Genomic DNA, 72089 nt, shown 5'->3' with positions numbered 1-72089 from the left:
CTCACAGGAACTCACACGATTCATTGTGATAGCAATCAAAACATCGGGGGAGACCGACTATCCACACTCAGTTTACCCCCCCCCCACTGACAAACGGCTCATACTGTCGGATTGTGTACTTGTAAAACACACCGCAGCGATTCAATGAATCACACGAAGTACACAACATTTTACGCCTACCACTGTTTGTTGTGGTACTTTAATATATTTGTTTGAACCTGTCATACAGCACCCTTCAGTTTTGTTAGACACATCATGTTCAAAATATAAAATACCATCAGCTGAAAGTTTTCTTTTGATATAAATACTCTCAGTGTTTTAAACGATGTCACATGAAGAGGACGACACAAATAGCTCGGAGTCGCTTTTCCAAAGAAAAAAAGAAATGGGACAAGAACCAGGCTTTTGCCAGTTTTCTTATTGTCCTCGCAGGGCAGCAGCCTCGTTGTGAAGCAAGTAACACAGGGAGGAATAAAAAGACTTGAAACAGGCTAAATGTTAATTATAGTCTGGGTCACTAGTTCTGAGCATGGAGGTCCCATGATAAATGTCCAGGGTTTTGAGAAATTTAACTAAATGGGAAAGAAGAAATAAAAGAACACTCACTACTTAATTATTACATCTCTCCAATCATTACTTTACTAATTTCCTTTGAGATTCTTAGTTTCAAATCTTCAGCAAGAAGAAAAATATATATTCATGGACTATTTCCACCATTAGAAAGGGAAAATCCATCTATAACTGCAGGTCACATGTGGTCACTGGGTAATTTAGAGGGTATAATGATATTCAATACCCAGCTTAAATACACAGCTCTGCAGTGGGGAAACAAAGGAAGCAGGAAGAGCTTAACTCTGTTTCTGTTTTGTGTATTTGTGCTCAGAACAGGGGCGAAGGGTGGGGGGGCAGTGGGAGAGCGTGGCTCAAATGCCCTAATTGCTGGAAATCCGTGGCTCCAGTTCACCTGTATTCTGGATGTATTATCTGGAAAGAGTAAAAGAAAAACCTCTGACTACAACCTGTACTCTACATTCACACATTGTTCGAGCAGTTACCTTCGTCTTTCTCACTCTTTTGTCTTTAATATGTTCTACAGACTCATTTTCTACAGACCATTGTTGCTCTAGAACGACCTTGGAGGACGACAGGTTGTGTGAGATCGGCAAAAGAAAAAAAACTGTGTGGCAAAGCTTGCTGCATTTGCATTGAGAGTGAAAACATTATCGATTAATTTCACATTTTCCACTCAAATAAAAATGCATCCATTCGTACATAATGTCCTGCGCTGTTCATATCTAATGAACAGTTTTGGGGTTGAGGTGATCGAGCTATGAGCCAGCGTCACATGACTCACATTGATCACTTCAGGGTCGAATGCACAAGCCCGTATCTGATTTACCGCTTGAGAACTCCAGCCTAAAGTTATGCTGAAGCAGAGACTCTTCAGTGAGGATGATCTCCAGTTCCAATAAGACTGCGGGGCCTCGTAGAAATCCATACGTGATACGCATCTTCACAGCCAGTCAGTCAGGTTTGCTCAGAGAGTGCTGGGGCTTCAAGGTCAATCGTTCGTCCCACACAGAGGACACTTTTAAATAAATAAAGTCAACAATAACCCAAAGACAGATGTTCCCACTCAACAACAATAAATTCTAATGGGATACTCGATTTAAGAAAGTCGGTATATGAAATGATCGAGCTGCTGTTGCTCAGCACTTACTTCACGGTGTCAACAATCTCCGAGGTGAATTCGACAGCTGGCGGCTTTGATCCATGTGCTTTGATGGAGTGAGACTTTGGGCGAGACTCAAATTAGCACCACAAACTATTCGCCCTCCAGTTCTCCTGCACATAATAAACAATGGAACGAAGTACCCGCCTCATAGTGTACTGACGTACAGTACCTGCATTAAAGGGAATATAGTTGTAGTTTTCATTTAAGATTGAGCACCTTATTAATTGATTTAAGAATAAACAAAGGCAAGGGTTATGGCATTTAAAAAGTAAAATATATAACAGTCATTCATCTTTATATTCAGCCTATGATTTTGAAGTTAGGGTGATGGGGGAGTCATGTGGGTGCAGCATCCGAGATGGCCGCGTGTTAGGGTGGCTCTTGTCCTGCACATGCTATTTTTTTAGTTATTAATGTAAAACGCATATATTTAAGTAATCTAACGCTCACCCTGAGAACTTTAATTGCTCAGACAGAATACTCTCGGTCAGGGAAGGATAAGAAGACATGGCGACATCGAAATATTTCAGAAACCCTCCGCGCTCGTCTACCCGGAAAAGCCCGGCGCATGAAGTCGACCTCGAGGACGCTGACGCTCCCCTTACAACCATGAACACATCAGATAAGTTGGAAACGCTAATTGCAGAAATTTCGAAGATGAACGACACACTGCAAAACGTTGCAACCGACGTTTCCGCTATTAAACAAACAACGGCGGAGCTGAATAACACGGTGACGGCCATGCAGGAGAGGCTGGGCGAGGCCGAGGTGCGTATCGCACACCTGGAGGAGACGTCGGAGCAGCTGTTGAAGGACAAGGGGAGCAAGGATAAACAGACGGAACAACTATGGAACCAAGTACAAGCCCTTGAAAACCACAGCAGACGAAATAATGTGAGGTTGGTGGGACTAAAGGAGACCCTCGGTACTAATGGGATGCTGCTTGATTGTGTTCGAAAGATTCTGACGGAGGGACTCGGTGTTGAAACTGACGGGGAGATGGAGATAGAGAGGGTGCACAGGCAACTGGCACCAATGCCGAGTGCAGATCAGCCTCCAAGGCCGGTGCTGATCCGCTTCTTGAGGCAATCCGCGAGGGATGCCGTGATCAACGCAGCCAAGGTAAAGCGAGGATTCGTCTGGGAAAAATGTCGCCTATCTATGTTCCCGGACATGTCTAGAGAGCTGGCGCAGAAGAGGAGAGCGTTCACACCGGTGAAGCGCAAATTACACGAGCTCGACATTAGATACACACTGGCTTTCCCCGCAACGTTGCACTTTAAATGGAGAGGAAAAAACGTGAGCTGCAACAATGTCGAAGCCGCGGAGAAAGTCATTAATGAGCGAGGACCGGGAGGAGCTATGGACTGAGATGAATGGAGAGGGGTGAGTTGCTGTTTGTAGCCGATGTGAGATTATGCGTTTTGTACTGAACTGAATCGACCCCTGTGTGGGCCAACGAGAGGTTTTTCCTGACACGGACCGGTCTGCATGGGAGCGGCGTTAATCCCACGGACCTTATGCGTGTTATCCTTTTCTTTTTCCTTTTCTTTTCTTTGTTCCTTTTTCAGCAGCGAGGAGCGTTCAGCACTCGGACTCCGGCTGAGTTGTAGCAGCCGGACGCCTTTTGTTTCAACTTTTTGTACAAGCCCAGTTTGTATTTTTATACTGTGGCTTTGTTATATGTGTTCAAAAACAGGCAGGTACAGGTTAATGAGTGGTTATTATAAGGAGCCAAAAATGGTTACATTTTCTATTACGAATGGTTGCAGACATACATTTAAAGCACAGAGTACTTATCTCATCTTCCTCCTTTCTCTTTTTGTTTCCTATTGATTTTATTATTATATTATTATTTTATTTTATTTTAGAATAGAAAAAACATGACTAGTAGACCAGTTAAGTTTATTTCTTGGAATATAAATGGATGTAGCAGCCCTATTAAAAGGAGGAAGATATTATCATTTTTGAAAAATAATCAGGCAGACATTGTGCTGATACAGGAGACCCACATGCAGGGTCTGGAGGCGGAGAAATTTAAAGTGGGATGGGTAGGACATATATTCCATAGCTCATTTTCGAGTAAACGTAATGGTGTTTTGATTTTGGTTCACAAGAATGTAAGTTTCATTTTGTTAAAACAAACTAAAGATGCAGAGGGAAGGATTATCTGTGTGGAAGCAGTGGTGGAGGGGGTGCCTCTTGTACTATGCAACATATATGCACCTAACAGGGGAGATCCTAACTTTTTCCACGAGGTAAATAAAATACTGGGAGATACTGAGGGTGAAATTGTCCTAGCTGGGGATTTCAACGAAGTTATGGATCCAGTACTGGATAAGAGCTCATTCAGACCTCCTCTCATGACCAAGGAGAGAGAAGCCTTACACATGTTGAGTAGAGATGTTGGACTAATGGATATATGGAGGCTGATAAACCCAAATGTGAAGGATTTTACTTTCATCTCCCACTGCCACAAAACTTATTCTAGAATTGATTTTTTTCTGATAAGTACTTCCCTGGCAGATAACGTGGCTAACTGTGACATAAAAGCAATCTCCCTTACAGATCATGCACCGGTCGAATTGTTTATTAAGGCCAATCTAAAAACTGAAAGGAGAGGTAGATGGAGACTAAACATTGGCTTAATGTTGGACTCAACTTTTAAAAGGACAATAGGAGAAGATTTGAAAAGCTTTTTTGAAATCAATATTGGTAGCACTGAAGATATAACTACTGTGTGGGAAGCCTCAAAGGCATATATGAGAGGAAAATTTATAGCACAAGCCGCTAAAAAGAAAAGAGAGAATGTTACTAGGATTAAAGATTTGGAGAAGGAGATAAAAGAGAAGGAATCAGACCTGTCGAAACACTTTTCTAATGGGAAATTTCAAGAACTTTGTAAGCTTAAATACTCTCTACATGATATTTATAATAAAAAAGCAGAATATGCTCTTTATAGACTGAAAACAAACTTTTATGAAGGAGGGGAAAAAATGGGGAAATTATTAGCCAGACAGTTGAAGGAAAAAATCTTTGCTAATACCATACCAGTTATAAAACAGGGGGGTGCACAATTTTTTGATGCTAAAGATATAAATAAAATATTTCAACAATATTATGAGAAGTTGTATACATCCTCCATGTCTCCTAGTGCCCCACAGGAAGATATGGAACAGTTTCTCCTTAATATAGACGTACCCAAGCTCCAACCTCAGGAGGCAGATGGTTTGGAAACACCTATAACCGAGGATGAAATAAGGAAGGCAATTTTTTCAATGAAAAATGGGAAGTCACCGGGTTATGACGGGCTCCCAGTAGAATATTATAAAACATTTGCAGATAATGTTATACCGGTTTTAAAGAGGGTGTATCAAGAGATATTTGATAAGGGTCGTGTAGCTCCAACTTTTAATGAAGCGGTAATCTCACTAATTCCCAAAACAGGTAAAGATGCAGCAGATCCCTCCAATTTCAGACCTATCAGTCTGCTCAATCTTGATTGTAAGATTCTCACAAAAATCTTAGCGACACGTTTACAATTGGTTTTACCGAGCATCATTCATTCCAGTCAGGTTGGTTTTATGAAAAATAGAACTTCAACTGATAATGTTAGACTCTTGCTACACCTAATGTGGCTGAGTAAATCCCAAAATACTCCTATAGCTGCTATCTCCCTAGACGCAGAAAAGGCCTTTGATAGGGTGGAGTGGCAATTTCTGTTCTCCACCCTATCTCATTTTGGTTTCAACCCCAGCTTCATTAAATGGATAAAAATGCTGTATAAAGAACCCAAGGCGGCAGTGATGACAAATGGAATAATCTCTCCCTTCTTTAATCTGACCCGGGGAACTAGACAGGGATGTTCATTGAGCCCATTACTGTTTATCATCTTTTTAGAGATTTTAGCAGTGTCTGTTAGAGCACACCCTGGAATAAGAGGTGTAAGGGGAGGAGACAATGAACATAAATTATTAGTATATGCTGATGACATTTTAGCAGTAGTATCCGAACCTCTGACTTCGCTGCCTCATCTGATGGACACCATCCAATCTTTTTCAAAATTTTCAGGCTACTCCATCAACTGGAGCAAATCCGAGGCAATGCCTCTCTCCAAGTCATGTATCTCATCTATGGTGGAGAAGTTTAATTTTAGATGGGTACGACAGGGAATGAAGTATCTTGGCATCAAACTTCATGAGAATATAGACGAAATAGTGGCACTTAACTTTAACCCTTTACTTCAAAAGATGAAAACAAACCTTGATAAGTGGGGAAAACTAAAACTGACATTGTGGGAAAAATTAATGTTATAAAAATGATAATTGCCCCGCAATTCAGTTATGTGGCAATGATGCTACCGATCAATATACCATCCACCATCTTTAGACAATTGGATGATATAATAAAACATTTTTTATGGGTTGGAAAAAGACCACGAATTAAATTGAGAAAGTTGTGTGCACATAGAGAGAAGGGAGGGCTTGGCCTGCCAGATCTTAGATTGTATTATTTAGCTTTTGAGATGGCTAAAATAGCAAGGTACTGGCAGGCTGCAGAGGGTGAGACAGCTTGGATGAAGGTAGAAAAGGAGATATGCTCGCCTTTCCAACCTATAGAAGCATTGTCACAAAGAAGGTCTAACATTACAAATCCAATACTTTTACATTCAAGGGAGGTTTGGGGTAAAGTACATAAAATGTTTAAACTTACACATACTTTACAAAGATATTCATCATTGTGGGATAATCCCGATGTCTGCATTGGGAAGAAACCCGTGTATTGGAAACAGTGGCACGCTAGAGGCTTAAACACCATTAATGATCTATTTGAAGATGGAGTGTTTTTGTCATATGATAAGCTGTTGCAGAAATTTGATTTGGTGGGAAAGGATCATTTTTGGAAATTTTTGCAAATGAGGAGTTGCATTACCTCAAAGCCATACAATATTACCGATAATATGATGAGCGATTATATGAAACTTCCATTCAGAAAACGAAAAGCCTCACAATTTTATAAAATTGCTAATTCTTCCCTCGGCAATGACTCTAACCAGTTAAAGATGATTTGGCAGAGGGACCTTGGTGGAGAGATTAATAGTGATAGATGGGCAGTAATTGTGGCTGATTGTGGTAAATATGTGAGAGAGGCAAGGGGAAAACTTACACAATATAAAGTATTACATAAATTCTATTTCACACCATCCAGACTGTATAGGATGAAACTATTGGGTGATGATCTGTGCTGGAAATGCAAGGAGGAAGCTGGTACTTTCCTTCACTGTATGTGGGAATGCGTCTTGATTCGACCTTTCTGGACTCAGATTCTAAATATTTTAAGTAACTGGCTTGGAACAGAAATTCCCCTAAGTCCAGAGCTCTGTTTACTGGGGGACAAGTCTCAATTACCCAACATAACCAAATGTAATTTTTCTGTAATTTCGGTGGGTACAACAACAGCCTGCCGAGTTATCTTAAGACATTGGAAGGCGCCAGAAATTCCACATGTGAAAGAATGGGTATGTGCAATGACTGAAACTGCATCCTATGAATGTATGCTTAGTAGATTGAGTGATGACAGGGAGGAGGGGGTGACTCCTTGGGACAGGTTTTGGAATTACATAAAGGTAAATAATGATCCCCACTAGGACCCTGGTTTTATTGTTTCATTGTTTTGTTTTTTTGCTGTGTTTTTCCTGTATAAAGAATGATGTTTAATTTGATAAGATGTTTAATTTGTCATGTACCATGCCTGAAAAAAGTTCAATAAAAACTTAAGTTCAAAAAAAGAAGTTAGGGTGATGACCTTCCATTGTGTGTGTGTGTAACTGACTGTTGTTTTCCCTCACACTCTTTTCCATTTTGCAATATGCTGTATCCAAACATGAAAACATATGAATATTTAATGATGTAATCTTCACAACAATATTTTAAAATAAATTTGAAGAGCCTTCTCACCTTTTGAGCTATGATGTGTAATGGCAACTTAATCCTCCAGCAGTGGGACCAGTTGGACAGAGGTGAGGGAACAACATCTAAGAGCTCCCCCCCCCCATCATGTTACTTGATCAAAAACACAAGGTCCACAAAGTGATCCATCACATTCCTATCACACTCCCTTTTCAAATTCCTCGGATGCAGAGACACTGACCTCAGGACATTTCAAACTTCAGTACCTTAACCCGGTCATAAAAACCCGGACTGTACATTTTAAGTACAATTTGATTTAAGCTAGTTTAAGCTGGGGAAACATGTGTAAATCATGCTTGTGAGCACAGACCTGATTCTGTAAATAATAAAATAGAGTAATGTGACCTTTTTTAAAAAATTTTTTTTACCCTGTATCAATTCAAACCATCAAAAACCATGTCAAAACAACAGCAGCCACTTTGGGAGTGTGCTCTTGCTGTAATTAAAAATATGTGAGATTGTCGTGCACCTAATGAATACAAACCACCATCAGTATGGAAATCGGTATGAACACAATTCATACTTAAACATGAGCAGAGAAGCTTCTCGCTGTCAAATATACATATAATTGCAACCCTCAGCCCTATGAATTTGATGAGAACAAATTGAGCATGCTTATATAATGAGTGGCATGTATAACGCCAGGCATTAGCATTCACAAATCTACCATCTCGTACGGTGTCTTGTATTTAAAGTAAAAGAAAGGCAGCACTGAGTGACACTGAGGTAATGAACCCAATTTAAATTATCGTACAACTTTTCAATTTCCCATTAGTTTTCAGAAAGACAGATCCATATAAATGTTGTTGGATGTATAAAAATGTGAAATGTGAGCTACAAATCAATTCATGCAGATTATAGTTAGGATGGTCGTTTGTTGTTTGCACAGAGCTCTAATATGAATAATTGTTCTCTGTGCCAGAGTTTGAACAATTTGAAAACTAACCAAACCGTTATTAAAATGTTTTTTATAATTAGAAAGAGAAATATTATCTCACCGGCAGCTGGCTGAACCTTCGGCTGCCATAGGAACAGAAAGATGAGAAGCAACAGAAACTTCTGAAGTTTCTGTTGAGTTCTGCTTCGAGTCTGTTCATTGCAAACTAGCAAATAAATGTGGCACATAAAGACAACAGTCCAGCAGTTTGCTTGACTTGAACAACGTACAAATTTCTGAAGCGTGTTTAGCTTTGCTTCAAAGCCAGTTAGCATTACCAATGTTTACTAGCGTGGAAACATTGTGAGTTTAGTTTTATTCCTTATATTTCACTTCTGGTCTGCTGCCGAAGTTAGCAGGCTAACCAGCTAACCCAGCCCAACCCATGACTTTCTGATAGTGAGTCACTATAGTGTCCAGTCTGTCCAGACGTTGAAAAACGAAAATGGCTAAAAGTTATTTGCAAGCGACCTTCACCACCGCTCCCTCCCACTTAGAACCGATGTTCAGCAGCAGAGGAAACCTCGAACCCCTGACTGAGATAATCTTTAGACTGAGATCTTGAGCTTTTGGGAAACAGAGACCACGTCGTTATCTCCTCTTCCACCAGCTTATACTACAAATGTCACACTTTCATTGATTTGTAATACACACACTCAAACAGGAGTGTAACTGAGGTGAGCTGACATTCACCGAGTTTCTTTGTGAGCCAAGTGGAGGAGATGAGCTCATGACATTTTCCGATGCGAGGTCTGATCCAGGTTATTAAGAGGGGAATAGAGTGACCCTCAAAATAAACTGTCTGCTCATCTCTCCGTCTCATCAGCTGTGAGGCAGCTCACACAGGGATGTTGTGTTGTGTGTTGTGTGTTGCAGGGGTATGTTCCACGGCTGATAAGATTTTGTTTTATAGTTCTGTGGAACTGGCAGCACACACGATGGATGAGCGAGGGGAGTGCACTTTTGATTTGATATTCTCTTTATCATTGTTTCTGTGAGCAAATAAAACACTTCAATAAGAAAAATAACCGAATAAAATACTCTCATTTTAACCCACAACAAAAGATAAACCATTATCTGTGTGAATGCAGTTTGGATTCAATAAAACTACCTGAAATTGCAGTTTTAACACATGCGCTTTATTGCACTGAAGCTGATTCACTTACACCGAGGTCAAAATGTCACATGCTTCTATACAGCCTCCATTTAACAACTGGAGATATGATGATGAACCAGCCACCAAAAGCACTTAATAACCGTGATATTGCTTCAGACCAGCCGACCATTATCTGATGATTGTCTCTGAGTCTGATGGATGGAACACTTTTATAACATATTTTAAACACGTTCCATTAATTTCATTCTCAAGAGCGATAGATGAAAGTGAATTGAAATAAAAATACAAGTTTTGAAAGCAATGATTGTTTTAGTTATTTTTAAAGCTTTTACAATTTAATAATAACATATTTTCACATAGTTTAAAAATATTTTAGCTTCATATACTCAAGTTTATATATAGAAATTAACTTTACCATTTAACGATTCAGAATATATATTATTTTACATATTACATGATCATCGATGGATTTATTTTAGTATTACATTTAAATACAATAAAAGATTATGAAAGATTATTATTATAAGTTTGTGAAAGATCCTAAATACTGACTGATTTTTCATTCTGATGTTATTCGCTGGACATGAACCAAAAGGTTTTCAATCCCCCTTCTCAACATTTGAGCTCGTAGATTATGTTTTTATCCTCTCAGCTTTCCGCACGCATGAATGGCATAAAATAAGAATTTACTGAAACACATTTTTATTGACATAATGGTTCAAATTCTCATGATAAAAGGAGTTATTATGTTTTTCCTGCTTACAGCCGTTCTTTTTGTGGATCTCGCTGTGAATCCCTGCAAAGATCTGTTAAACCCCAGGAAACCATAGCCGCCTGTGCTCGCTGCTGCAGACGGGTTCACGGGGACTCGAGGAGACAAGAAAGTTTAACTCAGCATACCTCCAGCTTTTTTTCTCTGCTTCGTTATTACAGAAAACACTAAAAATACCCACAACGTGTTTTGAAAAAGACATGAAAGGAACACCTCCCCCTCACTTTCTTATTTCGGTACATGTGCAGCCTTATGCTGTGTTATGTTTTATTCAACCCTCCCATTTAACGCTTGTTTCACAATCTCTTTTTCTCTGTTATTCAAATTTCTTGTAATGTGTTAGTCAATAATTAACACGTTGCAGTCACAGTCAGTCAACCCCCGACTGGCTACCGCAGTAATTGCAAGTAATAGCTGTTGTCGCGTTTTCCCCGGGGACTTGCTTGTCTGCCATCGGTAAATCCACTATCTCTCTGCTCCTGCTGTCCGCTCGCTCGCTCTGCCTAAACTGGTTCCTCTAAGCTGCACCGTGGGATGCGCCGCGAGGCCCGATCAATAGGTCACACTTGAGAGAGGCTCCCACCCCCCCACCCCGTTTCTCTGCTGTCTTCTTGATACTGCCAGTTTGGAAATATTTCCCTTTAGTGGCATATCTGTCTTGATCTGAACCCTCTCGTGTCCCTGTGCCACTTTCTCCTTCCTCCTTACCTTTCCTCTGCTCGGCACGTTTCTGAGAGGCGAGCGGAGGATTGCACAGAGCTTACGAGCGTTATCTTGAAAGTGTTCTTTGTAAAAGGGGGCTTTCTATTTTTTCTTTGTGGAAATGACTTTTCAGAGGTAAACAAAAGCCGGTGTGGGTAATTGAGGTGCAAAACAATTATTAATAAATCAATGTCAAAGCCAAAGAAAAGGAGGAACAGAGAATTGCTGGTGCTACAGTACCAGACTTTTTAAGGTTTGTCAATATACCTTCAATGGAGGCATAGGTTGTTGTGTTATATAACCAGTTTTTCTTCTGTAAATCTCTGCCAGTGTTTGTACCTCTTCTTCTCTCACATTCAACATAACCTTGTCCTGACCTCCCACTTGTTCACACAGCGCCGGTCTGCACCACGAAAAAAACAATTGTTCCATTATTTGGAGAAGGTTCTGATTTATAAATGTATTATTGATCTTTGCACTACTGCATGTTTTTTTCAAGCAGGGGATGAAAACCTGTATTTGCACTTATAATCCGAGTTCCCAGCACATGGTGTATATCGAACTCTGTGGGGTATCCTGTGTAAAATGTGTGGGAGTGTCCATAACCTTTAATATACACAAACACCTATGTTACCTGAGCATCATGTGTCTCCTTTAAAAAGTACAACTTGAGAACTTGAGGTGAAATTCATCTGTAAAGTTTCATTCTACTCTGATCAAGACTTTATTGTAATTAGCAGTAGAATCAATTCCTGATTCTTCTAATTTATGGCAAATGATCATAACCGGGGGGGAAATTGGCACACAGTATTTCATTTAGTTGTTTTTTTTAAAACTTTGGCTTGTGAGTGACACGTTGAGTGAGAGTCTGCCGGGTTAAAGGAGGAGATTGAGTGCAGTTATAGCAGAGACGATCGCCTTGAATAGCTTCTTCTCAAAGTAGGTCACAAAATCCTCAGGAGGAAGGGAGAGAACGGGGAAGCAGGTGGAGCGAGCTGAAGGAATATAAACACAGAATGTTGTCTTGTGTTTCAAAGCAGAAGATTGGATTTAGAAAAAGGCTTGTTGGTTTAGCAGCTTGATGGATAAGAAGATGACGGAGACCAGAGGGGTCATGGGGAAGATTCGATTGTGACTGTTCCCCTCAATTACCTAGAACTCTGTGCTGGTAGATTGCAAAGCATCTAGTTAAAGGGAAAGTCAGGCAGTTTAATAAGATATACAGTTTCTCCCTCAGTCATGCACTTCATTTGAAGAGATGACCATAAATCTCGATTCTGTAAACCCAGTAGATACAGAGATAGGTCCGGGACATGACAAGCCGGGTCAGCTGTTATTTAAGATAAACCAAATACAATTTACAATCCAAACACTATGTAGTTTATCCAGTTTTTACTTGATTTGATGGATGGCTTTCATTATCAGCACCTCATTTACCCCCATTTTCAATAAAATATATATATATATAGCACACACGAAGTACACAGGCTTGACCAATCGGACGTTGGTCTCTGCAAACCATCATGACTTCTCAACCTGGATTAATAGCATCAAATAATGAATGAAACCAAGTGTAATGGAAAAATCTGCACTTGAACAAACATCTTTGTGATAAGAACGCCCTATAATGAATTAAAAATAAAAATGATAATTCAACTTTGGTCCATGTCCCATTCGCTATGGATGTTGTATGGTTCATGAACTATACTGCAGCCACCAACCAGGGGGCGATCAAGATCCGTTGACTTAGATTTTTGGGAGCTCTCAAGTTGTCTATCTTAATATGCAGTGAATAGTTTGAGCCATGTCCCATCAACTAACATGGAGCAGGCGGACTTTATGACCTGTACCGCAGCTAGCCACCAGGTGTGGAGCCACAATGTCAACCATAGACATAGAGCCCCCCCCCCACCACAACCCCCTCCAGACTCTATTTAGTTTGACTCATTAATAAGTAACCTCCAATGGCCTCAAGTGCCCACACAAAATTAATGCAACTTTTGTCATTGATCAGTGTTAGTACAACTCCACACATGAGCATTTGAAACTCTTTGAAACTCATCAGTGATGTGACCTGTTCACCTCACACCCGCAGAAGTTTAGGGGAACGACCGGCTGCAAATCCCCGAGCTGGGCATCTTTTGTTAGAAAAACCCGATCATTCTTTGAACCGAGCTGATGTCATTTTGCATCGAGAGACATGATTTTGATGTGAAAAAAACTAAGAGAGGCAGTGGTTCCCACGCCCCCAGCCTTTTAATCGCTAATCCTCGCCAGCACTGGACAGCGGGAGTGTGTGTGGGCTATCGTGTGGAAAGTGTATATATGTACATGTGTGTGTGTCTGTAGGAGGAGGATGGTCCAGAGAAATCTAACATAGATTATGTTTCCTCAATCAAGTGATGAGGGGGCTTAACCACTGATGGCTCTTCATCTAATTTAGGTTTGCTTAATTTCAGGCCTCCACTGAACCGCTAAGTATATAAATAAATCAATGGAAATGAGCTCTGTCTGTAATAATCTCTTGGAGATGCAAATGCCATGTGGCTCTAAGTAGACGATTTCAAATAGTTCAATTGAATATTACTGAAATGTTCGAAAAGTTAATTATCCAGCAGATTAAAATAGAGACGAGTCAACAGAGAGAAACCATAGATGGTTTATAGAGATGGACGACATGACGGCTCCCAGAAGTGAAGTCGCAGCGTCTCAATCAACCCCCCCGGTGCCTGGATATACAGCAGTGTAGGTCATAAACCCTGCCTCCTCCATGTTAGTGGACGGGAGATGTGGCAGATCTAAAATGTCAAAATGTACCTGGAATAATTTGTGTTATTTCTGTCGTTAAGTAATTCTTAGGGCGATTTCTATGATAAAATGGGGCGAAATATCATAAGCTGCTTTCTGATCCACAGCTCCATCCTCAAAGTGCTAACACATAAACTCTGGGTCCAGATGATGTCCCCGGCATTAGATGGCAGTTTTCATATCTGTGGATATTTGTGGGTAGTGGGAGGAAGCTGGGAGGTGTCATCCATCTATATACACAGTGTTATGAGGCGAAATTAACTGGCTAGCTATTACTGATTGCTAGTCCAAGTCCTCGACGTTAGTGTCTTCTTAAATTTAATTCAGTCCCTGCCGTATTGGCAGGTTATCTGACTTTTTCAGCCAAACTTGCGACATCGTCCACCAGCGTTTCTATTTAACTGCACACACACATTTAAAGCAGACAAAAAAAGAGATATCTTTATTATTATAACAATATTTATCTTTTCATGATTTGTCTGTTGTGATCCAGATGTGCCCTGTGGCATTTTTTAAAAGCCACAAGGATGATATGGAGTTCAGCCCTTACACCTCTGCTCTTTTTATGCTTTTTATTATATCTGGTGGATTAGAGGCACTGAGGCCAGGACAGTGAGTGTATATTTATAATTATGTAAAAAAACATCCTTGTGTATCCTTCCAGGCGAATTACTTTTTTCAGCAAATATATATACCAGGTAAAAGACACAGATCAATTTACATAAGTTAAGCACACGCTGCTCAATGTAGTTTTCACAGTTAACCTCCTGCTGTGATGAGCATGGCTTGGAAAGTTCTACCGAAATTAAATCAAAAGGGAAAAGAGACAAATAAAGATAAATGGAAGTGAGTTGCTGATTATGCCTCAAAGTAAATGAAGTGTTGAAGCCACAAATGGAACTTTGCAGAGATGGTGTTCAGATGGATTTACTCCCACTTTAGGTCGCATTGAAATAAACAGATTCTTACACAGTGAGTTTAATAATGCATGTGCAGGGTTTCTGTTCTTGTACAAGTCTTTCAAGTGCGATGCTCCACATTAACATTTTATACTGTTGCTGTGAGAGCTACCTGATCTAATGGGGAGAGAGTGGTGATGGATCTCTACTGGGTCAAGGCCACTGGTCTGAAACAGCAAATGGAACGAGGATCAGTTTGTCCATTAAAAACACAAACTATAGAAACGACAACTTAACGTTGAGAAGTCACTTCACACAATAGTATTCTTCAACTTGTTTATTGATCGTGAGTGTAATGTCAGATACCCAATTTCCCTTGGGATCAATCCTAAATTTCCTTATGATCAATAAAGTATCTATCTATCTGTCTATCCATCTAAAGTTAAAGTTTGAGTTACTGTCCAGGAAATGAATTTAATCCAGTATAATGTAATGAGTCAAGTTATTAAGACACGACTGTGTATGTGTGTGTTTCTGTTCGATTCCCTGCAGTTTGCATTAGAGGGCATGATAACATCTAGGATAGACTCAGTCGTTACCCCACTCCCCCTCTCAGCTTATTTTTCCCTCAGCAGATTGTGTGTGGATACTAGTGATGTGCAGTATCACAGTAAAACCAAGGGGACACTGATAGTTTGTGCAAAAGATTCATGTGATCAGAAAAAGGGGGAAAAAAGCAGTTTATTTCAAAGTATAACTGCGTAATGACACTAAGATACAGACTTCTCTCTCTTATTCTCTAAAGCCCCTACAAGGAGTTTTTAACTGCTTATGAAATGGTCTCATTTGAATATGGCTGCTTCTTTATGACCTACAACAGCAAACGAGACAATCAGGGAGAAAGTTGGATTTTTATATAAAGCATTCTCAATAGTCTGATGTCGGGACGGATTACCTGCAGGGTCAGAGCAGCAATTTACGATGTTTATGTAGAGGGAGAGGAAACAGAAGCAGGGGAAGTCAACTTTACGCCCCTATGCGTTGAGTGACTTGGAGAAACAAGAGGAGGTAGGACGAATGGATTTCTGGTACCTGTATAAAAGTATTTAATACTCAATGGTTCTGTTAAATCAGTTTTAATATTGTTAGAAGATTGTTTTTACTGACCAATGGCTTGAAATGTATATATATGATTTTATAGCCTTGTGCTGCAACCCTGGTACCTCTCAGTTTATTTTCACTTTCCAAGGGGCGTGATTCATCAACGGTCAACCAATCAGAGCGACTAAATGTGTGACGACCACAGTGTGATAGAAAGATAGTTTAACACTGTTTCTAGTTAATTTAACAGATCTAGCCAAATCTATAGCATCTTTCTTGGTTGTTGATGAAAATGCTTCCCCTACTATTATTAAAATAAAAAAATATTTTTTTCTTTTTGCTTTTAATTATCTTAAATTTAATTAAAATTTTTCAATTTTAAGGTTTTAGTTACAAGCTGCAGATGACAATGTGAGGGTGGAAACTCTCCTGTATGAGTGTGTGCTCCGGAGCCAGCAGGCACACTTGATGGAAGTTTATTTAAAGAAATGACCCAAAGTTCTTCCAGGCTGGTACTTGAAATGTCACTTCATGATAATCGAGGTCAAAGATAAAACAGGAGACACAGGTCAGGAGGCAGCGTGGACATTGGCACGGCAGGGAGGAGATTCTGGGTCAGACAGCTGAGCAGGATCAACCGGATAACCCTAAAGACTTGAAACAAAGTGAAGAGGGCAGGACGTTGGAAAGCTGCTGGCTTATGTATAATTTTCCGAGTGTTAAAAATATGGTGGCAGGGACCGAGATGAACCGTGATCAGATCTCCCCTTTGTCCCAGTAGAGGAAGCTGGATTTCCACTGATGCCGAGTGTTCTCTTAGTATTCCACTCACGCCAAGGTCGAGCAGGTGAGGTCCCACGTTCATACAGTCACACCCATGTGATCAGGACCAGTGGGATTAACAGGGAGTAGGGGCACGACTGAGCCCTTCTATGCCTAATGGCCTGATAAATAATTAATCCCCGGTCTAACGATGAAATGGTCAAAACTAATGAGATTCCCACCAACCGCCTTCTAATGAGCCTATTACCAATTCCACTCACTCCGTGTCTCTGCCACACAAATGGTAACATCAGCATATGTCATGTTCTTTGAAGCCAACACTTGAATATTAAACTTTTTGTCATGCACACACTGGTCCCTGCTAACCGCTGTTGAGGGAGAGAAAGTGATGATGGGCTACACATCTCCACTTCCTGTAACTATCCAGGTTGTGCCAGATGGAGTCGTGGTATCAATAAAATCTATAACCTTTTATGTGTTCTTTATTGGGTCATGCAAGGGATGGCAATGAAAACATAATCTCCTTGTCGGAGGTAATGAATCTTGAGGTGACATTGGCTTGTCAACTGCTCTTCCGGGGTCAAGACTGAATTTTAAGCTAAAATAATCCATTCGTCAACTAAAATAGTTTACATCTATTTTCATCTATTTACATATGTTTTAGATGGTGTTAGATCTATAGATGTACCATATAACAGTAGATACTATAAGGTTTGTCATCGGCTGAACTAGAATGTCACTGGAGACCTCCACCAGGGCCCAGCAGTCCCCTTATGAAACCACATTGTAGTCACTGGATTCAGATTATTAGTTTGATCTGCACCAAATTGCACACACTTATAAACAAACAATCCAATAAACAAGAATGTAACTCAAAAGAGTGCAAACCTCCCCCAAGGCTCAACACTTCCCCTAATTTCGATCAAGCTGCATTAAGTTTTCATAAGGTAAACAAATTGTTCTCTGGAAAAATCACAACGTAAAATAAAGTTTATAAAAAAGTTGGAATTTTGTGGTAATGCCTCCAGTAGGTCTTACGACACCTTGCTTTCGAACACACCCACACAAATGGACAGAGGTGGAAATGTAACCTCCCTGGAGAAGTAAATAAGCGAGTCTTGTGCCAATTATCCGGCTGCATCCATGGGGACCACCGTTTCTCACTCGCAGCAGATTCGCAAGTCTGTTCCCAAGTTGACCTTTTTCATGCCCTCGTCCTTCGCCCTCCACAGGCTGACTTCACACAGAATAACACTCGTCAGTGGAGCGCTGGAATCTGTGTTCAGCGAGTGCTGACACCAGAGCACAGGTGCGTGACATCATGTTTAGACAGCTGGAAGTCGACCGGCGGCGTTAGCATGTAGAACCTCGGGCTCACATGATGATCTGATGACCTCATACATCACGCTATGCACACAGACCAAAACATATCATTTATATAATGACCACCTGTCAGCACACTTTTATCTTTCACATGAGACATGAGACATTGAGAGCCGCGGCTTATTTGAGTTATTAATTCTTGTTGACATTCAAATATGTATTACTCAACCTGACACCAAGTGAATATGTCATGATGATTTTAAATTACAACCAGTCTCCCTCTCCCTGCTGCTTGAGTGCAGTGATCCATCATCGTGTCGGTCCAGCGGGTTCCTGCTGGTCTCCACGTTCATTTGCGGAGATGAGAATTATTTTGTGAGATGCTCTGTGTTTAGTGTGATATATTTCTAACGTGTTGCAGGAAAGAACAAAACATGAAATCCTTAATTTGAGAATAGCTGCCAGTTTAAAAAAAACAATCCATCCAAGGCTGCAGTTCGAGGTCAGCTTTTGACCAAAACCCTGTGGAATTCTAGTGAAACTTGAATATGAAAATGCCCATATTTGTCCACAGAAGTTTTATATTGTGTTTCCGGGAAGTTTGCCTTTCACACAACTCTTGTCCTTTTTCCACACACAGTGCAGTCCAAAAAAATGGGCTTTGTTTTAGCCTTATTTCACCAAGTGACACATTTAAATTCCCCTAATTTAAGTCGGTGCACAACACTGTGATTTGCATCTTTTCCACAGGAAATACTCGGTGTAAACTGTCAGCCCTCCTCGGCTGTTAAAACACTACAGAGGTTCAGGCTCAGGACTTTAAGTTTCTGCGTGACAACATAGAGAGGATCTGCACACAACCTCATTTGGCATATAGATTTAAAAACATGTCCCATCCCATGTGGGTGACTTGCTCTGATGCACACATTTTTGTCGGGTTCATAGTTTATTGAAATTAAACTTTCTCATTGATTCGCTGCTGGGAAAAAGCCTCTCCCCTTCACCCACTGCATCCAGCATAGCCTCCCTGCTACACATTAGTTAGCACTTTAATTAGTCAGAGCTGAAGTGCAGATAATTGGATACTGCATTTTGTGTACAAGGAGCAGTTACTTCTATCAATGCAAATTACTCGATAGCAGTGACTGAGTGATTTGGTTTAAACTGGCTGAGACCTATAATGAATGAAAGCTTGGCAGTGATTATTTCCGAACACAGTATATAAGAGTTGGTGTGAGGTGTGCGTCTGTGTGATTTAGATATGTGTTGTGGGGACCTAAATTCATTTGAACATATTATAGGGACTTGTTTTCTTTATGGGGACAAACAACAAGGCCCATTAACCTCAATCACTACAGTTTAGTTTGGAGACCGACTTTAAAGTAAAGGTAAGGTTAAGTTAGGCAGTTAGTAATGATGGTTCAGGTTAGAGTAAGTTGTTTGTGTGTGTATGTGTATGTGTGTGTGTGTGTTGTCTTTGTATTGCTAATGTTTGGGGAACCTTAAATTAAAGTCACATTCAGGGACTTGTATTTCGTATGGGGTCTACAGAACAACAAAATTCATGATCCAAGTTTTAAATCACAAAAAAGCACTGAAGTTACAAATGGAGAAAGACACTGTCAACAGTTTTGATTTAGACAGCTCATGGAGTTGGATGACACAGCGATAGAACTTGGTTTAATCTGTGAATTGACATCTTTACTGTAGCTTCTGCACACAGAGGTGTGAGGATGTAAATTATGTTCTGGTGCAGTGCATAAAAGCAGCTGTGGGCAGGTCATATCTGAGAGGGGGAACAGAACACAGCAGATTCCACAGTAATTGCAGCATGGCAGCACACTGCATTGACGAGGTCGAGACCCAGCACGTGCACGGTGAGTGTGTGTGATTGGCAGATTGCAGTCAATTACAGTATGTTGCTCATTAGTCGATTTATTACATTACTTTCACAGACACGAGCTGATTAATCTGTAATTACAGTTTTCCATTTGCAACAAGATTATTTCGTTTGTTGAAGGAAGCAGGAAGACACAATTATCCTCATAACCATATCTAATATAAGAACCGAGCAGATAGAGTAATGAAAATGTGCCTTCGTGAACATCTGTGTTTCTATTTACATTACACAAATATTAACTCTACGGCTGAATGTCAGAGAGGAAATAATGTGTTGTGAGTATTTTACTAAACTGAACAATCGTGGAAATTATGTTGTTTACATGACAATAAATAGAAACTGACATGCTCAGGAAATAACCTCTCCAAATGAAAAAGGCATGAGAGGTGAGAAAAAGGAAAAAGAAGGAAAATATGAAAGAATAAGCAGCCTTCAATGTGTTTAACAAACCATAGAATTACATCAGAAGCTCTTGGTGTGACCGTGCTTTGGCACCTGAACGCCAAACAAAAATATATGTGATGTTCTGCCACAAGACCAACACTCCACAAACACAAGGCTGCTGGAACCAGATCAACAACCTGTTTGAATGTTCAATGCCAAGTATTTTTTATTGTGATTTTCAACATATCAAGACATGCCACTGTGGTTAGGGTAACAGATCAACATTTTAAATGGTTATTTAGTTGGTCCTCTTCATCCATAAGGCATCAATGAGCTACCTCCACCTGGGCCTGTGCTGGGCTACCTGTCAGACCCATCTGTCCCAGCTTGGCCGTCACGTTTCGCTGCCATGTTTTTTTGGAAGGACTTCTTTGTGTTTTCCAGGTGGCATCCATTTTATGCTGACGCTGAACTCTTGCACTCTGGCTCTTAGTCTTCTTTTAAAGTTCTTGATTTCAGATTTCATGGGACGTATGAGGAACAGCATTTATTTCCAGGTGGCACGGTGATGCAGGGGTTAGCAGTGTTGACTGGACTTTGGAAATGATAATCAGGCTGTGTTATGTTATAAACTTGGTACATGGTATGTGTCTGTAATCCGGGAAACTGAATTTCTGTCGGATTTGGGTCGAGCGTGGTTAGTTTTTTTCTGAGATGGATGGGTACGGACAGGTAATTGCAGCCCGAGCCACATTCCAGCTTAGATTAGTTGGAGACTCTTAATTGCCGAATAGTTTTTTTTGTCTTTTGCCTGTCAGCCCTCCCATAGTGCTGGCAGGTTGTCCAGGGTGTAGCCCTCCTCCCGCCCGGTTTCAGCTGCATTTTGTTCAGCCCTGTGCAGCCATCGAAGGACAAGCAGTTTATATAATGGATGAATAGACACTGGGTCGTTTAAGAGATGGACGAGAAGATTGACACTTGGCAAATAAACGCACTCAGTTCATGTATCTTTGCACAAAGCCTGGAAATGGCTTGTCTGGCTCAGTCCAGACAGTTTCCCTGAGGCTCTCTACTTAACACGTTTTATATTGTTTGTCGATTTTATTGCAAAAAGCAAAAGGTGCTAAAACAATAGCACATTAGTCTTATTGCCAGGAACAGTTGTCAAGTAACCAATGAGACATTACTGGTCCTGTCCAAAGAAAAACTGTAAATCAAATGAAACAACAATTAGGATCAAGCCAACCTGGCACATCCTTTTTCCAGGCTTCATTCTCAAGCTAAAATATCTGGCAGCCTTGTAGCACCGTCCAACTCTCTGCAGCAAAATAAATTAACACATTTACCACAAAAACAGGCTATTCATTTAAGGATATGGAGCTAAAAAGGTAAAACAAATAAAAAGTAAATTGTATGTATAACCAGATTAGAAAACTCTCATATTGTGTTTGAAATAGTGCACACCAAATTGTGCACCTTTTTCTTTATTAAGATCTTTACAAGCGTTTACAATTGGGGCCACCAACCTGAATTCCTGGGAAATTGGTGAAGATGTTGAAAAATCTGATTTGTTCATTTGCACAGTAGGTTTGGCATAATTTTGATGTATTTGCATCTGCATCCACTTTGGAAGTCACAGTTATAGCACACAGTGGCAGAACAGCAATACAAAATTCACACTCACACACTCGGATCATCTAGAGGTCTCAAGTGTTGGTTTGTGATTGGATACATTTTCCATCTACTGGCGTCACAGTTGGACGCTCACCCTCTTTGACAGTTGGACGTTCAACTCCTCCTTCCACCAACCGGACCTCTACACCATCACCTTCCGCCCTGCTGCATGAAGGTACTTCCTGCACTGGCACTGACTGCTGGCACTGGACAAAAATTGTGTGCTGCTGAATCATCCAATACGAATGTATACTTCCTGGGGATACCTGGCTCGCTTCACCGTCCACGTCACACAACACTATCATCCCCTCTGTGTCCAGTTTGCATCCATGGACAAACACTCAGGTTATTTTACGCAGTGCACAGTGTTGTAAAGAAATTTTTTCAGGTTGACGTTTGGTTAAATTCATCCTCAGTGGATCCTGTTATTTTATCTTTTAGGCAGGATGAAGGAACAAGCAGTAGTTCCACTTTCCGTTTCAATTTCAATGCAATCAACTGACCATGTTTCCAAGTGTCCTGTCATATAGTATAGCAGCTGCGGCAGTTACTTCAAACTTCCAATTTATAGCGGTGATGACTTGAGGAAGTGCAGTGTCGACTGTGAAGTTTTTCTACAAAAGCAGCATTCAGAAAAGATCCGTGGGTAAAATCCAGAGAATTGGCTGCAGAGTTTACCCAGAGTTTGCCTTTCACACATGCACAACACAGAGGTGTTCTGCACAGGCACGTTCACAACAGGGCAGAGCCAGAAAGTTACTATTAACTCAGCTGCGTCAGCCAGACACCAGCATTAACTTTGATAACCATAATCTTTTTATACGTCATTTTCAGCGTTTTCTACGTCCATGACGCCGTTTTTTTCACCGGGACTCAATTGTTTAGAAGCGTTGGAAGCGCCACCAACCACTTCTAGTTTGTGTAGAAAATGTCGCCATTTGCTGTCGATTCACCTGGTATTGTTAGGAATTTGCCAGACTAGACGCTAGGTCTGCATTATCCAAACATGTGGCCTCGTTACAGCACAGTGGTGCTTTAGAATCGGCCACACCACTGAGTTCACACGACTCAGGAATCAGGAGCTCCCTTTACCACAAACTTTGGACTTCTTAACTTTGCAGATTTTTTACACGCTATGGGGAAAGAAACAACATTATGGGTCTCCGTTAACTAAAATATCCAGTAAACAGCACATATTTTTCCATGAATAGATGACTTATACATTTCACACCGAAACCAGCAGCTTTAATCTTTAAGATGCAGTGTGCTTATGAACGCCTTCTCATCCAAAACGCAACCTTGATGGTGCCAGTCACCTCCTCCATCATTTTCAGTTCATCCTTTGTCGAGCTGTACCCATTGTGATATCTCTCCCCTGCCTATTTATGGGCGTTAGAAGGGAATGTCAACTTACTGCTGTACTCTGCTTTAAGTGTTACATATATCACAGAAGAGTTTATGTTCAAGGCTTTTTATTCCAATGCTGTAACCGAGTTACACAAATGTGTGTGTGTGTGTGTGTGTTAGGATTGAAAAATTTAACAATTTATACGCCACAACGTTAAATCAATGATATGCCCCACAGGCATTTCATTAGGCAGGTGTCTGACGACATTGGAAAATCTAACTGGGAGTTCTCAGCCATAGTAAATCATTAATGACTAAAAGTCTGAGGTGATTGCCTCGTCGTAATGCTTGATTGACGCTGCCCCAGTCCGGTTGATGGGTGGATTTTAAGAGGACTTGCCTCGTGCCACATCACTTCTGCAGCTTCCCAGAAGGGACCACGCAGTCATGAACCTGCACTGGCCTGAGAAATCACCCGTGCTGTTAAATCGCCCTCTCGACAACTCGGACCGCAATCATTTCACACCTCGGTGTAAAAGTCTCAGAAGCATAAATCATATTAGAGCTGAGGCTGAAGATTTCTGAGAGTAAGATGGTGGCTTTTTACAATTTGAGCTGACTGCCTCTCATCATGATCATGATCTCATTTAGAGATGGTTATAGCCCTTTTATGAGAATGATTTGGCATTTTCTATCATTGGTGTTCTGTTTGCTTCAGTTATCCTCTTTCATAAACACATACCTTCACCAAAGAGTTTATGCTTTCACCCTGTCCACTTGTTTGTTGGTGATTTCCCAGAGAATAATTCATAGATCTTGATATAAAACTTGTCAAGGGGACTGATATCTATGAGTGTGTGCAATTTACTGTAGACTCAAATATAAATCCATATCTAGTGTGGTTCCATAAGGGGACTTAGCATAGGTGTCTACGCTGCGCAGTACAGTTGTACTTTGTTGGTTGGCTTTCGAAAAACTGCTGAGTGTATTACCATAAAACTTGGTGGAAGGATGGCATAAGGGGCCAAGAGAGAAGCCATTACAGTTTTACATAAGCAGATCCAGGCATTCTTTGACATTAACAGCTGTTCCCCAGGGAATAAGTCATGGATCATGATGAAAAAGAATCAGGGATATTTACGGGAACTGGTTTTGCTGCAGCTTGATTGAATTTAACGGGACAGTTGGACCTTGGCAGAGGCTCATAGCGTTTGTCGATTTATGTGAGCATACGTATGAGCTGGTGGGGATTAGAATATGCTGCAGGATTTGAACTACCATCTTTTTAACAGCTGCTTTCCCAGCTTACAGGACTGAAGGGCTTCATTTCGACTGAAGTTTTCCTTTTGATGGCTACGTTTCATGCATCTGGAACAAGTTTACTCTAATCTATCATCCAGCAGCGTTTAGTCACGCACAGAATAAAGATAACAACTCAACTTCATTCGATAAATATCATTACTTAATATTTTCCTTTCATTCTTCACACATTCGAAAATACTGTGCCACGTGCGATTGCACATGATGATAATGTCTTACCTCCGAGTGTGGAGACAGCTCGGCTGAAAATGAACGCTGGCAGTGTTTTTTATGTTTTCCATTAGTGTGCATATTAGCTCCACCTTTGCTGTGAAGCACTTTGTAAAGTTTTGTAACGACGCTTGCGATTCTACTGTCGGAAATGCATATAGGCCTATAAATGAACAGCCTTGCGTAATAGTGTCTGGTAATGAAAGGCACTTTAGCTACTCTATTGAGAACCTCACCACTTTGGTAAAATTGGCAAATTGCACATCTACGTGGCTTTTTTATGGCATTTAATTAGCCTTTGGGTCCAATAACATTAACACATGCAGTTGATGAATTGAGCAATAGAAGTGAGTTGTTTAGTTCAAGATGCAATTTCTTTTCCTAGAGTAGATATAGTAAAAAAAACTGCTTCATTTAGGAGGCTTTCACACCTTAGTCCATCCATATTAAGAGCGGTGAAAGGTGCCTCAGACCAAACTCCAACCAAAAGAGTATCAGTCTCATTCCGGGTCAATGAATGAATAATGGGTTAGTTCAAACATTCACATTTGGAGCCCTTGCAGGAAATACAACGTTCTCTCTTTGCACGTTACACAAAGATGTTAGTGAATACAATCGACGGATTGACAAATTGATGTACGTCCATCTACAAACCAATCAATATCAAGTAGAGGTAGAATCAGCCCACAGAGGTGATTACGACTGGACCTATGCATGTTGTACAATAGTCTTTAATATATGCTCCCTAAATTGAAATGTGAAAAACCAAAACTAGCCAATCATATGTGACAAAGACATTGAACCTTGGTTGAAAAAGATTTTTAAGAGATTTTGATTTTATTGTACTTTAAGTTGGACAAGTCAAACATGTACTGTCTTTCAAGTAAGGACAACTTCTCCACATTAGTCTTACGTGTAAAAGCCACATGATGATTTTGCAACCGTCATCCAATAAATGTTGAAAACTAGATGGTATTTCTTTACAAGTGTCCCTGGCAGCTTGGAAAACTATAGCTCGATCACGCTTTGATCTACTGAGATAAAAGTTCTTGGAAGACCTTGGAGTCCAGCACACCAGGGCACAAAACTGAAGCCAAGTTTCTTTCTGTCCTGGGTTGAACTCTTGCCCACTGTATGCACATGCATGCCCACACACACCCACACACCCACACACACACACATTCACCGACACTCGAACACAAGGGCATCCCGTCAGAAGTAGATCCATACCGAGTCTCGGCCAGATCCCTGGAGCAACGAGATATCTTGTGCCCAGAATTTGTTTGAATATATTAGCACGTTTATTTGGCTCAGCTGAATGTGAAACACAACTCTGACACAATTTCAAATTATTCATTAATGTGATAGATCTTGTGGCTCTATCTTCAACAAGAACAATAAATGATGGAAACAATGCCCAATTCTGCAGAGAGAGATGAGCTCAACATATTGTCCTGTTGGTGAATTCATTGAGACTGCAGTTATTCTTTTATACACTGATATGACCCTGTTGTATGTGAGATTTACACACTGTGCGACAAATGTAGCGAATTTGAGACTTGTGAGTTTCATTGATAATGATGTCACTCTATTCCCCTGGCACGGTCACCAAAATAAAGGATGCAAAACGCTCATTGTCAGCATTGGCCAAACACGGTCTTGCACACGTGACCACTATTGACATGCTTACCTTACAGTTTCTTGTCCCTGCCGGTTGCCCTTGTATAGATCCTCATGCTTAAATAACAGCTAGCATGCTCTGGTCGCATACAATATTTCCCTGACAGAGTCATCGCTCTGCTGATTCATAGTATCTCTGACTTTGGGAAGGATAAGTGGTTGTTACGACTGTGACAGCGTGAGGTGGGGGGGGGGCGGGGAGGTAATTCAGGGGCTACATTACATGTGAAGCACAGACGTTGCTGACTGTGATGGACAGGATGGGTGAGCAGCTGCAATACGACCATGAGTTGACCTTGACTTACAGAAGGTATGACATGTCATAGCGCGTAGCCGTCTTGTTGCCTCGGCTCAACGAACAGGGGCCAAAGCCAAGGCTCCATTGCTTTTGGCCTTAAATTGTACAGTTCAGTTAGACAGACTGAAACACCCTTCAACAATAGGAGTGGAGACAGTACTAAATCTATCTTGCTCCAAATCAAACGTGGAAGTGCCCTTGAGGAACCTCCTGTGGTGATGATGGAAAGATTGCTTGACTCCGGGGCACTTTCCTTCGGTGATATGTGCAGGTATGAGTACGAGGTGTATTTACTCTCAAGGTGGAGCTGAAAAGTGAAACTGTAACGGAACAGAAGAAGTTGATTGACTCCGCCACAGAGGTCGTTTTCACCTCTGTCTGTCGGCTTGTTCATCAGCAGAATAACGGAAAAACTACTGAAAGGATTCCCATGAAACTTTGTGGTCAGATGGAACACTTGTCAAGACAAAACCTCCATTAAATTAGACTTGGATCCGTTCTTTTAATCTTGAATATTATGGGATAGGGCAATTTTCATGATATTTTCACGGACTCCCCCGGGAAATAATTCACGGATCTTGATGAATAAATCATGCAGAGGACTATGAGTTTAGGAGTGTGACACTCTAGGGTTTTACTGTATTTTACCATTCTGAGACAATTAGCTTTGGGGCGGCTGTGGCTCAGGAGGACACCCGGACCAGAAGGTTGGTAGTTCGATCCCCATCTCCCAAATACCGCATGCCAAAGTGTCCTTGGGCAATATACTGAACTCCAAATTGCCCCTGACAGCCTTGCCTGAGGTGTATAAGTGATCTCTGATGGAGAAAGACACAGATGAACTGTATGAATGGGTAAATGGTTTAGATTTGTCATAAAGAAAAGCTGCCATATAAATACAGAGCATTTATATTTTTCGGTTGAACACTGACTGACAGTGAAGGCAGGTAAGAATACAGGTTTTTATGATTTAAAGATATCAATACACTGTTAGTGTTACAGCCACGGTTTTAATAGTTAAATGTGTGTAAAATGAACAGTAACATTTGCCCCCATCAAAGCCAACTCATAATTTGGAGTCTGACTCAAATGCCTACATTGCACATACCAACATAAATTCAATGTTACTCATCAAGCACCAGAGGAATTATGGTTTGTCTCTGCCGTTCAGTGCTCCTGCAGTTCTGAGGTTAGAGAATGACCTCTCTGTCAGAATTAAACTGTTCCATTCCTCAAGTGACGTTATTGCACATAATTGCCCGAGAAACATTTCAACGTTTCACAGTTTATGAGCTCATTATATTTTTGTCTTTTATCCTCATCTACGGGAGCCGGCTGCTGGTGCACACCGCGCAGGCAAATGCTGAAGGTAACACATCACAGCCTGGGTGCACACCACAGCCTGAGAGAATAAATAAGTAGATAAACAAATCATTCAAATACTGAAAATGAATAAAATAAAAAAGTTTCTCGTGACTGCAAAACTTTCATTTGTACTTGTCTGTACAGAAGCAAACAAGAAATATATTCAGGTATTTTACTTCTTTGTGTTTCTTTGGAGCCAATTGTTACATAGCAACTGCAAAGGAATGGATGTGCACGTTTCTCCAGATGATTGAAAAGCATAATTGGGACAAAATACACAGGAAATTATTGTATATCTTACAAAGTAAATGCAACTAGTTAATTTTTGTGTTAATTACAGTAGCTACATTCTTTATATAATTTTTGTGAACAATCATTTAACCGGGACACTTCCACACTGACTTTTTGTTCCAAGTCCCGACGCCTTTGACTGCAGAAAACCCTCTGATACGCCCACCTGCCCTGTCTCTGGTATAAGTTCATGTGCCATTGTGTGACTGTGACTCTGAACGCCGCTCTACACCTATCACTCTTAATTCAAACAGAGAAATTCATACTTTTTATTAAGCAGCTCTCATCACGACACAGAGACCATCAAGTTACTATTTTAACTTGCCAAATGCCAATTAATGAACCTGTCAAACACACATTGACGGCAAAGCCCACGGGAGGTGAGGGAGATGAGGGCGTGCTCTTAATTTTGAAAATTAACAATTGTGATTCACGTGGATCCAAAGCTGAGCGATGGGAAAGTACACAGGGGCTTTCTGCTGCTGGGAGCATCAGCAAAAGTTTCTTATGACTTTGACAAGTTGCATTATGAGATCTTCTGTGTCGTGTCTCGCACAGAATGGAGAGAAAGTCATGGGAGGTTTGATGAAAGAGGTGTGGAACCTAACAGGTTTTTGCAGAAACACCACAGAAGGGTCTTCAGTCAGCAGACGGCTGCGAGCTTCAAAGACAGTTTTTGCATCCACCAGCTCACGGCTAAGGAAGCACTTCGCTTTGGCAGAATTGTGAAACTACCGTCGAGGAGTGCTCATTAAACGTTTGCATAATTTTACTCCACATGGAGGCACAGCAGTCGTGTCGTTTTTGTGGTTAATAAAGCAGTTTAATGACTAAGTACTGCTCCTTCAGTTTCCACTCAACCTCCGGTCAAATGCAGCAGACCAGATATTTTTTTACATTTGTAATTATTTGACGATCAGCACCAGTCTGCGGTTCTGTGAGGCAATGTTCCCCTGCTGCAGGTAGTTTAGCTGATAAGTTTCCACATGTCACACAGACCCTACAGGTGTTAGTTCATCATCTGTATGTTGGATGGACGGCTGTAAAAGACATTGATGTGCTCAAGCTGGCCCGGTACCTGTTATCAAAAGTAATTTGTGTGAACGCCATATATCTGACCCAAACTGTTCCTGTCTCCCCCCTCCTATCTTTATTGTTTAGAGTTTCAGCTCTAATGCCACTTCACAGACTCAGGCACACAGACAAGCTAAAATTTAAAATCCCAACATACCGAAGTTCTGTAGGTTGTAAGAATATGATAACTGAGCCCCCCCCCCCCCCCCCCCCCCCGGTCGAGGGAGCGAGCCGGCATAACGCTGGTGCCCTCCAGGGTCCTGAGGTTTACAAGAACTTCCCTTAGGTACAGCATGAATTTTTAAATGTGACTTTCGTGTTTATTTCGAGTTATTGTTCTGTATTTGACACCAATGGATTGATAGGTGTTGTTTTCTAATGCAGAATAAAGGTAAGGTTTTTACATATTTTTTTAAGGAAACCCACCCTGCAACATTTTCAAACAGGCCATCGGCACCAGTCGCTCTCTGGGCTGCTTGAGGGTCCTCTTCTCTTCTTGCTTGAGCAGCCCACGGATTCATGGTCAACCCGCCGCCTCGATAGTGAACCAGCTCACACTACAACGTACAGTGACTCTGAACCTCTCACTCTGGGCTGATGGCATGCGAAACGGGGATTGTGGCGGCGTTGCTTCACTTCTCTTAAGGGGAAAACCCCACAGAACCAGTGTTAACTTGTGCCGCTCATCTCTTTTCTCCTCCATGCATCAAACTTCATCAAACTGCATCGAATCCTACTATGCAAGACATCTGGTCTCCTGAAACTTCGTCCATTTCAAGTAAACCAGATTTCCATCACACACACACATCTGAGCACGAAGGCCTCAGAATTGTTGTCAGGGCCCTTGAGGTGCCACCACACATTAATTCAGCCGAGCTGGAGTTAAAAAGTTGGCTGCTCGTATCACTGGGCTCTGGGCTCAAACATGGCACAGCAGACGAAGCCTTCATCAGAAGCCGATGGCTGATAGCTTGTGTTTGGCCTCTGTTCTGTTTGAGAAGCAACTCAGGTGTGTGTGTGAGCCCGGAGTTGTTGTTTCAAACCAGTGGGAGAGAAAATCTCAAATCTGTAGAGAGGATAACTTGAAATTGGATATTCTGCATTTGGTGTCAGCTTTAGCGTGATTATTTTGTGTGTTACGCTTCATCTTTGCTGATGTTAAGGTGGCAATCTTAAAAAGTTATTGTGCATATTTGTCTATTTAAACTTTAGTCAATAAAGTGAGTGTCTCTTTTAATTTCCCAACCTCTGTTATCCAGAAATCCAAACTTCAAATTTAATTCAGGATCAGAGCTCATGGCCACATGCGAGGGCTGGATTTGAAATCTACTGGTAATTTGTTCACACAAAGGTTTGGGTTAATATTCAGGAAGTCAGCTTCTCTCCCTGCCATTATCTAACTCCCTCTAATCGAGGCAATCATCACACGCATCCTCTTCGTCGATGCAAATTGATGTGAGTTCGTTGCACAGAGATTCGCTCCAGACGATCTGCAGCTGCTCTGGATCGACTTTGTGTCAGCTCCAGCCAATGGAAAATACAAACGGCTGAGCTGCCAGTGGAAACAGCCCAGTTGGGAGAGTTTGAACCCCAAGTGCCACAGTCCTGCAAATTTGGAGAATCTGTTCTAAACAAACTCAATCAGTGAATCAGTATCAGAATCAATTATTCAAGATTATTCAAGATTCGGCACCTGAATGTGAATAATTCCTTCATCAAGATGTCATGAAAGATGTAAAGTGTTCCCTTTTATTTTCTGGAGCAGTGTATTTTACACAGTTTAGTTTTAGACTAACTTCTAAATGATCTATGATATAACTTGATACTTGATATTTATTCATTTAAGTTTTATGTAACAACATCACGAGGTAGGTTCAAAATAAATTAGATTAATTTTAAAGCCTGGCTCTCTGGAAAATATTTATATTCCATTTAGTTTGTCGCTGAGTTACATTATCAAGTCAAATTGGAGAAAGTGTTTTTCTCAGTTTTCTGGGGGCGTGTTGTTCTTTGCACCTGTTTCCAAACTTTCTTCATTCCCTTTAAACTTCACTCTACGTGGAGCCCAGGTTACAGTGACAGTGCTGACTCATTTCATTATGCATCATATGCAATGGTCACTCAGTACCTGATTGTTTAATAAGCATTGTTTTAGTTCAGACAGCATCTTGCTAATTAGTTTTTATTTATTTTTTTAATCACAATGGCAATTAGAGACACTTCTCCATTACCTCCGAGGAGTTTGCATATAAAGATAGTGATGAGTCGTACTTTTACATAGATAATATGTCTCCCATTGGCTGACATGCAAACTTTTATTATGCTTTCTCATTTAGTCTCGCAATCTGTAAATCTGGGTTTCTCCATAAAAGTCAATGAGCGGGAGAGGCTGCGCCCACACGGAGGCGTTCAGCCGCCGCTCGCTGACAGCAGAACAGATTGATTTGATGTGAAGTCGACTCAGATCACGATGAAACAGATGTGTTTTTTTATCTCAGCATGATGTCGTGAAAACAGCGTTTTGTGTAACACGACATATTTGGTCGACATCAGCGCCACGTGAGTGTAGAACAATTCGTCTCTTGTCATAGTCGTGAAAAATTACATCTGGTGCATGGATCATGTCATGAATATTCCCAACAGGTTTTCTGCTGCTGCATCTCCGGGGCCGTCACCTCTTCATTTCCCTCTCTTTAATGACAGATATGTAAGAGTGGCAAACCTGCCGTTTCCCAGCAGCTGCACATTGCTTAACCAAGAGAAAATGGAGTTCTGCCGATGCTAATTCTTCAATTAAATTGTAATAACAGTAATATCGCTTGCATCCGTGCGGCAGCAGCTTCCAGTGAAGTCAGACCAACTTTTAATTAAAAAGCTGCCTGCAACTATTACCTGATACCTGTACAGTATGTAGTCATTTGCCCCCGTGCCATTACAATTATGGCTTCCTAATGGAAACCCTATTTAATAACATACACAAGTAACCTCCCAGACTCCATTTAGTGCCTTTTTTTAATAGCATGCATAACTCCCAGAGGAGCCGAGGAGCCGCAGCAGGAATAGAATTCGAGAATGTAATCTATGGCGTCCGTGGTTGAGAGAAAGCACAACTTACAAAAAAACAATGGCCAGGAGAGATTTAAGACGGGTCAGCACTCGGTTTGAGGTTCTGCAGAATAAAAAGAGCTTCCTGTTCTTCCTAAAGCTGCCCCCCCCCCCCCCCCTTTGAAACGCTGCCTGGGTCAGTCGGCAGCGTGGCCGCGTTGTTCTGCTGACACAGTTCCTCATTAGAACCAGCTGCTGATTGAAAACTAGCCTGTCCCACATCCCCCTCCTCTTCCCCCCCGCCCTCACTCCCTCACTCCCGTCTCTTCTTCCCCGCTCCGTCCTTCCCTGTGCTGTCGGCTCAACATCACAGGGCCCAATTTGCATAGAGCGAGAAGGGCGTAGCGAGTGCCAGCCCTGTTTAGCTCGTCGGTGTTCTGGTCGTGCCTAATGGCTGCTGACAGATGAAGGGGAAACCGCTCCAACACCCAAACCTCTTCTTCTTTTCAATCTGGCATGAAAAGAGATAATTCTCTCTTGAGTGAGAGTGAACATCCTCACAACAAATCTACAAGTATATGCACATAATAATCAGGCGTCGAACGGGAACGATAACACAAACACTTCACTCGCAGTTTAGGATTTGAGTGACGAGCTCCCTGCCGTATAATCACGTGTATTATTACCGCTTTCATTATTTCGCCGTTTGCTATTATGTGCAATCTTCCACTTGGATCAGGAGCGAGATGACTCAGCACAGATCCTTGTGATGATAACAAGTTATTATTAACTGACATCACAAGGACCTGACTGTGTTCATGTGTGTGTGTGTCTACATGTCTCATCATGTATCCCAGCATGTCTTTACAAGGGGCTGATGTATGCATGTTTGTTATGCATCATTGCTGTAGCTCACCTGTAATGAGATTACAGGTTCCATTTCCACAGCAGCGCCAAGACTGGCAGCGGCGGTGACCTTGAAACGTCAGGATGTGCAAACGGACAGGTGTTACATTTAAAATAACTTGCGTGTTAACACAGAATAGGGGGTTTGTTCCTGGGGAGGCTTTGGAGTTCTTTAAATGCAGCTTAGAAGGAGTTTGATGACACTGCGGTAACCTGGAGGTTCGGTGGTTCAATCCCCATTTCCTCTACGGCGAAACCCTGTGTGCCAAATAGTAAATTTGAGAAAGTATGAATGGCAGAGAGATGCTGGATGGATGGGACTCATAATCTTAAGTCAACAGGTTACCTCATATAAGATCAGTGGTGCCCAACTCCCTTCCATGCAAGACACTTACACCCCCCGCCTCACCCAGAAAGCCACCTCGATTGTGAGTGACACCAGCCACTCTGTTCAGCCTCCTACCCTCTGGAAGAAGGTAGAGGAGCCTCCGTTGCCGCACCACAAGACTCAGAAATAGCTTCATACACCAAGCTGTCAGGAAGCTAAATTCTCTCCCCTCACTCCCCCCAGCCATATCCCCCCCCCCCCCTAAAAACACTCAGGGCTCTACAACAAACTGTCTCTTGTACTTTTTGTACTTTTGTACTTTTTGCACTTTTATCACTTTATTCACTACGTTTACACTTTAGAGAACATTATGCTGCTGTACTAAAAAATCTGTATGTTTACTTAGTATTAGGAAATGTCTTGTCTTATCTGTTGTGCCTGTGCACTTTATATGTTTCACTGTGGGAGAGTGGGAAACGTCGTATCGATTCCTTGTATGTCTTGAACATGTTAAGAAATTGACAATAAAGCAAATTTATCTTTATGTTTAATAAGAAAAAAATACCTTAAGGAACCCGTCTCAGTCTCCTTTGATGCATTTATCCTGAGACCTTCTGATCCTATGGATCGACTGTTAATGGTATTTGAAGCATATCAATACTTGATCAATGATGTTTTTGTAGATCTGCCTCTACTATCTGAACTATCAAAATGTAATTTATTAACAGCAAGATGTGGTTCTACCGTTTCCTTTTTTCTGCTGTAGGCTTCAGCTGCTGTCAGGCTGAACCTTGGACCTTTTTTTTTTTTTCTATTACAGAAAAACCCATTTACCGCCTGTAGATGAAATGGTTGTGAAACACATTCTGTCATCATCTGCCGGCCTGACCCACACGTCCCGACATGGTGTCCCTGTGTGATGATGAAACCCGCTACCTACCGAGGACTGACCAGGTTGAGCCACCCCGCTGCTTTTACTGGCTGTTTGTCCCCGTGAGTTCTGACCGTACGGTTCCACTTTACCGTCTCCGCCGTGTGACCTCCATCCATATCCAGCTCACCCTATTAGAGAATCATATTGCCTCTCAGGGGCCGGTTGTCGGGACACAGCGAGCGTTATTTAAAGGCAGAGAGGAGGCGTGCTGCAGCGGCCACACAGGATTCAGTATTTCAAGAGTATTAGGGCCTCGTTATTTGCCGGTGACAGTTGACAATCGTGTCATATCTGTACTGAGAGATTACAGGCAGTGATACCCTCGCCCAGGGCCCACCTCATGGGAACTGCCCTTTAATAGTTAAGGCATCTGGGGAGCAGCTACGAGGTGAATTGTTGATGAAATGGATATTAAAGGTTTGTGTGTGTGTGTGTGTGTGTGTGTGTGTGTGTGTGTCTTTCTTTGTGTGTCTGTACCTCAACAGATGACCTACCGCGCGGCACTATTGGTTTCTGCTCGCAGCCGAGATTGATTTCCATTTTATAAATCCTCTCATCTGATGGACACATCTAGTATTATCTCAGACAAGGCGATGAATGTAAATGGCGTCCTCGGTTTCACTTCTATTCAACGAGCTAACATTGACTTTCCTCTTTATATTCTTTAACCTACTTTTACAGTTTATTCAGTTAAACTTTTGAGAAACCTTATTCACAAATCGACTGTTTGCTCAGCGGAGACACATTCAGGACGAACCTTACAGGCGGGAACTGACAGATTTATTCACAACAGCAGCAAGTGTTGTAATATGATTATACACTGTGTCTTTCTGCTCTCAGATAAGCTGCAAATATTAGGATGTGTGTTTAATAATTAGCCTCCAGACGACCTCATTCTCCCGTTTCATCATCACCCTTCAAACACATTGGTGTTTCCTCATCCTTAAACTTCCTCAAATGTCCATTAGATCTTTGTAGTAAAAAACAGAGAGGCCCAAAAAAGGCCTGAATACAACTGACATACTTTCTTTATTGGGCCGATTCCTGCTCAGTGTGGGGGTCTGTTTAAGCTACATGCACTTTAGAAGGTAGATATCAACAATCTACCTCCAGCTTATATAAAACTGTGCCTTGTGATGGTCCTTTACAAGGTGCAATCAGGGTAAACAGCCACGTTGTGACAGGGTAACACAAACAGGTCACTGCTTCATCCAATCCAATAATAACATCTGGTTTCGATGGACTTTCAGTTTCCAGCAGGAACCTGAGATCCTGTTATTAATCTGCAGACTTCAGACTGAGACATCATGATGGATGTTTTTATATTTATGGTACAACTTAAGCCTTTATTCTTTTTCATCTCATATGCTGATGCATTTATTCATGAATTCGACCTTGTCTGTTCATGATGAGGGAAAATACCTTTTAACGTGATTTATATGCTTAAAAAAAGTAAAGTATGGTTTTGTTTAGTTTCAGAGAACTCTGCCTCTTTAGTTTTGGTCGAGGTAACGGGTCAGTGACCCCGGCTGCATCTCTAATACATGTCTGTTTTTCCACCCAAATATATGGCGACGCCTGCGAGCTAGTTCTGGCAGGCAACTCGAGCTGCGCTGCGCCAATCACGTGACATACATCATGTGACATACATCATGTGATATACCTCAATCTCCACAACCATTTATAATACACACCCACCTTATCAGGTGGTCTATTTAACCAGAGAGACATTTCCCATCAACCCCTCTTGCTCGCACTGCTGCTGCAGTATGGCTACCTGTTGCTACAGTGTCTCAGCCGTTGACCAAGTGACCGTTGTTCCTCCGTGGGTCGTTGTCTCTCTCAATCCGAGTAATTCCTCCTCTGAAGAAGTTCGCTTTATTTCCGAAATTTCGGCTTGGTCCTTCAAGATTCACTACGTGTGAATCGGACGTCAAGCTTCTTCGCCACGACTCCCGCGGGCCTCTCAGCGCGCACCACATCCTGGAGGAGCTGCGCACCCGAAGCGTTTAATTCATCGGGTCTGAGCCACGAGTTAGTTTCAACTACTTCTTGACTGAAGGCGGCTCCGCGAGGCCGAACAAACGCTGGTGGCAGCGTCACTGACGGCAGCTTCGCTGACGGATTCTTCCCGGGACATCTCTGCTCTACCAACTTCTCCCTCACCGCGGGATGTTGTCCCTCGGAGGCAGAGGAAGCGCGCCTGGATCCGCTGGGGCTTTCATCCTGTCTCCTCTGCTGAATGAAGTCTGCACTGAACGTTATGAATGAAACAATTCAGGCTGGAATCACACGCCATCTTCCCTGCACGTGATGTAAACAAAATTACGGGACCGGCTCGTGTTATAGTACTTCCTGGTACGTCACTCCAGCAGGATTATGGGAGTTGTAGTCCAATCTCCAGCCATGGGTCTGAAGCTGACAACAGTACCTTTCCCAAAGGAATCAAATGCTAGCAGGTAATATGTTTTGTTATTCCGGAAACTTTCAATTATATAATATAATATATATGTGGGTGGAGTGGTCTTCCTCCAACCAAGGGTTGGGGTTCAATCTTGTGCAGGGTGCTGGGCCCTCAGGTGGGCCCTCATAGATGTTGAATGCAATAATTGTAAATAACTTGTATATATGACTTTGTTATGACTTCTGGCATGCAATGATTTCGCAACGGACGTGCCATGTGCTATATTTATCGCATTGCACATGCCCGAGTTTCAGGGATAGGAAGGGAGCGAGATGGCTCACTCCTCAGCTACTTCCATCAGCACCTCCGGTAAAACAAAGTTTATTACAGCTGCGCGAATAACACGCGCATGAGGTAACTAACGAATGATCGAATATTAAATTCGCGGGCAACTATTTTGTCTTCGGATTGTCAACTACAATCTGGTGCACATTGAGGAAGTGCACCAGAAAATTCTGGACATCCTTCATTGGATGTGAGAGAGTGGTGGTTTACTGTTGTGTCAAGACACCACAACACTTCTGTGCGCAGCGTTGTCGTAAGGCCTGCATGATTATGACCAAAATCATAATTACGATTATTTAGATCAATATTAATATCATGATTATTCATACATTTTAGGAACAATATATTTTTATAGCATTTTCATGTTTAAAGGCACAAGAACACTGCTTCACTTCCATGTTGTGCTACATTCCAGCTAATGTACACATCTTTCATTAAGTCCTGGGCAATCGACTCTCCTGTCGGTTCTTATGGGAAAAAATGACGTCTGTAAGCATCGACTCTTCATTGCAAATTACAATCAATGCAGTGAATTGTCAGGGACATGTACGGCTCCATTGTTGTGCTTGATCATTGCTCACAGTATTTATTGGACACATGTCTTTGGCCAAATGAAATGCGATCGCATCAGTTATTCCAGTGTGTCTTCGGGAAGGGGATGGATACGCTGTCGCACCATGCATGGTCGTTTATGGTTTTCTCTGTTGACGTTGGACATGGACGGAGATTCAGGGAGGTAATGTTAGTTTTGGCCTTGATGCACTTGTTGTACTATGGTTTGTGGGTCGTTTTTTCAGGTGGTTAAACAAGGTAGTTGTATTGCTATGCGGCGCAAACACAACTCTAAACGCACTCTGGCATGATTTGTTCTTGGTTATCATCACTTGCCCTAAATTCCAAAACTACCATACAACGGTTGATGATCCTTTTCGAAGGACTAGCTCCTCGCCTTCTGCTCCTGATAATTGATTTACCTTTCACACGACACCGTGATTGGCTACTCTCTGTCTCTACTCTCTAAGAAATACCGGAACTGGCTGCAGACAAAACGTTGTTCTGGCTACCGCTGCAGGGTGCGTGCATGACAACTCCCATTTTGTTCTCCCTCTGGTGGTTAGCGAATGTTAGTCGAGAAAGCGCTTGATTTGATATGTAGCAAAGCACGCATTTTAAATGTCAATATCGCTGACGATCATGCAATTCGATTAATTGTGCAGCCCTAGTTGTTGTGGCTCCCTTTGTCACTCTGAGGTCTGTAAATAGATAGATAGATAGATAGATAGATTACTTTATTCATCCCCGAAGGGAAATTAAGTCGTCATAGCAGCCGGTACATTTGATTACAATAAAATACAATACAATAGAATAAAATATTGAGGTAGAAAGAATAAAAACAGAAACACAAGATAAATAGGTAGATAAGGTGCAGTGGCAGATGATGGTAATAGTACTGATGATATGATGGTAATGTTATTGTTAGATAGTATATAAAAAATTGTACAGTATATATAATATATATTTATATATGATAGTAATTATACCAATATAATAGCAGTATATAGTAATAATAGCAGTAACAGTATATATAATAATAGTCAAATATAATAATAATAATAATAATAATAACATGTACACATGTATAAATATGTGTATATAGACTTATATATACAAAGAATATACAAAGAGTATGATATAATATATAGTACGGATATAAGTATTTGGCGATGCAATAGATAATATAATGTACTATGAGTGTAAGAATATGTAGACAGAGTGTGCAAAAGACAATATTATTGTATAAAATGATGAATTGAGACAGGTATATTTAGTTTAGTTCAGTGATGGTGGCTCTGACAGAGGTAGATGCGTTGTACAGTCTTATTGCGGTTGGGAGGAACGACTTCCTGTATCGTTCCTTAGAGCAGCGGGGTTGAATGAGTCTTTGGCTGAAGCTGCTCCTTAGCTTGTCCAGTGTTTTGTGGAGGGGTGAGACGGATTGTCCATGATTGCCAGCATTTCAGGTGGTTTGCTAGACTTAGAGTGTTAAATTCTGGGGTATAGGTTGCCATGTGCCAAGTTCACAATATATTCTCCTACAGCCAGGGCAGTTGGGGGGAACCTCACCAGGCAGTATATAGTCTCCCGCGACAATGTGCCTACAGCGAATGACCACACCACGGGGGTGCATGGTGCGCATCACAGTTTCACAGGTAGCATATTCTCCTGCAGGCATGCGCCATGGAGAATGGCCCCACCGCGGCGGTGAATGTTGCACATAATCGGTTTCACAAGGTAGCATATTCTCCTGCAGGCATGCGCCTATGGCGATTAGCTACACTGCAGTGGCATGGCACACATAACAGGCTCACTAGGTAGCATATTCTCCAGCAGGCATGCGCCTATGGAGAATAGCCACACCGCAGTGGCGTGGAACACATAACAGGCTCACTAGGTAGCATATTCTCCAGCAGGCATGCGCCTATGGAGAATAGCCACACCGCAGTGGCGTGGAACACATAACAGGCTCACTAGGTAGCATATTCTCCAGCAGGCATGCGCCTATGGAGAATAGCCACACCGCAGTGGCGTGGAACACATAACAGGCTCACTAGGTAGCATATTCTCCAGCAGGCATGCGCCTATGGAGAATAGCCACACCGCAGTGGCGTGGAACACATAACAGGCTCACTAGGTAGCATATTCTCCAGCAGGCATGCGCCTATGGAGAATAGCCACACCGCAGTGGCGTGGAACACATAACAGGCTCACTAGGTAGCATATTCTCCAGCAGGCATACGCCTATGGAGAATAGCCACACCGCAGTGGCGTGGAACACATAACAGGCTCACTAGGTAGCATATTCTCCAGCAGGCATGCGCCTATGGAGAATAGCCACAACGCAGTGGCGTGGAACACATAACAGGCTCACTAGGTAGCATATTTTCCAGCAGGCATGCGCCTATGGAGAATAGCCACACCGCAGTGGCGTGGAACACATAACAGGCTCACTGGGTAGCATATTCTCCAGCAGGCATGCGCCTATGGAGAATAGCCACACCGCAGTGGCGTGGAACACATAACAGGCTCACTGGGTAGCATATTTTCCAGCAGGCATGCGCCTATGGAGAATGGCCACACCGCGGCGTTGAATGGCGCACACATAACAGATACCGATTCATCCGTCAGGCTCCAAATCTGTGCAGTGTTGGGGGGTTACAGTATTAGCGCATCACTCCCATCATTCCTGTGTTAGCATATGGGAAGTGATTAAGTTGGAGCCTAGACGCCAAACACAAACATGTTCTACTGTGAATAATAAATATCGTAATAAATAAGATAAATAATCAAACGTGAGTTGTCGGACTGAAATGGAGCGAAGCCAGCGAGCTAGCTCTGGCAGGCAACTCGAGCTGCGCTGCTTCAGTCATGTGCCATACATCAGGTGACATAAATCATGTGACACATATCAGGTGACATACTTCACTTGCCACAATAAGCCACAGCACTCATCCACCGCATTAAGCGGTCTGTTTAAGCAGAGGGAAATCCCATCTGTCCAACCATACCCGAGCGTCTTGACCCCATGGTATTCATCCAATTCCTACAGAGCAGTGAATAGATCAAGAACCAATAACCTTGTCACGTGTCAATGCTGCTACAATAGAAAAGCTATGAATCCTCAATGATGACAGTCTTACCTAACATTTACCTTAGTTTTATATTTCCTTATTACTGAATTGTTGTCAAGGTGAGTCAGAGTATACGATAACGGAAGCAGTCTAATAGGAAATCTGACAAGGACGCTTATTTAATCCTCCACATGACCTTATCCTCTCTAGTCTTAGAAGAACACATGTTCACAACAAGTCTGATAGATCTTGTCGAGACTTCTGAATTATCATTGTTAAGAATAATACTGCTTTCTGTTCTTTCTCCTCTATGATCAAACGCTTGCATCCCTCTTCAACCAATCAATGGTCGAAAATGCATGACGAGATCTCCTCAAAGCTTCGCCATCCCTGCCAGAGCTGAGGCCTAACACCTGGATGCTGTCCCCGCACTTACTAAGATGTGGCACCGCTAGGACTGCAACACTCCATCATCAATGCTACTCATGCTATGTTGGACACCACAAGAAGGAATATTGACTCTCAAACATCATCTGCAGCCTTGATGTTTTAATATGTATTCTCCGCTGCATAAATCCTTTGTTGCATGTCAGATCTCGGGATCCATCACGTCTCTGCGTCCGGGGTAGTCACAGGCATGTTTCGGCGCGCCTTCATCCCCTCAAATGGTGACGATACAATGCGAACGATGCCAAGGGATTCATTGCACCCTTGCCGTGGCATACATCTGTTCCTGTCCATCCTGGGAGAGGGATCCCTCACATGTGGCTCTCTCTGAGGTTTCTACATTTCCCCCTGTTTATGGGGTTTTTTTGGTAGTTTTTCCTTACTCTTGTCGAGGGTTAAGGACAGGATGTCGCATTTGTTAAGCCCGATGAAACGAATCATGTTTTGAATATTGGCGATACAAACAAAACATGTGAGTGAATAATTTGTATGTGCTTTGCAGACTGATTATTTTATTACATTTCAGGTGGTTTGCTGGGCTTAAAGGGGAAATTCCGGTGCATATGTTGCCATGTGCCAAGTTCACTATATTCCCGTATAGGGAACCTCACCAGGTAGTATATTCCCCCGCAGACAATTTGGCTACAGCGAATGACTACACCGCGGCGGTGAATGGCTCACATAACAGGTTCACTAGTTAGCATATTCTCCTGCAGGCTAATGCCCCTACGGAGAATGGCCACACCGCAGCGGTGAATGGCGCACACATAGCAGATACCGATCCGTACGTCAGGCTCCGACTATGTGCAGTTTTGGGGGGTTACAAGTATTTGCTCATCACTCCCATCATTCCTGTGTAATCATATGGGGGAGTGATTAAGTTGGAGCCTAGACGCCAAACACTAAATCTGTTGTAATAAATATATTACATGATCAAACGTGAGTTGTCTGACAGAAATATGGCGACGCCTGCGAGCTAGTTCTGGCAGGCAACTCGAGCTGCGCTGCGCCAATCACGTGACATACATCATGTGACATACATCATGTGATATACCTCAATCTCCACAACCATCTATAATACACACCCACCTTATCAGGTGGTCTATTTAACCAGAGAGACATTTCCCATCAACCCCTCTTGCTCGCACTGCTGCTGCAGCATGGCTACCTGTTGCTACAGTCCCTCCACCACCCCAGCATCCACCTGTAGGCCCAGCATCCACCTGTAGGCTCCAACGGGGGGTTACAAGTATTTGCTCATCACTCCCATCATTCCTGTGTAATCATATGGGGGAGTGATTAAGTTGGAGCCTAGACGCCAAACACTAAATCTGTTGTAATAAATATATTACATGATCAAACGTGAGTTGTCTGACAGAACTAAAGAATAAACTCGTTATCATCATCATCATCATCACAGAGCTGACAGAACGACTGCTGATGGGGTAAAAGGCCAGTCAGGCATTTAATCACAACCACATGACGCACGCTGGAAGAGGACCGGTGCATTCAAGAACACCGTGGTCGGTACGCCGGCGAGCGGCTCGTTATCAGAATTCCCCATAATCCCTTGAGAGAAATTACTGTGGATGTGAACTGAACCACTTTGATTTCGGTCTGCTCTGTTGATTTCACTTCTCTTTGTTTTTCTTTGTGGCCTTCAGTTTCCCTCCCCCGGGACTGAAGGGTCTTTGATTTGGATTAAACTTGCTTCTTGTAGTATTTAGTACTTTCCCTGAGAGGCAAAAAAACAACATCTAGGTCTTGGTCCAAACCTGTTTCACCTTCTTGTCACAGGCCTGTGAAATGATCGAACTTGACCTTTCACCTCATCAGTTCAGTACATCATTATTTAGCTGTTTTCTGCTGATAGATTTACTCGTTATCTCTCATGCTTCTAGGTTTGTATACTTGATGTTCATGGGAATGATGTTGAGCTTCTTATTTAACTCGAAACCAAATAAGTGTCTCCCCCAAAATGCTTCACAGTTCCTTTTATTTTTAAATGGTCCTTGTTATTACCTGCATGAAAAGGACTCAGTGATATCAGCATGGACGTTTCTTCCTGTTCCTTGTTTTTTTTTCTGGTCTGTGGCTTCAGTCTTGAGCTGGTGAGACAAACGCCGACTTGAGGTCAGATGATGGACTTGACCAGTCAAGAGCTGTTTGGCCTCTCAATGCCCTCAACCTTAAAGTATCCTTAAATACCCTCACAGGTTCTGACCCATCTGTTCAGCCGCTCTGCTTGGCCTCTTTAGTCCAACACAGGATGGTTCAGAACATTAAATTAGATTCATTAGAAAACAAATTATTATGAAATATTGATGCTGGAACCTCATTTAAGGTAAATCACGGTTTAAATTTGCTGTGGAAATTGATTGATGAAATACATAGCTATAATTTCATCCTAATCAACAAACAAAACTATCAAATGTGCAAAAAGAAATATTGATCAAAGAAACCGAGACAGAAGAGAATGAAGAAAACCTAATAAGTAAGAAATAAACTAAAACTGAAACATGACCACATAAATATAAAGTTAATAAGATATTCACTCAGCATATTATTTCATACTTTAGTCACACCCCAAGTTGTTTTTTCTTTGGGGTTGTTGGATGAGGAAATGAACTTCCATACAAGGTGCGTTCTAATTTTCCTTCCAGTATTGTAATCACATTGCTGTCAAAGAACCCCATAAGCTGTTGGAGAATGTAATTATAAAAGCTTGAATAAACCTGGTTACTGTTGACTTTCCTTCTCAAATAAATCCTCGTTTTTACTCAACGTCTAATGAGACAGAATTGATACCACCACACCTGGTTATTGTTACATGGTTGCTCCTCTTTTATTTCCGTATTGTCCAATGCATTTAAATTTTCTGATAAGTCCGTTTTTCGGCTGTGTGTTCATTTGTCCTTTGAGGACAATTCCCCTCTGATGTCTCCTCCTGCATTGAAAGCTAATTTTTCCAATTATCTTCCCACAAATGACTCCCATCACACATGAACTGTCGTCTTTTGAAGCAGTACTTTTTTGAGAGAGCCATGATCTGAAGGAAAAGTTTGTCTTGACTCTCTTGTTTGATGTATTGTGATGATAACAGTTAATCTTCTTTATAGGACAGGAGTTACAAAGTGGTTTCTAGATGTCCTTGAAATTGAATTTCACCCCAAAAAATTATTGATAATAGACGCAGAAGAGCGCCGACCTGCACCAAGGCCCCTTTAATTCCATCAAGCTGCACCAAATTTCACTCATAGAAACCAGTCCCTTAAACATGCCTGATTTCTTCCATCTACATCTGTGAATTATTCCTTGGTTAAAAAGTGAAAATGTTGATAAACACCTCACGCCTCACATTGTTTTCCCTGATCCACCCCCTCACCCGAAATTTCATTGGCTTTCGCACCGCTACAAAATTAAATAGAAATCCAAAAGCAGCAGTGCATAAGTGCAAGGCAAAGCCTGTGCCAGTAAAGTTATAGATATTAAAGACTAGATTAAAAAGATACGTTTTTAGCTCTTTTTAAAAATCTTAAAAAGCCAGCTATCACTATTAATCTATACGTAGTATGTTGCATTGCTTTGTGGCATAATTGACGAAAGATTTTCTTACAGTTGCAAAACCGATAAACTGGCTACAGATTATCTCGAAGGCAAATAATGATCAAGGGAGTTCATCAGGTAGCGTCGTCTGAATCTGTGAAGGGCTTTAAACATGAGAAGAAATTTTTAATGTTACAGGGAGACAGCGCAGATCAGAATAATGTGTGATCACTTCTATATTAAATGAATACATGTAAATAAATTTATAAAAAAAATTCCAAGACATGGTCTTTTGTAAATGGATAAACCGATGGATGGATAACACAATGATTTTCAGTTATTATTGATAACCCGACTTTTACTGTGTTAAACATCCCAGGCCCTTAATCATTTAGTTCACGTATTAAACAATCTTCACTTGCAGTGAATTTTAACTCAAATTTCTTATCTTTTTCGCCTCTTGATTTTTGTGGGTCATTGCCATTTATTTAAGTTAACTTTGAGTTCCTCTCAGGAGACTTATCGGACGCGCACCATCAAACAACTGGGGCACATAAATCATAAAAAAGACAAATTTTCTCTCCAATATAAGATGATCAGCCAGTAGGTCTGGAATCACATTTCCTCCATCATGCATCCCTGCACTTCATCTCATTATCAGGCACTAATTAGTTGGAGGGGGAGAAAAAAAAATGGAACATTGAATAATAGATTGTGGCGCTTGGACAAAAAGGGTCAGAACCCAAGGTTGTTATTTTTGCTTTTAACAGAGAGAGGATTAACCTGAGTGCTGTGGCTCTAAGTGAACAGCATGCTAATGAGCATATTAACACTCTGAGAGTCTCTTGGGTGTCTCCCACTGCCGTAAGTCAACCGGAAATTCAATTGTAGCTCATATTTAAATAGAAAAAAGGTCACAGACCAGAAGAATATAAATGACAAATATCGAGTCGGAAAAAAAAAAAAACACATCAATTAGTCTACGATAGATCACAGGTAATTAGGTTAACAGTTATTACGTCGAACAATCAGCAGATCTTTGGTTTTTAATCTGCGCCTGGGAGTCAGAGAATCCTCCTTTCGATGCTGTGCTAATGTCTAAACCGACAGCCTGAGGGTTCACTCAATCCCAATAAAACCGAAAATCAATTGACTACCTGCATCCAGCAGATACTGGTTTGCACAGCCTGCAACATTAAGCAGGGCACGAATGCAAGGTGCGACTTTAAAACAATGAAATCGTCTGTGATGTAAATCCAAAGCTCACAATTTGGAAGCTCACACTGTGTCATCATTACTAAAGAGGTGGTATATCCGTGGTAAATGTCCAGTTCATGCCACGTCCTGGTTTCACTTTGTTTAACGGTGTTGTGCAGGCGCAGCGAGGAAATATGATAATGTCGATACAGGAACTAGTTTGATGCGTCAAAGTACAAAGAGTAATTTCAGGTTAAAAGAGTTCGATCACTAACTGATTGCTTAGATTAGTTGTCTAAGATAATTAGCTGCAGAATCGGGTTTTGATTCTCAGTGGGCTTGGTTGAATTAGCAGCATGAAATACTCCGCCCCCACTCGTTCGCTCAGAGAGACACAGTGAGATCGGAGCTGGTTCCCGTGAAGCAGCCGGTCAGTGACAAGTTCAAACAATAGTACGATGAAGCCTGTCCAGCTCTTGGGTTCACAGTGAATGAAGGAGGACATGAGGAGAGACCAGTGTGTATTTTAGGTCTGAAAACTCTGGCAGCTGACAGTATGAGACCCAACTACTTAAGAAGACACTTAGAAACATTACACCCCAGTCACATGCATCTGTTCTTTTTTGTTGAGCTTTATCATCATTGTAAATAACTTTCTCTATTTTTGAGAAAGTACAGACTGAGGGAGGAATGTAGTGATAAATGTCACCAAAAGTACTTAAATTCATTTGAATTTAAGCAAAGTTCTTGCACTATTCTTTGAATAAAAAGTGGCATATGTCACAAAAAGTTGTTAGAAAAAGGTTTTTTATTTTCACATCAGCAATTCCTGAAAGCAATGTGAACACATACCCATTTGTGTCATAATTTTGTTAGGGCAGGGGAGCGGGTGGGGCATGAAAAATATTCTAGCTCCAAAGTGGGGCATGACAGTACCACTGCTCTAATGCTAGTGGATGACTGGTATAAAACACTGGTATAAAACACACAACTACCATTCAGTGATATCAGTTAGAAATGTGATGAAGCTCTTAGTTTGTAACATCTAAACTCTTGAGAAGCAAACAGCTCAGATCTCTTTCACAGATTAACATACTGGAAACACTGAGTATCTGAGATGACCAACAGCCAAATGCACGGTAAAGCTGTTCTCTGGCTGTGTTCATTCATGGTCTGAGTTCTTAATGAGTGATATCCATTTATCCACGCCATGTAATGGTGAGAGATGTGATGCTATTTGAGTTTACAGAACTCAGCTGTGTCTCCATCATAACAAACCCTAACTCCAGCATAGAGAGGCTGAGTGAATGTGGTCTGGACTCTGTGGAGGAGAGTCATGGTGTCAGAGACTCTGTAGAAGGACAGAACACCTGCACTGTGATCCAGGTACACTCCTACTCTGGAGGACAAAGGACCTGACACTGGAGTGTTGATGTTGTTGTAATAAAAGTTATCACCGTTCACATCACAATTTAACATCCAGGATTTATCATTGTATCCAAATCCACATTCATGTGAGTTTCCTGCTCTGCTGATATTCTTGTATGAAACTGCTACACTAACTTCTCCTATCATCCCCACCTCCACCTCCCAGTAACAACGTCCAGTCAGACTCTCTCTACTCAGGACCTGAAGCCAGTAAGTGAATCTGTCTTGGTGATCAGAATAAGACTGTACTTTACTCATACATGTCACTTTTGTGTTTCTCTCAGATAATAACAGACATTTGTGTGCTGTGTTTGGATCCAGTGTGATATCCTGTGAATATGTGAAGAAGTCAGCTCTGGTCTTGGGCTCTGGTTGTGGCAGTAAAACACCAACTTGAGACACAATCTGTAAAATCTTTATCTCTGTCTCACTCAGAATGTCCTGTAGTTGACCTCTGACCTTTGACACAGCTGCTGTCACGTCCTCAAAGTTCCTCAGAGGACGGATCCTGATGCTGGAGTGTGTAGATTCACTGAGTGGTGACATTGAGGGGTATTTGTGTAGAAACTGGTTGTGGTCCTCTGTGTCTGAGAGCTGCTTCAGTTCACGGTCTTTCCTCTTCAGCTCAGTGATCTCCTGCTCCAGTCTCTCCTGAAGCTCTCTGACTCGTCTCACTTCAGTTTGCTGCTGGTATCTGATCTGTTTCTTCACATCAGAGCTTCTCTTCTCCAGCAGACGGATCAGCTCAGTGAAGATCTTCTCACTGTCCTTCACTACTTTATCAGCAGAGCCATTGATGGCCTTCTCCTCCTGTTGAAGCAGCTTCACATCTTTCTCTGTGTCCTGGACTCTCTGCTGGATTGTTTGTCTCCTCAGCCCGAGCTCTCTCTGCCTCTCAGTCCTTTCTGCTGCAGCTGTAACTGTGTCGTGGTCTTTATGTTCCTCCACCGAGCAGAGGTAACAGATACACTGCTGATCAGTGCGGCAGAACATCTTCATCACCTCGTCGTGACGAGAGCAGATGTTCTCCTGGAGCTTCTCTGAGGGCTCCACCAGCTTGTGCTTCTTAAATGGAGCTGACTGAAAATGAGGCTGGAGGTGTTTTTCACAATAAGAGACCAAACAAACCAAACAGGACTTGAGAGCTTTCAGTTTTCTCCCCGTGCAGAAATCACAGGCCACATCTTCAGGTCCAGCATAGCAGTGTTCAGCAGGAGCAGCTTGGAGTCCAGTCTTCTTCAGCTCCTCCACTAAATCAGCCAACACGGTGCTTTTCAGCAGGACAGGCCTCGGTGTGAAGGTCTGTCTACACTGAGGGCAGCTGTAGCTTCCTCTCTCCTCCCCATTGTCCCAGTGGGTGTTGATGCACCTCAGACAGTAGCTGTGTCCACAGACAGTAGTCACCGGATCCTTCAGTAGTTCCAGACAGATCGAACAGCAGAATCTTTCTCTGTACAGTTGATTTTCAGGCTGCGCCATTTCTGCTGGTGCCAGTGACTGTAGAATGGATCCCCTTCCTCTGAACGGAAACAGATATCTGCTTCTCCCCCTCTCGTTCACTTGCAGCAGTTACGTATCCCTCCCAGTTCACTGCTTGTTGTTCACTGGTCCTTATGTTAGGGCCCTAGAAAAGGGGAAAGGACAGGAATGAAAGGGACACTGTGTTTGCTGGCTTCACGTTCCAAGTCTAATGCATTAACAAATATAGAGACGTTGCAATTTCAGAATTTACAGCAAATCTCACACAAATCAGGAAAATCTGAATATGAAATATACAAATGTGGCATCTCTGAATAAACAACATAATACACACATTGACAACATTCACCCAAACAACAGTAACGCCTCCACCACACACACACACACACACACACACACACACACACACACACACACACACACACACACACACACACACACACACACACACACACACACACACACACACACACACACACACACACACACACACACACACACACACACACGCACACACACGGGGGCTGCCCGCACATCCGGACCAGGCGCGCGCCCACCCAGCAGGCATGGCGAATCGGGCTAGCTTCCTCACGGTCAAACTTTCTAAACCCACCTCTCAAAACCCCGTGTAAACAAATATCCCTCCACCAGCGCTCTCCCCCACGACCTGTAACACACAGCGCAAGCTTGCAGCCCCCATATTACAACACCTGTCCTTACCTGGAGAAGGGGACAGGCCAGAAATGACACGGACACCGTGTTTGCTGTCTTCACGTCCGAGTGTGATTAACGAGCCACCCCCTCTAACTGTCCAAACCCGGAAGCCCAGTGTGAAAACAACCCGAAGACCAAAGCAACAGATCGCAGACGTCACCGATGATTCCAGCCCTGCAAACATGATTAGAAAACGACTCATCCACCACACTTACCCTTGCGCACATTTGACGGGAGGAGACACAGACATGTCCTGACTGGGAGGAGCTGGCTGTGTTTGAGGAAGAAGTTGCTGGTTTTTCAGGACTTAGTGCATTTCACAGCGGCCTCTATACACCTGGTGTTAAGAGGAGCTTTCAGTGAGAGGCAGAGTGTGGTTTCCTTCATTCACAACATACAGTAACAATTAAAGTCAAATCAAATAGATGTATTTAATAATAATAAATTACATCTTTATTTATAAAGCACATCTCAAAACTAATAAAGAAAAACTCTTAAAAATAACAAATACAAACTCACTCATAGAAGAATGAAAAACTAAAAAAGTAGAATAAAGGATAAGTTAAGGTTAATGTCGTCTTTACTGTCCCCCAGGGGTCATTTGGGGTTTATGGGGGATGCACTTGCAGGACTCATGTTCCAAATGACTCTGGACTATGCTTCAACTGTGCGATCGACATCCAAAACTTTCTGACACTTCAGAAATTCATCTGATCGCTCCCCCCCCCCCAACGGTTCACTGCTCACAAACGTGTGATGGAGCTGAAATTCAGTCAGCTGATTTCTGTCAAACGGTAATGTCGATGCAGGAATTAGTGTGATGTGGCTTTTAAATGTAGCAAAGTGCGAAGAGTAACTTATGTTTAAAAGAGTTTGATCACTAAATGTTTGCTTGTGTTTTCAATGTAATTGCTATTTTCCTCCAACTTTACATGAGTGGTTTCGTTGTCTAAGATAATTAGCTGCAGAATCGGGTGTTGACTCTCAGTGGGATTGGTTGAATTGCACTGCGTTCGCTGGGTCACTTAGTGTTTACATAAAAAAAATCTGAGTAAAATGTTATTTTTAAAGCTTTATTCAAACATCATGGTTAAATGTCATCATCCTCTAATGCTAGTGGATGACTGGTATAATACACACAGATAAGTACCATTCAGTGATATCAGGCTGAAGTGTGATGAAGCTCTTAGTTTGTATCATTTGAACTCTTGAGTAGCAAACAGCTCAGATGTATTTTTTTTTCCAGATTATCATACTGGAAACAGTGAGTATCTGAGATGACAGACAGCAAAGACCAGGAAATGCACGGTAATGTCAGGGGTGAGGTGGAACAGTAGGACCCAAACACAGAGTATAATCAAGGATTGAATCTTAAATTAACAAAGTCTATAAGGGACAAAAAAAAAAAAAAACACTAAAGGGAGAAACGGGAGAAACAAAAACACAAGGAAGAAAACACAGGAAACTTATACAGGGGAGGCAGAGGTGCAGGAGACACAGGATACCGAGACACGGGAGATCACCATGGTACAACAAATGATCTGACGAGGACAAAGGGAAGCACAGAGGCTTATATACACACACAGGAAATGCAGGGGCAATTGAAAATAGGTGTAACACATGAGGACTGGTGCAGACAATCACAGACAGGAAGTGAAGACAGAAATACACACAAGGAACAGAGACTACAAAATAAAACAGGAAACAGAAACACCGAGTGTTGAAACATGGAAACAACTCGAAAATACACAGCAGAGATTTACTAAATAAACATAAAAATACTTTTGCAATTAGGATGAAAAATATAAACTCAAATGCCAGACCGTGACAGCTAAAGCTGTTCTCTGGCTGTGTTCATTGATTGTCTGAGTTCTTGCCGAGTGATATCCATTTCTCCACACCATGTAATGGTGAGAGATGTGATGCTATTTGAGTTTAAAGAACGCAGCTGTGTCTCCCTCATTACAAACCCTAACTCCTGCATAGAGAGGCTGAGTGAATGTGGTCTGGACTCTGTGGAGGAGAGTCATGGTGTCAGAGACTCTGTAGAAGGACAGAACACCTGCACTGTGATCCAGGTACACTCCTACTCTGGAGGACACAGGACCTGACACTGGAGTGTTGATGCTGTTGTAATAAAAGTTATAACTGTTTCCATCACAATAAACCATCCAAGATTTATCATTGTATCCAAATACACATTCAAGTGAGTTTCCTGCTCTGCTGATATTATTGTACGTGACTGCTACACCTCCAGCACTCACCTCCATCTCCCAGTAACAACGTCCAGTCAGACTCTCTCTACTCAGGACCTGAGACCAACCAGTGAATCTTTCTGGGTGATCAGAATAAGACTGTTCTTCTCTCATACGTGTTACTTTTCTGTTTCCCTCAGATAATAACAGCAGTTTGTGTGCTGTGTTTGGATCCAGTGTAATTTCCTGTGGATATTTGAAGAAGTCAGCTCTGGTCTTGGGCTCTGGTTGTGGCAGTAAAACATCCACTTGAGACACAATCTGAAAAATCTTTGTCTCTGTCTCAATCAGAATGTCCTGTAGTTGACCTCTGACCTGCGACACAGCTGCTGTCACGTCCTCAAAGTACCTCAGAGGACGGATCCTGATGCTGGAGTGTGTAGATTCACTGAGTGGTGACAGTGAGGGGTAGTTGTGTAGAAACTGGTTGTGGTCCTCTGTGTCTAAGAGCTGCTTCAGTTCATGGTCTTTCCTCTTCAGCTCAGTGATCTCCTGCTCCAGTTTCTCCTGAAGCTCTCTGAGTCGACTCACTTCAGTTTGCTGCTGGGATCTGATCTGCTGCTTCACACCAGAGCTTCTTTTCTCCAGCAGACGGATCAGCTCAGTGAAGATCTTCTCACTGTCCTTCACTACTTTATCAGCAGAGCCATTGATGGCCTTCTCCTCCTGTTGAAGCAGCTTCACATCTTTCTCTCTGTCCTGGACTCTCTGCTGGATTGTTTGTCTCCTCAGCCCGAGCTCTCTCTGCCTCTCGGTCCTTTCTGCTGCAGCTGTAACTGTGTCGTGGTCTTTATGTTCATCCACAGAGCAGAGGTAACAGATACACTGCTGATCAGTGCGGCAGAACATCTTCATCACCTCATCGTGACGAGAGCAGATGTTCTCCTGGAGCTTCTCCGAGGGCTCCACAAGCTTGTGCTTCTTAAATGGAGGTGACTGAAAATGAGGCTGGAGGTGTTTTTCACAATAAGAGTCCAAACAAACCAAACAGGACTTGAGAGCTTTCAGTTTTCTCCCAGTGCAGAAATCACAGGCAACATCTTCAGGTCCAGCATAGCAGTGATCAGCAGGAGCAGCTTGGAGTCCAGTCTTCTTCAGCTCCTCCACTAAATCAGCTAACACGGTGCTTTTCAGCAGGACAGGCCTCGGTGTGAAGGTCTGTCTACACTGAGGGCAGCTGTAGCTTCCTCTCTCCTCCTCTTTGTCCCAGTGGGTGTTGATACAGCTCAGACAGTAGCTGTGTCCACAGACAGTAGTCACCGGATCCTTCAGTAGTTCCAGACAGATCGAACAGCAGAATCTTTCTCTGTACAGTTGATTTTCTTTCTGCGCCATTTCAGCTGGTGCCAGTGACTGTAGAATAGATTCACTTCCTCTGAACAGAAATAGATCTCTGCTCCTCCCCCTCTCATGCAAAACCTGCAGTGGCTCACATCCCAAAGTCCACACCTTGTTGTTCACTGGTTCTTACACTGACACACCTGTGAAGGGAGGAGACAGAGTCATATCCTGACTGGGAGGAGCTGGTTGTGTTTGAGGAAGAAGTTGTTGGTTTTTCAGGACTTACTGCATTTCATAGCGGCCTGTTCTTACCTGTTGTTAAGGGGAGCTTTCAGTTAGAGGCAGAGTGTGGTTTCCTTCAATCACAACATACAGGAACAATTAAAGTCAAATCTAATAGATGCATTTAATAATAATAAATCACAACTTTATTAATAAAGCACATCTCAAAACATATAAAGAAAAACATGTAAAAATAACAACTACAAACTCACTCCTAGAAGATGAAAAACTAAAAAAGTAGAATGAAGGATAAGTTAAGGTTAAGTTTGTCTTTACTGTCCCGAGGGGCCATTTGGGGTTTCTGGGGGATGCACTTGCAGCAGTCATGTTCCCATTGACTCGTGACTATGCTTCAACTTTGCGATCGACAGCCAAGACTTTCTGACACTTCAGAAAATCATCTGATCGCTCCCCCCCCCTCCCCCAACGGTTCACTGCTCGACAAACGTGTGATGGAGCTGAAATTCAGTCAGTGAATGATTTCTGTCAAATTATAATGTTGATGCAGGAATAAGTGATATGTGGCTTTTAAATGTAGCAAAGTACGAAGAGTAACTTATGTTTAAAAGAGTTCGATCACTAAATGATTGTTCTTTTAAAAGCCTTATTCAAAACATAATGATTAAATGTCATCATCCTCTAGTGCTAGTGGATGAATGTTATAATACACACACAGATAACTACCTTTCAGTGATTTCAGGCTGAAATGTGATGAAGCTCTTAGTTTGTAACATTTAAACTCTTGAGTAGCAAACAGCTCAGATCTTTTTTCTAGAATAACATACTGGAAACCGTGAAGTTCTGAAATGACAGACAGCCAAATGCACGTTAAAGCTGTTTTCTGCCTGTGTGTCTGAGTTCTTGCTGAGTGATATCCATTTCTCCACGCCATGTATTGGTGAGAGATGTGATGCTATTTGAGTTTACAGAGCTCAGCTGTGTCTCCATTCTTACAAACCCTAACTCCAGCATAGAGAGGCTGAGTGAATGTGGTCTGGACTCTGTGGAGGAGAGTCATGGTGTCAGAGACTCTGTAGAAGGACAGAACACCTGCACTGTGATCCAGGTACACTCCTACTCTGGAGGACACAGGACCTGACACTGGAATGTTGATGTTGTTGTAATAAAAGTTATAACTGTTTCCATCACAATAAACCATCCAAGATTTATCATTGTATCCAAATACACATCCAAGTGAGTTTCCTGCTCTGCTGATATTCTTGTATATGACTGCTACACCTCCTGCTCTCATCTCCATCTCCCAGTAACAACGTCCAGTCAGACTCTCTCTACTCAGGACCTGAAGCCAGTAAGTGAATCTGTCTGGGTGATCAGAATAAGACTGTTCTTCTCTCATACGTGTTACTTTTCTGTTTCCCTCAGATAATAACATATGTTTGTGTGCTGTTTTTGGATCCAGTGTGTTTTCCTGTGGATATTTTAAGAAGTCAGTTCTTGTCTCTGGCTCTGGTTGTGGCAGTAAAACATCCACTTGAGACACAATCTGTAAAATCTTTGTCTCTGTCTTACTCAGAATGTCCTGTAGTTGACCTCTGACCTGTGACACAGCTGCTGTCACGTCCTCAAAGTTCCTCAGAGGACGGATCCTGATGCTGGATGAGTGTATAGTTTCACTGAGTGGTGACAGTGAGGGGTAGTTGTGTAGAAACTGGTTGTGATCCTCTGTGTCTAAGAATTGCTTCAGTTCATGGTCTTTCATCTTCAGGTCAGTGATCTCCTGCTCCAGTCTCTCCTGAAGCTCTCTGACTCGACTCACTTCAGTTTGCTGCTGGGATCTGATCTGCTGCTTCACACCAGAGCTTCTTTTCATCAGCAGACGGATCAGCTCATTGAAGATCTTCTCATTGTCCTTGCTTTAGGAGGAGGCCGTCATCAGCAGAGCCGATGACGGCCTCCTCCTCCTGTTGAAGCAGCTTCATGTCTTACTCTCTGCCCTGGACTCCCTGCTGGATTTTGTGTCTCCTAAACCTGAGCCTTCTCTGCCTCTCAGTCCTTTCTGCTGCAGCTGTAACTGTGTCGTGGTCTTTATCCATAGAGCAGAGATATGAGATACACTGCTGATCAGTGCGGCAGAACATCTTCATCACCTCGTCGTGACGAGAGCAGATGTTCTTCTGGAACTTCTCCGAGGGCTCCACCAGCTTGTGCTTCTTAAATGGAGCTGACTGAAGATGAGGCTGGAGGTGTTTTTCACAATAAGAGACCAAACAAACCAAACAGGACTTAAGAGCTTTCAGTTTTCTCCCAGTGCAGAAATCACAGGCCATATCTTCAGGTCCAGCATAGCAGTGATCAGCAGGAGCAGCTTGGAGTCCAGTCTTCTTCAGCTCCTCCACTAAATCAGCTAACACGGTGTTTTTCTCCAGGACAGGCCTCGGCGTGAAGGTCTGTCTACACTGAGGGCAGCTGTAGCTTCCTCTCTCCTCATCTTTGTCCCAGTGGGTGTTAATACAGCTCAGACAGTAGCTGTGTCCACAGACAGTAGTCACCGGATCCTTCAATAGTTCCAGACAGATCGAACAGCAGAATCTTTCTCTGTCCAGTTGATTTTTATGCTGCGCCATTTCAGCTTGTGCCAGAGACTGTAGAACAGTTTCACTTCCTCTGAACATAAACAGATCTCTGGTCCTCCCTCTCTCGTTCAGTGACTCATCTTGCCACAGTGCACAGCTTGTTGTTCACTGGTTCTAACACTGACACACCTGGGAAGGGAGGAGACACAGACAAAGCCTGATGGGGAGGAGCTGGTTGTGTTTGAGGAAGAAGTTGTTGGTTTTTTCAGGACTTACTGCATTTCACAGTGGCCTGTTCACACCTGTTGTTAAGAGTTTAGTTCAACTAACTTGGTGCCACCTGACAAGCACAACAAAGAACAGTCCTGATCTGATGTGAGTCCTCTTCATGGTATAAACTTAAAGTGAATTTAACACAGTCTATTAATATATAAAGTAATCCAGAAATGGACATCCGTAAATATTCATAATTCCCATGTCCTACCAGATATATTTGATCAGACAGACAGATAGATACTGTAGATAGATAGATAGATAGATAGATAGATGGACAGATGGACAGATGGACGTCCAAACTTCCCCTTAGTGATACAGCTTTTAGTCAATAGCTCCAGATTATGAGTTGGAAGAACTCAGTGACCACCTGAGAAGCACCAGTGGTAAAACACATCAGCTTCCATTTTCTGCTCATGCAATCCCATCATTCCCAACACCTAATTTCATCTCATGGGCATCTGCCTCACCGTGACACAGACTTTCCAATAGATCTGCACTAACACTGTTGTCAGGATTTTGCATTGCTACTTAGCTCCCGGTGGCAAACACGTCCTGGCACACTTACGGTCGGTCACAGGGCACCGACAACAACTTGTCTTTCCTCTGCAGCCTTCACGTCCGACTGCTCTGAAGCCATAACTCAGGGAAGAGGAGATGAGGGAAATGTTTTACTGGACAGGAACAGAATTCACTTGAAGTCATCTTATCACCACCGTTATTTATGTGAACTACTGATTGATGATATATGATGTGCTGCATCATGTGTCCTGTATAGAGCATTTCTTTTTCTTTTAGTGTGAACGCACACATTTAATGTGACATGTTGACTTGATATGAAAACCTAGATTGCATAAATTTGTATCTTCAGAAATCCTAATCAGTGCAAATGGTTTTGTATTGTTATGTCGTAGATCAGTGACAAGAGAAAAGAATGAAGTGACCTTGAATAGGAGTCACAACGTTCTTCTTCTTCATTGTTCGTTTCTCTTTTTTCTGACAAGAAGAGCAATGGTTTATTTATCATTGGGTGTTAAAGCTTTAACATCGTAGACTGTTAAAACATTTTGGCTGCTCAAAAGTGCAGCCAAAGTATATTGATCACTGCCTGGTGGCTGGCTGCTAACCCTGCCTCCTTCATGTCTATTGGATATGACTCAGACTTTAAAGAAAAAAATACAAGTCAAATACGTTTTTTCTCAAAGATAGTTTCTGTAATTTACATTTATCTCAAAAAAGAAATCTTTAAAACCTGTTGCCTGCATCACTTCATCCAACGGTTTGCTAGGTTTAGGGTCAGCCTCTATTACCACTGCTACATTTAGCTGAATTCCTGATTAGCACAGGTTTGCTCTGCAAGGATAAGTACAGTAAAGCTCGGGTCGCAAGTTTTTGTCTGAACCCGTTTGAGCTTGAGAGAAAACTCAGCTGACCCGAAACCCGACAAGTGTCCTTGTTTTTGTGTTGGAACCAGGCCCAAGCCCAACGTTTTCAAGTACTACAGGCACCTGCGGAGGAAAAACTGAAGTAGGTAGTGTCGTTGCGTGTTCGCTTATCCTAAATATGTGAAGAGACGGACTGGTCTTATTCAAGTATTATTTAGAAGCAATGAAAAGGTATGAAAAGGTACAGCAAAATAATGGGCATCCAACACACTACCCCGGCACTCTAGCGGGGAAGTCTTGAGTAGCATCAAAACACATCAAACAGTAATGTTATAACAGTAGGTAGAACCGGATTGGTCAATAACGAGGGGAAGTCTTCCTTGGTTCTTCCTCGATAGTGCGCAGGTTTAGTCCACCATCTTGGCATTGGAAAAAATAATATTGTGTTCCTGCTTTATCAAAACAATGTCACTCAGACCTCTTATCAAGACAGGTGTGAGACTGACACATTTCTAGCTAATTTCAAGATATAACACTAAGAAGAAAAGGTTATTATAAATCATTTGTGTGAAGGCCTTATATCTGACCCAAACTGTTCCTCCCCCAACCAATCTTTATTGTGTAGAGTTTCAGTCAGACACACAGACCAGCTAAAATTTAAAATCCCAACAGTAGCTTAGAAAACATGAAAGAACCCAACCAAGACCCGGCCGGTCAGGTCCCCACAGACACAGGCTGGGTGTCCACACTCTAAACTTGGTCGTTGTGGACCACACTCCAAATCCATTTGGAGAAAGAGACAGTTTTATAATAGGCATAAACACTAGTTTTTAGTTGAGTCATGTACTTTCTCACATGAACAGTATGTTACGAGAGTAATCTGTTGAGTGCAGCTCTTTCCTTATTGCACTCATGCATTCAAGGGGATCATACAAACCCGGAGAAGATAGGGCAGGGAGATGGGAAGACAGGAAGTTTGGCTGAGTGTGCACTCGGCTCATTTGCCGGATTTATTCAGGTTCATGCAATTTATCAGGGTCAGTTTTGCACGGGGGGAAATTCGTAGGTCTGAAAAGTGGCTGCCAATTAGCATATATATATATATATATATTAACGAATGGTTGTGGAGGGAAAGAGAAAATTTAATTAACTGCCTCAATAGATATCACCATGACAGCACAAAAAAAACGTATGACAAAAGAAATTATGCCGTTGAAATCCCTGTAAAAAAATATGAAATATCTTCCAAGGCAGGAGATAGGAGCAGCAGTAATAACTTTTTTATTGCACCAAACAAGGAGCGTGTTGGGAACAGAGGTTCTTCGGTCATTAAGTTTGAGCTTCACGTTCACTGAGCTGCTGATAATGTGCTGTGGTCAATGCGCTTTAGCGGCTCTAGATTTCTTTTTAAATACTCAATCCATTTTACGTCTTTATATTTCTTCTTCATTTCCTTACATGGTTGTTTTCATGATTGCATTGGTATAACAAACCTTGTTATACATACAGACACAGCTGCAGTTACTGAGCCCCCGCCTCCATAGATCAAATGCATGTGCAGATCTATCCCCACTTATGTGAAGTAGTCATTGAGAAGTATGGATGACAGATGTTGAGTATTCCTCAGTTTGCTACAGTGAGAAATAACCACAAGGACAATACTCAAGCATTTTCTACTGGGCAACGTTATTATATATTCTATCTTCTATGTATAGTCTACTTTTATATATGGTATCCTGAAATATTGGTTTCCATATACACTCAAACCAAGGCAACCCTTCATAGTGAGTTTTTCGCTTTTCTGATATTTTCTGATACATGTTAAATAGATTTTTCTCAAAAATGATCTCTCTCATTTCAGGAAGTTCTCCTCACTCTGTTTGAAAAGTGATTGACATCTGAGACTGACTCTTGATAGGACTCTGATCCAGCAGCAACATCCCCTTATTTCACCTGCGCAGACTCCAAATGTTCAAGATGGCAGCGTTCATATCTGGGACATTTCGGCTTTATCTCTCGATAGTGGGGTTGTTTATATCCTTATACACGGACTTTGCTTGAATCAATCATCATACATCCACGTCCTTTGAAGACACAACTACAATCATGTAGCTGACGTCCATGTGGAACACAAAGATGATGTTTTGACTGAATATAATTTTGGTGGAAATTGTGTTTCCTTCAAAGCAAGTTCAAAGACAATAGGGCTGATATTTTTACTTTCACTTGAGTCTTCCTGCCACAATCTCACAAACAAACAAACCTCTGATGTATTTTAGCCAAAGGGGGAAATTGTTTGATTTGTGAATCTGGGACGTAAATAGCAATTGACAAATGGCGAATTGAATTGATTTGATTTATCTCTGTGTGTATGTGTGTGTGGTATCTGGCTGCAAGAGAGTGGAGGGTGCATGTGAGGAGCGGAGAGAGGGAGGGAGGGAAATAATTCTGGAACGTGCCTGGGAAACACCTCTATTTATAGCCCTTCTCTCCTGAGAGCAGAGCAGAAGCATGAGCTGAATGATTTTGGGCGGAGAGAGTGGGAGTGCAGTCGGGGGGGGGGGATATACAAGTAAATAAAAGTACTTTTATTTTTAGCCGCGCCGCATTCATACATTTATGAACATATGAAGTGAATGAAATGAATTGTGCCGTTTATTGCCTTCAGCATAATCCCGCTCCTTGCTTTGGTTGCTGCTTGGCTTGTTTGCAAATGGTAAACAAGAGGTATCGGTGTGGTAAAACATATCAGCTGGAGCAGGTTAAGATTCGTATGTAAGTTTAAAGAAAATACGAATCAGGCTTGTTTGTGTGCGTGTGTTTGTGACTGTGTGCGTGTGTTTTTGTGTGTTTGTGTGCTGGCGGGTTTTGCCCACGTCTCTGAGACTGACAGTTGGTGTGTTGCTCTGCTGTAGAATATCCTGGAATGACTTGCCTTTCGGGGGTTTGTGGACTTATGAAGCAAAAACGTGACTGAGTAGTCAGTGCCTCACGACTGAATGGAGAGGAGGGGGGGGGGGGGAGGAGGACAGATGAGAAGAGATAGGGAATGATATGAATGAGGGAGCAGGTAGGAGGAAGAATGGAGAGAGGGGGAGAAAAGGAGACATAAAGTCGGGGAGGGAGAAAGAGAGAAAAAAACAAAACACCAACTCTTTAACAAAGACGGCGGGAGACAGAGCGAAGCTCGCGTGGGAGAGGAGGGAGCGAGCTGTGGAGGCTGGGTCGGTCACGTGTGGCGCTTTTCAATTTGCCAAATCCCGTGGCACCATTGTGGCTAAAAATAAACCAGCCTATAAATAGAGACCCGTGTGTTTTTACCATCTGAAGGACAAAACATTGACGGTGTTGTTTAATCTCATATCTATTTCTTATCCCCCGTAAAATAATCTGCCTCAAACAAAATGATTCAAAAATACCTGTCAGCATGAGGAGATCTGTGGCTTTCACGCTGCATTTTTTCTATCAGGTTCCTGCCGGGTATCTGAAGATGTGTTACCCAAGGGTGAAAGATATTATGTTGACAGTTTAAAATTGCTTTTCCATTTTGACATTTGACTTCAACTTCCCAAGTTTCACTCTGTGCAGGAGCAGCAGCACAGCACAGGGTAGATGGTAAATGGGGAAAAAAGTCAAAACTACATTCAAAGCTAAATATATTCTATTTGTATATATGCAAAATTCAGCCAAGCAAATACAGAGGAGGTTGTTTTTTGTCTTTGATGTTCAAAGCCTGAAAGACCTAAATTATTTTGGAAATTTCAAGAAACAGTATTTATTAAATTTTGTATTTACTTTACCAACAAACAAGGAAAACATCACTGTCAAATATGGCATGAAAACTGCAGATTTCCTCTGCATCATGATCCATCTGTCCAGTGTCCGTTCACTTCCTCCATCTCTTCAAAATAAATATTCCCAACAAAATTAAACTTGGGTGTGGAGATATGATATTTTGATTTAGAATAACTTGTTTTTAAAAGGAAGCTACGTGAACCATATCTTAACGTAACTTCAACCAACACAAAAGAGCTCGACTAAGTCTCACATATGGTCTATGACACATGAAACTAATTGCCCAGATTCCCCCCCAAGCTTAACAAGAATAGGTTGAAGTTGTTGTGGTCGTGCAAATGGACGGCAGCTGATACCACAGGTGTTTTTATTATACTTCTTTCCTGTCTGCCTGAAGAAGCTAATTTGCATTGGAGGGGACATGGATATCCGAACATTATGCTGAACATAGTGGCTGAATAGAGTCCATGCTGGACATTGATAGGAGCTCATCATGAATGCCAGTTATATTTCAGATTCATGTTTCATACAATTTATATTCAAATCCCACAGGGTTTAAATGAAAAGTTAGAATGTTTTGACATTTGAGTGGTCTACTGGATTATATTTGTTGATAATAACAGTTTTTAGTAGCCTGGATGCCAGACGAACTTAGCCCCGCCCACAACATTTTAGGTCGGCAGTTCGGTCTGGAGTCGCTCCGTTGAGGAAAAATTATGCCCGACTGGGCCAATCAGATTGTCAGGGCGGGCTTTATACGATGATTGACAGATGAGCAACGGTAACGTAATCAACCACATCATCAAAGTGCCCTCGGGTTGAATTCGTTTTCAACAAACATGCCTGCCGCTGGCGAGCTGAGATGTGTAGATGCTGCCATTGAGTCTGTTTTAGAAGACATCAACAGCGCATTCATTTTGAAAGAGGAACACAGAACGTGGAGGCGACGCCAAAGCACCGCGCTAATCCCTATCGCCCCGGCACTTGGCTGTTCACAACGGACACTGAAGCGACGCTGAACTGCCGGGCAGCGCTAATAATATCACCCGTTGATCCAGTAGATCGCTGCACGGCTTTGTGCCGGTCACACCGGAGGCTGAAGCACCATGCTGCGCCAAGGCTGCCTCGCGGTGCTTCAGCCTCCGGTGTGACCGGCACAAAATTTTAACATGGGAGTGGATGGGAGCCAGCTGTTATTTAAGGCTTGGCGCTGCGCTGAAGCGTCCGGTGTGAACCCGGCGTTAGTAAATAACTCACAATGCGTTGCTTAGCATACGTCACATACTACGTTGCTCTGATTGGTTGTAGGTCTATCCAATTGAGCGAAGAAGAATTATACTTCCTGGTCAGTTGAAACACGCCCCATAATCACAGCCCAATGGAGAATAACTAGAATTAACTAGAACTAGAATTGTGAGTCTGACAACGTCAGGCTAAGTTTTTAGAGGTAATTTCAACAACAGTGGTATTTTCTAATTTGTTGTGGTTGTCTCTAAACATTCACAGATGGAGATTGGTATGTAGCCACCTGAGAAATTTGCTTAAAAATGAAAATTGACAGAACACAGAATTTGTTGATTTTGCCATTTTTGCGAGCGTGGCTTTGTCAAGTGAAAATAGCTCGGTCCTTCCAGGAGAAAGCGGCAACTTTTTTAATAACTTCAACAGCAATTTGGTCTTTAGCAACAGAGACGACGGTGGTAACAGGTAAAGAACCATGTCCCACTGATTCATCACTTTGGCAACGTGTGTTCGACAAGGGGATAGAAAACGTTATGTTGATAAGCACAGCTCTTAATTACAGCTTCTGCAGACATATTTCTTAAATTTACATATGAAGAGGCAACATATAACAGAATGCTCAAGCTTTTTATATCAGATGTTTAGTCATTACATTGGGGTGAAGAATTTAATTGTGCAATATCTGCTGCAAAGTGACAGATTCAGCCCCCCCCACCTCCTCGTAAGGCCGACCTCGTCACTCTTCCCACTGCATCACGTGACTTCCTTCTTTATTCATGTCATAATTATAACGGTGGCTCAAGGTCCCCCAACAATAAAACATAACTGTGGGTTGTAATAAACTGCAGCACAGATATCCATTCGCTCTTTTATTACAAGACGTGTCTCCATTAAAGATGTGACAACAGGAAGTGGATTCCAATACAATCCATCTCTGATCAACTGTAATCTTCAAAGAGCAAACAGTTTAATGGTAAGAGCTAAATTTAGATATGTGTACAGTTTCAGAGGACGTCTGAAATGCTTTGTTTGAAATGAAAGATTCTTCATCAACGTGCAAAGTTAAAATCGTGACTTTATGGTGATGCACGAGAAGCACAGGGGAACGTGAAACCTTAGATTAATACTGCATGTTACCTTTTGTGGAGTTAGGTTTTTAGTTGCTAAGAAACTATGTCTTATTAAAAAATAACAACCTGTCCACAACCAAACCACCAGTTCTGGGAAAAAGTTACCGAATCAGAAATATAAAAGAAAGGGCAGTCAAATGTAAGTGTATCTTATTCTAACATGAGTGATATTAAAAATGTTATTTCCCCACAGATATATATCTTTGAATTGTCGAGCGTGTGCTACTGCTTCACTTCCAGCTATTTCCCTCAAAGAGCCGTGAGATGTATTAATGTATTATTACTAGAATGCAAGAAATGAGAAGATTCTCAATCCCATTCTGGTTCACATTTTGTGGATTATTTGCATTACTGCGGATTTAGGGGCTTATTTAACAGATGAGCGCTGAACCCTTTAATGTGAAAAAAATATCTTGTCTGTCCAAAATAAGTGGTGCACTTCTCCTTATATAGAATTCCCAAAGCAATACTGCAGCCGTTCAGCCAGTTTCTGGAATTATACGTCTACGAAAGTTCGTACAACTCAAACTTCAAGCCCAGATCTCTTCCTAAATGACTTATAAGTTTGAATTTTGATGTTTTTTCATAGCAGCATTTTTAAAACTTATATATAACACCATGTTTATGCCATATTTAGATAATTTTACCCCGGTAGAACCAGAATCAATAAAATGAATCATATTTAATTGAATTTAATCACCTCCTGGCATATGTCACAGTTTTAATGAACCAAAAACTTATAGCCATTGAGTTGTTCTTCCAAAATATGGAAAAAAATGTGCAAAAGTGTTATGGGCTCCGTTATCTTATTTAATTATACCATCTGGCATGACCTGCTTTTTATGTGCGACACTACAGGCACTAATTTCATGAGTCAAGGTGCAGGGTGTGAAGCTCCGTGGAACGCAGTGCGCTCAGAGGGAGCAGAGGTGCTTTTGGTGTTTTTATGGCTGGAGGCACTGGAGGGGTGCAGATGATTCCCAGGTCTGCCCTCATGTGGAATTTGCGATCTGTGTGTGTTATGGTTTATGTAAGTCCTCCATGCAAGGAGTACGTACAGTGATGCATTATGACATAAGTGGATTACAGAATAACAAATGTGCCGTGATTTGTCTTAATGCATTTGCTGATTCAGATGCAGTTGAAAAAAATCCAGGCTCTGATCATTTCTACAAAAAAAAAAGAAAGAAAAATGCATACGTGTATTTGCGCATTTCTTCGTGTGCAGGTTTCATTGAAGGGAGGGAAACTGTTAAAAAAGAACTTAAGTTTGTATGAGTAATAATAACAATTTCACGCCCGGGGCAGACTGAGCCTGAGACACAACTCCGAACCCCACTGTGCAGCTTACTGTGGAGCAAAAGCAATCATCTCCCCGGTGACTGTGTGCCTGTGGACGTGAACACCATTATGAATGAACATGAACATGGCACGGCATCGACATGCGAGTTTGTGCACTGAGGCAAAGTACGAACGGGAGCCACAATGAATTACGCTTTGAAGTGCTTCATGAAGCTTGTGCACGCTCGTTTGTATCCTGTTTTATTTCATTTAATGTGACTGATGGATTTTTTAAGGATAATAATTGTCAAAACACACAAAACAGAGTGGGATGCTCCAAAATTTTAAAGGACTAGTTCAACAAATTGTGAAAGGTGCTCATAGAGTGAAGGTAAAAGACGGATGCTAAATTTCCACTTCATACCACCCAGACACGAATTTCGCCATCTTACGCTTTTGACGTCATTGTAGCAGTGACTGTTGTGTATCAAGGTCCCGCCGATACACAACCAATCACAACACACTCCCAGTCATCAATCAAGGTATCTTTATGTAACTGTAATAAGAGCTATCTGAAAACGAAAAATGATTTTGACGTGTTCTGTTTGGTCCATGTCCCATCCAATAACATGGAGTTAGCAGGGTTAATGATCACTACTGCAATGAGCCACTAGGGCTCGATCAGATTGATTTGGCTTCACTTTTGGGAAGCTTTCCTGTCATCCGACTTTATCTACAGTCTATGATCTATCCCACAGACAAGAGAAAGAATTTAAGTGTCTGTTTAATCTTAAACTACCCAGTAGCTTTTAGTAACTACAGCTCATGGCTCTGTCTTTAAGTAAACCATCCACCTGCCAGCTCCAGAATTAACACGTTACAACTCACTAGTTTAAACCCTCAAAAATAAAACGTAAGAAGATTTTTTAAGCTTTAAATTCTAACTTCCGTCAGCACTGAGTGGATCGGCTCATATGCGGCGGGGGGACAGAGATGAATAGTTTCCCAAATGTGAATTCAATTTTGGAACACATTGTATTTTCATGCTCAAATGAAGTTTATGGAAAGAACGCACTGGTCTGATACTTTCCTAATTTGAAAAACATATGCATGCGCGCACACACACACACACACACGCACACACACACACACTCTATTAAATTCCAAACAAAAGTCACCTTCTTTATTGAATGAGTATTCTATAAAAACAGTGCAAACACAACCCTGAATGTGTCCTTATAAAACAGTTTAGAGCTTAATAAGAACCAAATGTAATGTGTTGCAATGCAGCTTTGATCTAGACTCAGTCAAAATGTCCTGGTCTGTGTTCGGCCCTTTGATCTCTGAGGAATTTGATGTTGTGAACCAGGTTATGTGATGTCACCGCATCCGCTTCCTTTCCCAGGGCCCTATGGCCAGGTCTGCTGTTCAGTGCTGGTCATTCCTTCCCCCCCCCCCCCCCGGGGCTTGTCCCCGAGCCTGTAGCATATGAAATGGTTTGGAGGTGTGCCCGTGTCTCTCTCGGTTTACACCTGGACACATGCAATTTTCACAAGTGCAGCCAGGTGTTTGCTGGCTTGATTCCCTCGTTTTGTGCTGACAGTAATGGCTTGGAGTGAGACTGTCTGTAACCCACAGGGAACAAGTCATCCCGGAAATATCATGGGAGCGGCAGGCAGTGACTCTATTGGCTGTGTGGAGTCCATTAGTGGCCATGCTGCTAGTGTGAAACAGAAAGGTTACACAGCATAACCCTAACACACAGAGTGCAGTACTGCAGATGGATGCAGAGCCAATATTGAAAAGTAACACATACAAATCTACTGCACTTTGTGAGTAAGTTCCACAGTTGAGGCTGATGACAGAAGACTTTGGCTTTGGATAAGGCTCCCTTTAACCCACAATGACAGATTTTTGAATTCTTATGGACACATAAAGGACAAGGCCAAAATAGAATCATTTTAAAACTAATACAGAAAACCTGTCGGCAAATTGTTGCATGAAACAATGAGCTGAAAGAAACAACAGGCCCCTGTAGTTGAAAACTGGTTTTAGTGATCATTTCTGCGTTTTCATAGGAAATAGTCATCGTCTTCACCTTTGTCACGACATAACCATTGTCAAACTAATACATCAGCCACAAAAGTGACTTGTCATCTTCATGTACCTTAGAAGTTCTCTAAGTTTCTTGAATTTTGAGCGTCAGTAATGTCACTGATGGCTGTCACTGTCTGTTGGCATGCCCTAGGCCTCTTGTCCTAGGCAGCCTGCCACATTACTCTCATCAGGAACAGCCTCCGGTGGATCAGCATAATTTATGGGATGTGGTTGTTTGTGTGGATGTAGTCCAATACTTGAATTATCCTCTGTCTGAGGTGATCTGCTGATGTCCTGCTTGTCTCCTCTTCATCTCATTTTAATAAACGGCGATGCTCCTCAAGTTGTAGAGGACGGAACTCCTGCAGAACATATCTCTAGATCTGTGTGTGTTGGTTTGTGGCCGATGTGAGTCAGCACAGACAACTAATTAATCTTTGTTTTATTACGGAAAACTGTGATGAAACCTATGTAGTTTATTGTAGGAGATACAATATCAGTCACTGGAAAAGAACATGACAGCAGCAAATCAGGTTGATACTTGGACCCAATTCAAATTAACGTGTGCCAAGAGGAAAAGTGACTATGAAGCATTATAGATAAAAAATCTGGCAGATACAATATTTCTGGGATAGAAATCTGAAGTAACCGAAATTTTAAGATGTCAATTAACGTTATTACTTTATTTGTTAGGACAAATGTCCCCAACTACTAAAAGAAGTAATGAAATAATATATTTAACCATTTAACAACAAGCATACATCCATCATCTTTACTGCCTATCCTTTAAGGGTCATTAGGTCACTGAGGCCTTTCCCAGCTGACATTGAGCAAGCGGTGGGGTCAACCTTGGGCAAGTCACCAGTGGATTGCAGGTCCCACAAATGTAGGAAGCCTTAGCAGCTGTTGTAACAAATGTTATACACCTGAGTTTGTATAAGTTACCTGAGCAGTTATAACTTGTTATTGTCACTCCTTCAACATTCCGTGTTTTTACGGCATTCAACAAGGCTCAAAGTAAACTGAAATGTGTAGATTTGTCTCTGTCTCTGACTTCTGTTAACATTAAAAAAATCTGGCTCTGACAGTTGATTAATAATTTACTATTGAATAATTAAACTACATGTTATCATAGAGCAGATTACTGTTTAACCAGGGATGTTTCATGTCTTGAGAGGGTTCAGCGTGTGTCTCATCACGAAACATGAGAACGGAAGCTCTGTGCCTCCAAAGCTACAGAGGAGGCAGCAGAGTACAAATTGACTCCTGACAAGTGAAAAGGAAACAGCGGTGTGTCACTGTCACTGTCAAAACCACACACCGTGCTTTACCCTTTTTCCTTTGAATCTCAATGGACCACAGGAAATGTTTAGAATCAACACAAAGCACTCGAAGAGACTTTACCCGTTCCCATCTGCTTCTTTCCTTTGAAGCATACTTTTATTTCATAGTGTTTACTTATCAAATGACTGTGAATTATTGTGGGTGGGAAGTGGAGGATGAGAAGACGCTCTGCTGGTTTTTGTCGCATTTGTCACGTAGGATAATAAGAGATACGGTAATGCACGTTGATGTCGGCTGCCACCCGCAAATAAACAGAGCAAATAAGAAGATTATAAGTGCGGCTGAGTCTGTTAACTGTCTGCACACCTTCCATGGGGCTACAGGGATGGAGGTGTGACGTTGAAGCATCTTGGTTTTAGCTTGGCGAATCTGTCAATGACCTCCTCATGGTCTACCTCATCCAATATCTGCCTCTCAAGTCAAATAATAGCAAAATTACTTAGCCTGTCCTGATGCATTGTTATCCTCGGCCATGCCTGCAGTCGGTGCAGGACACTGAAAGATCTTTCAGAACTACGATGGTCAAAGAAGGACAAAGAAGCTTGAAAGACGGATTAAGGGAGGGGAACATATCCTCCTCCAAAGGGGAAAGACACTTTGAATGCTGGAACCGTCTCCCTCATTCTTCTGCCAAGGAAATGTTTTGCAGCACTAATCTCTTTGGGCTGTAATATTCAGCAAGATGTTCCGGTGCGGCTTCATTCAGGAACTGCTCTGAGGCAGGATGACATGCATGCTTGCCCATCAACATTCTTTCCCCAACTCCGGAAAGAACCTGTTGGCAAGCTCTTCCAGCATTCTATCGAGAACTGGATAAAAAAGACTTACCTTTGCATGTGATCACCAGTACTGAGTCTGGCCTTGTGCCTCAAGATGCCTCAACCACAAAGGTCCACGTTTTACCTCTTCCTCTGTGTCCAACCCTCACGAATAATCAAGACCTTCACACATGGTCTTGGTTTCCTCGTAGACTTCATGTGCTTTTCATCCTGCCAATCATTTTTGAGAGTATCCTGAACTACAGCTTTATATTCTATTGCCTTTATCGAATCGGCTGTTTCTCTCTGCAGGTCTTTGTGCAGGCCCTGAGGTGCTGAGAGCAGTGTCTGGAACATGACAAGCATTTAGATGGTGCTGAATCTACAGAGTGCACTTTCCAGTCCCTTAACCAGAGGTGTTGAAATACTCCCTTAGGTCTGGATCAAAGCAGGGAGTTTTTTTTGTGAGTAGTACTCACAGACTCAATCTGGCATGCCCAGCGAGTCTTAAAGAGCTGGACAAGTTCTTTGTCCCCTACTCCAAGTTCTCTTTTAAAGGCTCGTTGTTTGTGATGTTGGATGAGAGATGTGGAAAAAAAAGAATGGAGACATCAAAGAAGTCACTGGGATGGTTTTACAAGTGGAGCAAAGGACGAGATTGAGTTCTTGGTCAAAGCAATGGACGTATAGTGCCTCTGGATGCTTTCTCACTGCTCCACTCATAAATGAAGCACCATCATAGGACCGAGCGAAACATGTAAGACGTCATAGTCTGTGTTTCTCAAGTTGCTTCTCAAAAGTAGGGAAAATCCGAGGTATCTCTCTTTCAAAGAGCCAAGACTAGAAATCATTTATTGAACATACCTGAAAGCTGTTCTCAGACAAGCAATATACTAAAGAGGTTGTGTAGGTTGTGTAGTGTCCGTCAGTAGCGGAACCTTGTACTGATACCCAGCCCATCTTCCTATAAACCGTCTTGAAACCATCCGTCGCTGGTGACTCACACACTGAGCCACAGATTGTAGTATGAGAACGTGCATTAAGACCTGGTTGGTTAAAACATGCATGTGGGCTTTTTACATATTTTGTCGAATTGTTTGCAGACATGGTGCTATGTTTGAAAAGTATGTCAAAGTTTAGTTGTGTGCAACTCCAGCGTTTCAATTATTCACTGTTTATGCAAAGTGTATTTCATCTTTCCTCCACAGACAGACAAAAGGTACGATGTCAAACTGAATCAAGGATCACAAAGTGCCCCCTTTTGGCTTTGTAGGCTTGTGTTTGATAAACCTTTGCACTTTTCTGTGCTCCCAGTAGCAAATAGATGAACAGATAAGCAGCCAGTCACAGAACAACATCTGCAAGTCAAGATTATCATACCCGATTTATTGTTTGTGCAAGACTTTAACAGTTAAGATACTAAATGACCTTCCTACTCCACAATATACAAGATGACACAGTGTAAAAAAACATTATGCCCAAAGCATTTGGCATCGAGCGCTGTCTGAAGCACTGCTGTGGAACATGTCACTCATGGGATCTGCCATGTTTTCTTGATGGACAGCTCTGAGACATCCACAGGGCAATCAGAAAGAAGAGGTGACATGATCGTCCACTTGTGTACGTGCACGTCCAAGAATGAACAGCGACGTCTCTGTGCTTTTCACACCTACTCGTGCTCACAGATCATTCGGGTGTAAACACTCAGGTAGTCTTCATGGCAAACAGAGACAGGCAACTGTCAATAGAGCGACTGAAGCAGTGACAGGGGTGTAATTTAATTCAGGCAGTAATCCACAGGCCAGAAGGGGGCCGTGTCTGCACTGCTGCTCAGAGCAATGTCACGTTCACTGAAAGCAGGACTGGAAAATGAACGCTACGTCGGCCACTGTGTGGACTGAATGTGTCAACGCTAATTAACTTTACACAGCACAAACTGTTACGAGCGTCGGTGTTGTGGGCAAACAGGTAAGAATAAAGTACTGTGGAAACACGCGCCACTTAAACAGTAGCTCAGCTCTAGATGTTGTATATGGGAGGGAGGGGTGGAGTGGGATCAATATGACCTCCATGGGTTGAAATTTTCAGGTTATATACTTTGTTAATAAGATTAACAATGGCTGTGTACCAGTTATTTGACCCAGTTCCAGGGCAATGTTGTGCAATGGGGCTCACTAGCGTTTCTCACTAGTAGAATTAAATAGTGAAGAATCATTAAGTCAAAACTACTCTCACCTTGTGAGCCAAGTTCAATGTTGTCAAAGATTCCTAGATTTATTAATCAGACAATTCTGGATTATTTTTTAATTTTTATGTATTTATTGGTTTAATGTTCCTGATG

The 72089-nt window shown here is 42.0% G+C and overlaps 2 protein-coding genes across 2 annotated transcripts; both read right to left on the bottom strand.

Annotated features, from left to right (window-relative positions):
• Positions 1-47260: 47260 nt before the first annotated feature.
• On the bottom strand, positions 47261-53780 carry LOC128429634 (E3 ubiquitin/ISG15 ligase TRIM25). Its single transcript, XM_053415524.1, has 4 exons — positions 52018-53780; positions 50611-50628; positions 50252-50265; positions 47261-49457 (listed from the first exon to the last, which is right to left on the bottom strand). Exons 1-4 carry the CDS (start codon positions 53679-53681, stop codon positions 47704-47706), a joined length of 3450 nt encoding a protein of 1149 aa, XP_053271499.1. The 5' UTR covers positions 53682-53780; the 3' UTR covers positions 47261-47703.
• Positions 53781-54765: 985 nt separating this feature from the next.
• LOC128429618 (tripartite motif-containing protein 16-like) lies at positions 54766-56494 on the bottom strand. Its single transcript, XM_053415523.1, has 3 exons — positions 55943-56494; positions 55678-55698; positions 54766-55413 (listed from the first exon to the last, which is right to left on the bottom strand). The coding sequence occupies exons 1-3, from the start codon at positions 56492-56494 to the stop codon at positions 54823-54825; spliced, it is 1164 nt and encodes a 387-aa protein (XP_053271498.1). The 3' UTR covers positions 54766-54822.
• Positions 56495-72089: the final 15595 nt, after the last annotated feature.

The sequence above is a fragment of the Pleuronectes platessa genome, chromosome 3, assembly GCF_947347685.1.
Source record: "Pleuronectes platessa chromosome 3, fPlePla1.1, whole genome shotgun sequence".
Classification (NCBI taxonomy): Eukaryota; Metazoa; Chordata; class Actinopteri; order Pleuronectiformes; family Pleuronectidae; genus Pleuronectes; species Pleuronectes platessa.
This window is presented reverse-complemented; position numbering and strand designations above follow the sequence as displayed.

Coding starts and splice junctions, on each gene's coding strand:
- LOC128429634 (XM_053415524.1), bottom strand. CDS start 53,681: ATGGCGCAGAAAGAAAATCAACTGTACAGAGAAAGATTCTGCTGTTCG.
- LOC128429618 (XM_053415523.1), bottom strand. CDS start 56,494: ATGGCGCAGCATAAAAATCAACTGGACAGAGAAAGATTCTGCTGTTCG. Junction 55,699..55,942: donor TGGATAAAGACCACGACACA/GTTACAGCTGCA, acceptor ATCAGATCCCAG/CAGCAAACTGAAGTGAGTCG. Junction 55,414..55,677: donor AGCAAACTGAAGTGAGTCGA/GTCAGAGAGCTT, acceptor AAGATTTTACAG/ATTGTGTCTCAAGTGGATGT.